Raw genomic sequence first — 72089 nt, 5'->3', positions numbered from 1 at the left:
TGGTGCCTAGAATTCTGATTGACATTGAAGAAAGTGTGTGTGATCTCAAGTTGTCATGTGACAGTGAAGAGGCTGCTACCTTTCAGTCAATCTAAATTAAATGTCAATCCGTCTTTTAATCAAGCATTTAATAAGTGCCTACTATGTGCCAGGCACTGTTCTGAGTGCTAGGGATAAGAAAAGGTAAAACTTGGTCCCCACCCTATAGGGTTTCACCTTCTAACAGAGGAGACAATGTGCAAACAGCTAGACACCTACAAGATATACACTGGATAAATGGGAAGTCATCTTAGAAGGAAGGACTTAGGGAGGGGGAGGAGGAAGGATGCCTAGAAAATACACCCCTGCAGGGCTGAGGCTTGAAGGAAGCTGGGAGGCAGAAGGGGGAGGGGAAGTATCCCATGGGACACAGACCAGAGAGGGAGTGTTGCATGGGACTTAATAGACACTTAAATAGAGAGGACCATCTGGTATTTCATGCCAGGGTGGGCTCTACTTCTGTGCTTATGTGGCATCAGTCAAGCAGTGGAAAGGAACATGGCAGGAATCTCTAGCCTATGCCATACCACCAAGCCAGATGAGTGGAAGGCATGAATGATATCATGAAGCATGTGGGCCCATTGTGTACTGAGAAAGAGGACTTGTAGACAGATGGCTAAATCTTTGTACTGGAATAAATAAAATCTTGGTGTACTCAAAGCAAGTTCTCAAGTGCATCATACCAACCCTCTATAGAAGACTTACACACATATACCTATCTATACACCTATCTAACTCTCTATATCTCTATCTATATCTATGTATCTATGTATCTGTCTATCTATCTATCTATCTGTCTGTCTGTCTGTCTATCTATCTATTAATCATCTTCTGGTCTTTTCTCTTTCTGTCAAGAATAAGGACTTACATGTTTTCTCTTTTCTTCTCTCATTGACCTAGTAATTCATGGGGCATGATTCAATTTTTCCTCTTTTTAGGAGGCTGAATCTGTCTTGGCCTGTGAAGCCTCATTAAAATAAAAATTCGTATACAGTTTTGATACTTTTGAAAATTAAAACAAAGACATTATTTACTGTAACAAACAAAACCAAGGTGTAGACTATATAGTCTGGACCTTTGAATTGGAATGTTTAAAAGTATCTGTACAAACTTTCCATGACAGTATCTCAAGAGCTTTGCCTGCATTGGGGGGTTAAGGGTTGTTATTCTAAAGGACCTTCCAGTCTGGAGTTCTCTTTGCTTCCTCCCTGTTCTTCTTCTCTCTCTTGTCAGGGTTAGTATTTTAGAAACAGGCCTGTCTCTTAGGTTTGCCTTCAGGTACATTATCCTATGACTGGTGTGCAGTGTAGGAAAAGGAATTATATGGGATGAGGCTGGGATTGTGATTGGGGGTCAGACTGGGGAGGTCTCACTGTTAGAATCAGGCCTCTCCTTTATTTGGTAGACAATGGGGAGCTATCTCCGGCTTTTGAGCAGAGGAGGGATATGGTGAGAGTGATGTATTAGGAAGATTTGGGGGGCAGTATTGGAGAGATTCCTTCCAAGACAAAAGACAATTATGGTACATAATTCTTGGAGTCTTTGATTTTCTCTTAAATGTGTTGCTGTTGGGGAGAAATGATTCATTTCAATTTAACAAACAACAAATTGGTGTTCCTGGCTGTGCCCTCTGGGGCCAAACCTTATCATTCAGGAAATTCATGAAAGCACTGATTATTTCCTGCCTTTGATAATAACATCAATAACTCACATTTATCTGCCCACCAATTCCACAAATGGCCTTCTTCACAAGGCCCCTCTGAGGTAGATGACGCAAGCATTGCTTCCAATTTATTGATGATGTATTCAAGGTGTTTGTTCACACAGCTGGAAGGAGTCAGAGTTGAGCTTTGATCCTGGTCAAGTTGCCTGAAGTTGGTAGGAAAATTAGTAGCAAAAATCAGGTCCCTTGTTTCCAATGATTTTTTCAATATTCTCTAATCAGGGCTCCCTCACTGGGTTACAAGTCAGTCAATAAGCATTTTCTGAGTGTTCCAGGCACTGTGCTTAGCTCTAGAGGTACAGAGAAAGGCAAAGATACAAGTAGATGTAAATGAATTTTCATTATCTGCTATCATAGATTATCTGAACATCTGGAAAGATCATAGGGTCATGGAGTTAGAACTAGGAACCACTTTGCCAAATATTGTATCTGGTTTCCTCATTTACAGAGAAAGAAACTGAGACTCAGAAGGGATAACATGAACTGAAAAAACAGAGTGTGAGGACTTGTATACTGCTTGTGTGATCTTGGATCTATCACTTCTTCTCTGGGCCTCAGTGTCATAGAATCCTAGATTTAGAATTAGAAGACATTTCAGAAGCCTCTGAGTCCAACCCCCTCATTTTACAGATGAGGAAACTGAGGCAGACAGAGACTAAGTGACTGTCCCAAGGTCACACAGCTGCTAAGTATCTAAGGCTGGATTTGAACCCAGGCCTTCCTGACTTTAGACCCAGTGTGGCTCCTCTTTAGAGAGAGAAGTTTGGACCTGCCAATAGTACTGAGGCCCCTTCTAGCTCAAAATTGGGGATCCCTGTTGTGGGCACAGCATTAGAGAAAACATACTGCAAGTTTCAAAAGGGGGGAAAGGGACTAGAAGAGGGATGGGGGATGGGAGGTGAAGATTCCCAGGGAAGCCAGTTAGAGGCCAGGAAAACAGTGAGTGTTTATATGCAGAGAAAGGTGGTCCCTCAAGGAGGAAATATTGATGGAACAAATAAACGTTGCCAACCTTGAATCTTACCCAAGGTCATGCGGGTTTTCCTTCTACCCTTGTGGCAAAGGCTGTTGTACATGTGGAGGGCTCCCAGGGAATATTGATGGCCAGCGGTGGGACAAGCACAGCCCTTGCATAATTGATGAAGTTGCCTCCAATTTCCAAAAACAAACAAACAAACAAGCAAAACCACCATGGTTGACCTCATTGTCCTAGAGGATTCACCAGTTTGTATGTGACAGGATTACCTCATGAAACTTTGCTTTGATGACATGTGCCTTGACCCTTGGCAGCACCGTGGGGGTGTGCGCCCTCATTGAGATGAAAACACCTGACAGGAATAATCTCAGGGCTCTCCTAGACTCAGCAAGTATTTCTTAGTCACTTTTTTTCTGCCCCCACCAATGCACTAAGCACTGGGGTACACGAAGAGGCAGAATCTTCCCCTAGGCAGCTAACTGAACAGCCCTACTGTGCAGACAACACAGAACCCTCCAAGGACAGAGAAGATAGAGACAGAGGGAAGTGAAGGACTCACATGGCCATCATTTGCCAAGTGTCCTCCATTCTGCCTGCCTGGAATGTCTCCCTTCTGGCCCCTTATCTCCTCTGATGCTGCCACCACCTGACCATGGCGACCATGAGAGTCTCACATTGGTCTCCCTGGCTGCCGTTTCTTGCCCCTGTAGTCCATTTTCCTCACGACCACCAAAGGGATCTTCCTTAGGGACAGGTCTGACCACATCATCACCTGCTCATTCAACCCCAGGGACCCCATATTGTTCTAGGATCACATACAAACTCTTCCTTTTGACATTACACAAAATAGCTCCAACCTACCTTGCCCCGCTTGTCATTATTATAATTAATCATCATAATAGCTAGCTTTGGCATAGTGCTTTAAGATTTGTAAAAATGTGCTAACTCATTGTTACATTTCTTGAATTCTGGGGTCCAGCTATAGGTTCACTTGCTGATAGCACTCACAACACTCCCTCCTATCTCCAGACCTTTGCTTGGGTTATATCTCCTCCTGGAATGCCCTTCTGTCCTCCCTTCTTCCTCATGTCTCATAAAATCTCTAGTTTTCAGCTCGTGTGTCACATTTTAGATAAGGCATCTTCCAAAAGCTCCTTGGTGAAATAGCCTGGTATGATATATCTATAAAGATACACATACACACGTCAATGTACATACCTACACATACACACATACATACCTACACATGTATACATGTGTACACATGCACATATATAACCCATGTTGATATACAATGCCTATACATGCATATAAATATGTGCACATGAATGTGTGTAATTGTATAAGCTTCTGTGTATACTGTCACACTTTTCTAGCACCATGCTTGGCCCATAACAAGTGTTTAATAAATGCTGATTGATTAATTGCTGCTTCATTTGTTCTGCTAATCAAGTGTTTGGTTCAGGACAGCCCTGCATTTGGGGGAAGGGCTGCTGGCAAAATCAGGCTTAGCCGAGAAAAGCCCCAACTCCTCCTTAGGAATCTGGGAAGACCTAAATTGAACAAAGTGGGAAGCTTCTGGCTTCCCTGGTTCAGGAGGAGGAGAGTTTCCTCACACCCACGTTTTCCCCAGAGACATCTCCTTGGGTGTGGGGGTCAAACAGAAGATGAATTGTAATCACTGTTCCCTAAGAGACATCCAAGAAGGCGGAGAGGAGAGGGAGAGGGAGAAGAGAGAAGAAGAGCAGAGGGGAGGGGAAGAGAGAGGAGGAGAGGGGAGGGGATGGAAGAGGAAGGGGGAGGGGAGAGGAGAGGGAAGAGGAAGGGAGGGAAAGGGGGAGGAAGGCAGGGGAGGGGAGAGGAGAGTCAGTAGGCATGGTGTAGTGAGTAGATAGAGGTAGGGGTAGAGATAGTAGTAGTAGAGAATACGGTAGATAGAGACAAAAGAAGAGAGCTCCAGAGAGAAGTAGGAAGGGGGTTGGAGAAAAGGGGAAATAAGCTCCAGGGCAGCTTTTCAGTGACTGCTTAAGGCTGCCCTATATCCCTCTTTGAAGGGAACATAAAGCCACCTTTCAGAAGGGCTTGAATGCTTATTTCTATAATGATCTGAGTCCTTCTGCAGTCCCCATTAGCCCATCCACCCAAGCTGGGCAGTGTACATGTAGAAAAGCTACTTCACCCCCTGGAAGCTATCTGTACATCTTGTCTCTTAGCTAAACTGTAAGCTTCTTGAGGGCAAGGGTTGTTTAGTACAGTCTTTGTGTCTGCAGCCCTTGATATAGTGCTTGCCTCATGGTGTACTTTTAATGAATGATTGTTGAATCGATTAAGAGCAACGAAGAGACTTCCATTAACCAGACAGCTTCTGAAGTGATTTTTCCCCCACTCTCTCTCTCGATCTCTCTTTGTTCCTCTGTTGTTTTCTTTGTCTCATACCCTCATCCATTCCTCTCTTTCTCTTCCTTTATCCTCCCTCTCTAGCTTGTTCCTCTCTCCTTCCCTTCTCTTCTCAATTTTCTCCCTCTCTATTTCCCTTCCTCTCTTCCTCACACTCCTCCCCTTCCTTTTCCCCTCTCTGTCCCCCTTCCTCCCTTCCTCTATCTCCCTCTTTCCCATTCCTTTGCTCTTTTTCTCTTTCACCTTCTGTCACTATCCTCCCTCTCTCTCCTCTTCTCCCTTCTCTACCTCTAATCTCTGCCACTGTCTGTCTCTGTTTCTCTCTCTATTTCTCTCCCTTTCCCCCTCCCCCCTTCCCCCTCTCTACCTCTTCCCTTCCCCTTCCTCTGTATTCCCTCTAAAAGCAGAATGACTAATACTTATTGACTTTCTTCAAGGATATAAGTTCATTCATCACAGATGGAAGATGCCTCAAGGGAGAAATTCTATTGTGGATGTGATTGTCACCAATGGGGGAAAGTAGTTGAGGGTTTGATGGGAAACATGGGGTCCACAAGGACTTCCCCTCATGATTTGTGACAGAAAGGAAGAAAACCAAACGTAGTAAGACAAATAGAAGTACTACACTTGGGGAGAGCATCTTCAAAGGGTCAAGGGAGAGGGTCCTGTAAGCTGCAATTTTATCCAGAAAGTAGACCCAGGGGCAGCTAGGTGGTGCAGTGAGTAGAGCACCGGCCCTGGAGTCAGGAGGACCTGAGTTCAAATCCGGCCTCAGACACTTGACACACTTACTAGCTGTGTGACCTTGGGCAAGTCACTTAACCCCAGTTGCCCTGACCTCCCCCCTCCAAAAAAAAAGTAGACCCAGGAGACATGGGAAGTTCCTAAGAATGAAATTTGGATGAGACAAAGAGAAGTAGTTCCCATGAGGAAGAAAGAGAGATGTTTGAACAGACAGATGTGGTACATGGAGAATAAAATAAATGATTATTTTTGAGATTTTTGAAAGATACTTAGAGAAGCAGCAATGTGGTACAGTAGATGGAGAAATGGCCTGTACAGCCTGGGTTCTAGTCCACCTCGGACAATGAACTAGAAATAAGGTGATTCTCACCCACGTGGCAACTAGCTCACTATGACTTATATAAGTCACCTGATTTTTCAGGAACTCACTTTCCTTGTGTGTAAATTTAGGGGAGTAGATCTGGTCCATCAGTCCATATCTGTTAGACAGGCCGTAGGGCTGGAGAATGATCTGGACCTGGAATTGAATAAAAAGAGGAGGTCAGGTAGGATTCCATTTGGGAAATTGTGCATTTCAGCCCGTTAAATGATTCCAGATGGCTCCTTGTAGCAAAATTTTTTGATATTAATATTCTCCTCATGATGCTGAAGTTCCGTGAGTCATATAGCACCATGATCTCAGTAGATTCATTATCAAAGATGACCTGAAGAACAACGGAAAGAGGCATAGCGGTGTAAGCCAGTGATGACATATTATCTGGTATGAATTTATTCATGATATGTGACATAAAATATACTATTCAAGAACATGTGCTATCGGGAAAGGAGGTGGGCAGATAGAGCCCTTACTGTGTACCAGACATTCTGCTAAGTGCAAAGAATGTAAAAATAGGCAAACCAAACAGTTCTTGCCCCCAAGAAGCTTACGATCTAATGGAAGAAGACAATATATAAAGGGTGGCAGTGAGCTGGTTTGGGAATGGTTGGGAAATAGATTGGATGCCTAGACCCAGGCAAGATAAGCCTAAACTCACCTATGAGAGCCTGGAGTCCCAGCGGGTAAAGTCCATAATTCTGGGGGATGGACAATGAGGAAAGTGGCCAGAGTATAGGCTGTGTGGTATGGAGTTGGATGGGAAGTAAGATGGCAGCCAGTTCTGAGCAAGGTCAAAAGAAAACTCACCTATCAGAGTATGGAGTCCTAGTGGTAGGATCCAAGGTTCTGGTGGTGGGCAGAGGAGAAGGAAAATGGCCAGAGTGCAGGCAGTGGGTTGTGGAGGTCTGCTTTCAAGCAAGGCAGAATAAAAGCAGAGTGAAACCCTAGAGGCTAAGGTTCTGGTTGAGGTAGGACAGTTGGGAGGGGGGTGATGAGGATGAGGGCTGGAGAGTAGGCCTCATGGTGTGGAGTCACGTCGTGAGAACAACAGATAGCAGGCACAGCCTGAGTGCTCCCCGGGAATCCATGAAATATTTAGAGCATCAGAAGACAGCCTCCAGCACATTGGATGGATGCTCCGTGGGGGATTTATGGCAAGACATAGGTCAAAGATTGCTGAGGCTAAGCAGTGGGATTTGCACTAGTGAAGGGAGTCTGCGCATTACGGAGATTTTATATCCGTTGCAGTATGCAGGTGAAATAGAATCAACGAACTCTAAGGGATCTACCTGTTCTAAGATGTGACATTAACCTGGCACAGATGAATCCCTCTGGAATACCTGTTTCTTTTCTCACTGTAAACATGGCTGATGGTGTTTCCCTCTAGCTGTATTTACAGTTTCTTCAGAATTATAGACAAGGCAGCTTGGCCTGTCGGAGAGAAAACTCACCTCCACTCAGGAGTTCCAGCCCCATGCCTGACATACACTTACTTTGTGATCTTAATCAAGTCTAAATTACATAAATTGCAATTCCCTAAAATACCGAGCTGGTGTCTTCTTCATGTGAATGAAATCATGGGTCTGGTCCAAAAAGCCAAGCCCAGAGAGAAACTGTTCAAACCAAAAAAATTAAATAAAAATGTAATTAATTAATTAATTAATGAAAATTAAATGAAAAAAGCCAAGCCCAAACATTCAGATGGGACCTAAGCAAGAAGACACAGAGCTGACATTTAATCTAAACAGGTTTTCTTCAATAAGATCAACTTGTCGGCATCCGAAATTTTTCCTATCCTCGATAGATGTCCTTCCTTGGGACGTAAAAACTCTTCTTAAAATGACTGATTTCTCTGGCTTGTTTACTTAAAAATGATTTAATCAGTGATATGTCAGCCCCTGATCCAACTCTTCAGTCTATTCCTTTATCTGGGTGGCCTGGTTATAGTTTTCCTCTCAGATTTCCCAGGCTCCTCCACCCTTGCTCCCATTTCCAACTGTCATTTCTGACACGTATCTGTTTGTCCAGATATTTCTATTTAACATCAGAGAAAGTTTGACCCGGGGAAGTTTTTGAAATTAAATTTCTTTTGGAAACCAATATCATGAACTGACATGCAGAAGTTCAGATATCATCTCTTCCTCCTCACCACATGGTTTTTAAACCTTTACTTTCTCTATTTTTTTAATCCATCTTACTCTCAATTTTGGGGAAAAGCCTCCTAAGCTGGAGTGAGGAGACAGATGTGGATTTTACTTCTGGAAGACGTTGATGTGGTGTCTTTATGTTTTTAGCTACGTTATGTCTCTGGGCCCTGGTGTTCTGATCCATAAAAATGAAAGTGTTCACAGCTAAGGGACCTTCGAGGTTACCGAAGGCAGCCTTTTGATTTTAAAGATGAGGAAACTGAGGCCCAGATACTGGTTAATTTGCCCTAGATCACAAGGTAGGAATTTGAACCTATTTCCTCTGACCCCAGAGCCAGTGATTTCCATATCCTTCTTACTTTAAGGTGTTTTCTAAATTTAAGTCCCTATATTTCTATGAACAAAATGTATCCAGCAGTCATTCTCAGGCTTTATATGCTGGTTTTTCCTGCATATATCACCCATCTTACCCTTAAATTAAGAGGAGGGATGCTTTTAATATTCTTATCCTTTCCAGTTTCTTAGAAGAAGAAGATCTAAGACCACCTGCCTATTTGGGTAGCTTCCATCTCATTCATTTCCAGCGAGAGAGGCCAGAAATAGACTCTTTCTTTGCCCTCTGATAAATCATAATGACTGAGATAGAAAGACTTTCCCAAAATAAGTGTGCCATGACCTCTGGATGGCTGTGTTCATTCCTATGTGTAAGGATAGATATACCTAGAGAAACAACAGAATGTAGGCTCTTGTCTTCTCCCCACTCCCACCTCCACCCCCCCCCCCACCCAACCCACCCCCGAGCTTTCACCTGAGAAGTTCTAGTTTGAGCATCTGGAATAATTCTTCTTTTGTTTTTCCTTTAGTGGCACAAAACCACAAAATTATTAACATAATGCTAGGTACAGGTGCCAAGCTATTTTTAAACATTCAAATCAGCCAACGCCTACTCTCCCCAAACTATGAGCTTTCATTTTACTTAAAGAAAAAAAAATGCCCATGTCAGGTTTTCTATATAAGATACTCCCCTTTGTCTTTCTCTGCAGGATTTAGCAATGGGCAAGTCAAGCATCTGGAATTCTGTGCTTGGCTGAATGGTGGTAGCTGAAGTATCTGGACTCAGCCTCTGACCTCATCTGCTGAATAGAGACATGATTCTGGCTTATGTTGCCGTAGCAATAGAAGTTAGTTAGTTCATCCAATCTGGGAGCCTTCCTTCTACCTGCCTCCTAATCTCATTTGCTTATTCTGCCCAGGTGGAGAGGAAGCTAGATTTTAATACGGAACTCCCAGAATCTAGCATAAGGCCTTGTGGATGGTGGGAATTCAATAAATATTTATTGAGTTTAACCGGGGATACTAAGATAGCAATAAAATAGTCTCTGTCCTCAAGGAGCTTCTATTCTATTGGAGGAAGACCATACGCATACCATATGTTTGTGTGTATCATAGATAGCATATATACATATACACATACACATATTGTCCCTCCCACTTATATGTGCATGTAGGTGGAAAGAAAGGAGGAAAGTTAGAAGGGAGGAAAGGAAAGGAAAAGAAAGGAAGGAAGGAAGGAAGGAAGGAAAGAAAGAAGGGAGGAAAGGAAAGGAAAAGAAAGGAAGGAAGGAAGGAAGGAAGGAAAGAAAGAAGGAAGGAAAGAAGGAAGATCGGAAGATGTCACGGTCCTCTTTGAAAACAAAGGACAAACAGCAGCAAAACAAAGCAATGTATTTGGATATATACCTATAAGCATATATGCATATGTGTAACATATATACATATTATATATAATAATATATAATAATAAACATAATAATCTATATACAAAGTCATGTTTTTCAAAGCATTACAAAAGAAACCGATTATGTTGAATAACTGTCGTACAGTTATCAAAATACCTATTTCTTAAAAACCAAGTTCCAGGAGGGGGATAAGGTGTGATTAAGTGTAGAAAGCACAGACTGCCTGTGTGACCTCAGTGTCTTCATCTGTAGAATGAGGGGACTGGGCTAGGTGTCCAAGTAGTTTCCTTTCAGCTCCAAATTGAGGGTCCTGGGATCTTTGATTTAAAACTGAATGCACCTCAAAGGTCACAAAGTCCAACCTCCATTTTACAGATGAGTAAACTGAGGCTTAGAGATCAAATACAAGGGCCATCTGATCTTCTTATTCTCAATGAAGTCTACCACTTTGAAACATAGAGTTCTTTTTTGTGTTGGGAATTCATTGGGGTTTGTGTCATTTGTGTGCTTTGTTTCTTGTCTTAGCTACAGGATCATAGGAGGTGGTGAAAAGTGTAAGTGGTGAAGCAGAGGTGTCAGAATAACTTGAAAAGTGAATGAGGTATGCAGGGAAATGCTTCCTGTTTTTGTAATAATACTGGAGAGTGGAGAGAAGAAAGGCTGGTAGGCATTGGGAATTAAGGAACAACCAGATCAGACAGAAGGTATTACTCTTCAGAATTAAGGGAGCCATATGTGAAGTAGGAGTAGTAAGAGAAATCAGGAACACAAGGGGAGTGTGCTGCCAAGGACTTTCACATGACCTTTATTTTATTGATTTATTTATGTTTTGCACCATACTTGTGTGTGTGTGTGTGTGTGTGTGTGTGTCCATGGCTGCTTCTGGGACTCTTCCATTTTAGAGAAATGTACTTTCAATGAGATTGAAGCAGTTGTGGAAGAAATGACAAGGCTGTGGTTGCTCATTAGGGCCAATGACAGACTGCTTGGGAGGGGTGGGGAGGATGAGATCCACATTTGCCAAGTTGTGAACGGAAGTGTAATGTGATGATTCAGACTATCAAATTTAATATGAGGTATAAGGAAGCGTGAGGCTTAAGCTGGTAGACACTGAATTTGTTCAAAGGAAAAAAAACAAATAACTCACAGCAGTGTGCAAGGCCCAGCTCTGGCGGGAGGCCTGGAAGTTAGTCACATCATTAGGTGGGGTGAACTCACTCAGAAAACGTGAGCCTCCTATGATCCTCTAGCTAAGACAAGTCAATGGGAGAATTGCTAAAGAATGTCATGGAATATTACTGCTGAACAGGAAGGATTCAGAGAAGAATGGGAAGACTTATATGAACTGATGCAAAGTGAAGGGAACAGAATAAGGAAAACAAGATACACAATGACTATAATAGAAATAGAAAGGAAAAGCTATTAAATACTTTGTAAACATAATACTAAGGTTGGCCTCAGGAAATGCGCTTTGCTCCCTTGAGTGCAGAGATAGGGAATACTCATATGCCATCAGACATGGTCAAAGTTGTGGTTAATTTTGTTGATCAGCTTCCCCCCATCCTGCCCTTTTTAAACATTATTGCAAGGATTGGCTTCTTAAGGAGAAAAAGGAAGATTTGGAAAGAAGTTTTATGAAAACAAATCAATAAAAATAAATTTTTAGAAAAGGCTGGTTGTCATTTTGTAGTAGACTTTCCCTAGGTGAGTCTTGAGTCATTTATCAAAATACTCATTAAGATAACCTAGTGAATAGTGATATGGTCTTCTGATGGGAGTCACTCTCCTTACTGAAATTCAGACTATTTCTGACCATACAGAGCAAGTTTCTACAATTTCAGTCACATAAATCACGCTGTTTAGATTGTACTTTTAAAAGCCATTTTTTAAAACCTTAAAATAACTCACTAAGTGAGCCATGCAGATTTCAGGATCACGTTTACAGAATACAGGTTGATTGTGAGGCTCAGATGAATCTGCTCAAGCACTTTGTAAAACTTCACGTATGCTATAGATGTCAGTTACCACGACTGTTGTCTGCATGTTTAAGGCTGAGGCAAAATTCTTAGAGTAGATTCCTAGATTCTTAAAAGAATTTGGAAAGAAAGCTGGGTGCTCGTACCCATTGGGGCAGTAAATGTATTGGGTAGAAGATGGTTTGCTGGGAAAATAATAATAGCTACATAGGTCCCTCTTCCCACACCCAACAAACAACCTCTTTCCTAATTCTGTGACAGCAACTGACTCTGGGTTGGATGATAAAGATTTGGTCCCTGATGAAGATAGCAAGAAGATATACATGTACACAGTCAGAGGGCTTGGTTCAAATCCCTGCTGTTGCTCCTCACTCTCTTTGTGACCTTGAGCACCCACTTACTCTAAGTCTCAGGTTCCTCACCTCAACTGTAAAATGAGGACTGAATTTGGCAGGAAAGAAAGGGAATAAGCACATGTTAAGCTCCTACTATGTGCCGGCCACTGTGCCAAGTGCTTTACAAATATTATCTTATTTCATTCTCACAATGGTCCTGCAAAGTAGCTCCTGTTATTATCCCCCTTTTTCAGTTGAGGAAGCTCAGGCAGAAAGAAGTTAAATGCTCCTCATTACACAGCCAGCAAATATCAGAGGTCAAATTTGAACTCAGGTCTTCCTGACTCCAGGCATCACCTAGCTGTTTCTAACACTGTGGATTTAAAGGTCCCTCCCAAATCTAGCTCTATTATCGCATGATCCCTTTAATTGAGGTGGTTTTAGTTTTTCTTTCCTAAAGGTGAGGAAACCCAATCAATTAGTCATAATTTACTAAGCACCTACTATGTGGTAAGCACTTTGCTAGGACCTGGAGATACAAAAGTAAGAATGAAAACACCCCTGCCCTTAAAGTCTGTCTAGGAAATTAACATGCTCACATACGAAATGTGTATAAGTTAAATACAAAACATTTATGATGGTAGTGGTAGTGACAGGAGATCCAAATAAGGGTTGTAAAGAAAGAATGTCCACCTTTCCCTTAGCCGGATGTCAAGTGAAAATCTTGAACTTTCGAAACACCAGTTAACTTTGCTAGAAAAAAAATGTCTTCCCATTTGAGCAAAAGATAAAACAAATTTGCTCGTGGAACCTGTTTGGAGGTGGCCAAGTAGCAATAGCAATAATAGATACGGCTTAGTGTTGTACAATGTGGTTCAGTTGACATTGGAACCAGGAAAAACCGGGTTCAAGTCCTGCTCCTGACACATTTCGTCTGTGGGGACCCCAGGTCAGTCCCTCCTCAAGCATCAATCAGTGCCTGTGCATCTCTCTAAGACTAAATTGCAGAGAAAGTGCTGATCCACACAGGTAGAGGGAGTTTTCTCTCCCGAGAGTCCCTTATACCAGTGAAAACACAGGTCCAGTTACAACCTCCATGATTTTCTTCAGTGTGCTTTTCTAGAATTAGTAATATAATATTCCAGGGATTTCAGATCTCCCTCTGCATTTATAAGTAACCCATAAATTCTTCTAAAGAACATAAAAGGAAAAGATGGGATTGGATTTATCCAACTTCGAATGTATTTTCTTCGTGTCACACAGATACATGTACCATTTTTATGTTACTAGCCCTGAGTGGCTTTCATCCGTGCTATTGTTTAGTGCGTGAAGTCTCTCCCTTCCCTCCCCTTTCCTGCCTTCCTTATCATCATCTCTATCATGTTACTTATTCAAGATGAATCATAGACATGGGGCTCCTCCATTTTTCTCCTACAGTTTTTGTCTTTGTTCCTTGAAATAATGGGTTTGTGTAGTTCAACACAAGCTGTACCTGAAAGAATAACAGCTTATTCTACCATCATTTTTCTTTAAATACCCTTTGTCAGGTTGGAACCATGAAGCTGTAAAGGTTATTCCTCTAAGCAGCATGAGTCATCCTTTTGGTTTTTAACCTTTGGGTAAACATGTTCTGGGACTTAATCTACCCACAGATCTAGGAGGGTTAAGGTGTTCCGCTTTTGGGTTTTATTTTGTTGTTGTTTTGTTTTTTAGTATTTCTGAAATTTATAAGTACAGTGTCATGTGATATAGTGGGAAACATATGGATCTGGGTGTTACAGGACTTGGGTTTGAATCCTTGCTCTCTATAACCATGGGTATAAAACCTTACTTCTCTGGGTCTCAGTTTCCTTATCTGTAAAATGAGAATATTGGACCCGATGGCTCCAGATGACCCTTCCAACTCTGGATCTATGATCCTATGGCAAGAATGAGAATAGGATCTTCTGAAGGTTCCAGCCAACTCTGAAACCTTTGAATGTCAGTTTTGCTTATTGCTGAAAAATGTCGAGCATTGACAGCTTCCCCAGATGGACCACCTGGACAGTTTCCTGTTGTGGGCACAAACCTTCTCTTCTTGGGGCCTCAGCTGAGCATATTCCCTTTCTACCTCCTCCCAAAGGAAGACTAAAGATTCTTTCTCACATTTATTCTGCTCTGTGGGTAACTGCTGTTGGTTTCTTACATAAATGTCAAAGACGTGTTTTAAGTTCACACAAGCCACCTGTCTCAGTAGTAACCTATGAAGGGGAGCCTGGTGAGGTAATTTACATTGCACAAAAGTACTCCAGTTCATCTATTTCCAATGGATTAACTTAACCCCATTGGTTTTTTGTTATGGTAAGAGGAAGGGTTCTTTCCAGTAGATGTCTCTGAATGGTTCTAATCTGAATCTGTTCCCTTATTTTCTTTACCCATTCTTAGCATCATTTTTATAATTTCTCATGTAAAAAAATGGGCAAAAGCATTTTTTACTTTTGTGGATTTTGGTGGGGAGGAGGTGGGGAGACTGAATTGACCCAAACTGGAAATGGTATTCAAGGACTCAATGTCCTCTGTTGGAATAATGGTCTATAGAGTTGCAATTGACATTCTGTCCTTTCCTTTGAGTCGACCTGTCTGCCTTTGAAGCCTGCTGCTTTGCTCTCGGCTGTCCACTGGGCTATGGAGACCTGTTTCCTTTAGAAGTTACCACTAATTTGGGACCCAGCAGTGTACAAAGGTGACTTCACTTGTTCTTTTGTGGGCCTTCGGCAGGAGCTTTCCAAGGTGGATTTGGCTTCCTGGGCTGGTCATTCAACCGCTGTGTGCTCAGGGCGGATGTGTGGGCTTTTCTGCGACTGCCTTCTTTTCACACTGAAATCGGTCATTTCTTTCTGTATTCTTTCTTTGTTCTCACTCCTTTTGTTATCTTCCTGCCTATTCATTCATTCAACAAACGTTTATCAAACCTTGACTGTGTCCAGAGCACTTTATATTGGGTGCTGGGAGAAGGCACAGAAATGATGACGATGACTATGATGGTGATGATGGTGATGATGATGATGGTGACCATGGTGATGATGGTGATGACACTTACTACATGCTAGGCACTGTTCGAAGACCTTTCCAATTACTATCTCATTTGATTCTCAGCCCTGGCAGAGTTGCTAGTATTATTCTCATTTTAACACTAAAGTAACTAAGGCAAACAGAGGTGAAGTGACTTGCCCAAGGTCACACAGTTAGTAGATGTCTATGGTTGGTTGAACTCAGGTCTTCTTGACTCTAGTCCCATATTCTGTTTGCTGTGCCACCTAACTTCCACAGATTAAATAAGAAACCACATTATCTGACCTCAAAGAGTCTGAAATCTCTTAGAGGGATAGGACACACACACCAAGCCTGATATACTATATGATAAGTGAGTTAGAAGATAAAAATTCATCATGGAAAAGAAAAGGTGACATAGGTCTAGGAGACAAATTATTACATATTATTTTTAACTGATACCTGAGTTTTTCAATTTATGATTAAAGCACTTAGCATAGTGCCTGGCACACAATAAGCACTAAATAAATGTCTGTTGATAATGATGATGATAATTATTATAATAATAGCTAGCATTTATACAGCGCCTACTGTGTGCCAGACACGATGCTAAGCACTTTACAAATATTTCATTTGATCTTCACAATGACTATTATTATCTCTATTTTATAGTTGAGGAAACTGAGGCAAACAGAGGTTAAAGTTAAGTGACTCCTCCAAGATCACACCACTAGTAAGTGTCTGATGTCAGATTTGAACTCACATCTTCCTGATTCTAGGCCCACCTCTCTCTCCACTGTACTACCTAGTTGCACATGATAAGTCCCTGCCTACCTGGGGCAAATCACTTAATCACTCCAGGCCTCAGTTTCTTCATCTGTAAAATAAATGGGTTGGACAGGATCTCTTCTCTTTTACAACAGCTAACATTTCCAATCTTTCACTGTGGAACTTTCCTAAAAATGTCTAGCAAGAAACTTTTGACTTTGAGAGATGTCTGGATTAAAGGACCACCATTTTCCAATATATTTGAAAATTAAATAAATTGGAATATTTCAAAGAATAATTGTGGTAGGGCAGCTCAATGGCAAATGCCGAGCCTAAAATAAGAAAGATTCATCTTCCTGAGTTCAAATCTGGCCTCAGACACTGATGGTGTGACCCTGGCCAAGTCACTTAACCCTGTTTGCCTCAGTTTCCTCATCAGTAAAATGAGTCAAAGAAGGAAGTGGTAAATGTATCCTTGCCAAGAAAACCCCAAATAGAAACATGAAGAGTTGGAAATGACTGAAGCAACTGAACAACATATAATACAAACTGCTTGTGGTACCAAAAAATCCTTCTAGTGTTTCATCTAGAATGTCATTTTTATCTTTCTTAGAAGATTCTGTTTTCCAGGCTTCTTTTTTTTAAAAGTATTTTACATTTGGCATCTGAAGACTTCTAGGACATAACCTCCTTGGCATATCAAAAGGAAAAGTGCTATTTTCTCCCTAATTCCAATCAACTTAGCATTATCTTCTCTCCTCTTCACCATAATAGGGAAATGGGTTCTTGTTAAGGGAAATTGAGCCTTGTAGCTCCATCAAAAGTACTTTCTTGGATGCCTGCTCTTGTATTTTGCAGTTTTTTTGGTATTCTCTGGAATAGATGAAGTTAGACAAATACTGCTTTCCTTCTCCTGCCCCCCAGTGATCTTATAACTAATGTTTCTTAGGACAATGGAGTCCATTTCCAAAGCAGATCTGACTAATCCTGCCTTTGAAGATAATAGCATGCCATTCTGGACTGAATGCTCATTAGACTAATCCAGTTTTTCTTATTCCCATCGGTTACAGTCTTAGACTCAGTGTCGGAGTCATCTAAGATCATCATGCACAAGTGAGCACAGTGATGATGAGAACCATCGAGTTGTTACTGATTTGGCTGATGGAGCTGACAGAATGCTTAGAAAATAAAAACCCTTAAGAACAGTGTGGTGTTTGAATGCACTGTGGCCTAAGAAGAACTTAGAAAAGCATGAGAAGATTTATCTGAACTGGTAGAGAACAGAAACAGGAAAACAACATAGTCAACAATTGTGACGATGGGGAAAAGCAAATAAACAGAATGTTGTGTAATTGTATAATGAGCACGTAGTCATAGATTTAGAGCTAGAAGGGCCCTTAGAGGCCATTGAGTCCGACACTGCACCCCCATTTTACAGATGAGGAAACCAAGGCTCAGGAGAGCTTATGTGACTGATACAGATTTACACGGCTAGTGCTTTTTGGAGGTAGCATTCAAACCCAGGCCATCCTGACTCCAAGTTCCAGTCTTTGCTCACTATATCATGCCACCTCTCTTCCTTCATGGAGAAAATTCTCCTGTTTCCTTTCATTATTTAGGGGGATGCAGAATAAGCGTGTACTGTCAGCAGTGGTTGTTGTGTTGGTTAGTTTTGCTGAACCCTCCCTTCCTCTTTTTTTTTCCCTTTTTTTTTGGCAGGGCAATTGGGGTTAAGTGACTTGCCAAAGGTCACACAGCTACTACATGTGTCAAGTGTCTGAGGCCAGATTTGAACTCAGGTCCTCCTGACTCCAGGGCTGTGCCATCTAGCTGCCCCTCCCTTCCTCTTTTACTCCTCCTTACAAGGGCAGCCTTATTGGGTAGATGAGGGAGATGAACACATTTGAAGATTAAGGTGATGAAAAAGCAAAAGATGTCAATAAAAATGCAATTTAATTTTTTTTAATTTCACCAAAATAGCTTTTTGATATGTTTTGCTTTGAGCATGAAAAAAAATATTGTTACAAAAACATAATTTTTCATCCTAAAATATTTAACATTTCAATAGATTGTCAACCCTGATCTAAGATTACAGAATGAATGTGTAGCTGGTGTGAAAACATGGGAAAAAATTAAATTAAAAAACGCAAGCCAAAATGTATGCCCATATCGAGCTCAGTTAGGCAGGAAACGCAGCCCTTATCAACTAACAGTAACCATAGCAACTGTGTGATGATTATTTTCAGCACAGAATTATATAAAACTGAGAGAGTGGAGACTAGCCCTGTCTGCACTTAACACCACATGTTCTTGTCTGATAGGGATTACAGTGAATGGGCAGGGGCTACCAGCACAGGCTGTTGGCTTTTTCAAAAGTGCTGGTCCAGATGAGCATCCTTGTGGCTTCAAACTGTATATGAGGCCCATAGGATGCTGGGTAGAGACTATTTGGTACAATGACCTCATCCTAGAGATGAGGCTCCCAAGGTGCATGGAAAGCAGGCCAGCGTACACAGCTAGCGAGTGTTGGAGATGGGATCGGAATCCAGGTCCTTTGGCTCAATATACTTCTTCCAAACACTACATAATATACAGGCTTAAATGCTTTAAAAGTGAGTCAGTGTGGCCATGTCTGAGGTTCCATCTGAACCCTGCAAGTGCATTTTGATACAAACCCTAGTGTTGCTAATCTGAGCAAAAAAAAAAAAGACACCCACATTTTTTGGTTACTTGCTAAGCGGCAGTTTCTTCTATGGACTCTATTTAAGGAGTGTAATTGTGCAGGGAACCATCCTGTGCACTTGGATCCCACTCACTCTCTGTTTGACTTTGGGCAAATCACCTCCCTGGGACTCAGTTTATTCTTCTGTAAAAATGACCCTGTTGGACTAGACGATCTAATAAGATCTCTTCCAGCTCTAAAGTTATGCTTCTAGGATGTTTCCCCTGAGGGTTTCACGTTAGAGCGGATACAGCTAGAGCTCCATGCAGCTAGTTGGCACGGTGATAGAGCACCAACCCCGGAGTCAGGAAACCTAAGTTCAAATTTGGCTTCAGACACTTACTAGCTGTGTGACCCTGGGCAAGTCACTTCACTCTGTTTGCCTCAACTTCCTCATCTGTAAAATGAGATAGAGAAGGAAATTGCAAACCACTCCGGTACCTTTGTCACAAAAACTCCGAATGGGGCCATGGAGAGTCGGATACAGCTGAAATGACTGAGCAATAAACAAAGATAAAGCTCATACAGCCTTCTCTTACCCTTCCATCATTGAGAAGAAAGTGGTGGTTGTGTCTTGGCCAGATCCCAGCGATTCAAAGTGCAATCTGCATTGACAAACCCTGAAATCGCTTTGTCCATTTTTTTTGTTTCTTCTTCATTTGTTTATATATTACAAGCTGAACAGTCTGCAGCATGAGTTCATTTGATTGGATCCTCTGCCTCTGTCCCCACATCTCTCCTGGAACAAAGCAAAAAACATCCTTAGCCTTCTTTTCTCCTTTGTGCTCTGACCTTTTCCTTTTAGAATAGCAGGATTTACCTGGAGACCTTTCTCTGAGGTATGAGGCTGGATTCCCCAAAGGCTTCTTGCCAATCTAGCCTGTGTGTGCCTATGTGTGCCTGTGTGTGTGTGTGTGTGTGTGTGTGTGTGGGAGAGAGAGAGAGAGAGAGAGAGAGAGAAAGAGAGAGAGACAGAGTAAGAGAGAGAGACAGAGACAGAGAGAGACAGAGAAGAGAGAGAGACACAGGAAGAGAGAGACAGACACAGAGATACATAGACATAGAATATTAGGGATATAAAGGACCTTGGAAATCTTCTAACACAGCCTCTTTAATTTTATAGGGAAGGAAACAGAAATCTAGGAGTTTCTTGAGTTCATAGAATTAGAGCTGGAAAGGACCTTAAGGGCCCTCTAAGCCTACCGCCTTCCTTTTACAAATGAGGAAACAAGCATGAGGTAGGTCAAGTTACTTGCCCAAGGTCGTACATGTAGTGCTAAGGATGGAATTAGAACCCAAGTGCCTTGGCTCCAGAGTTATCTGGAGCAGCAGACTGAGAGAGAAAAGAGAAGAGAGAAGAGAAGAGATGAGAAGAGAAGAGGAGAGAGAGAGAGAGAGGGAGAGAGAGAGAGAGAGAGAGAGAGAGAGAGAGAGAGGGAGGGAGGGAGAGAGAGAGAGAGAGAGAGAGAGAGAGGAAGGAAGGATGAGGCAAATTTCTAGAGGAGATGAGAGGGGATGGAATCAAGGTCAAAGGTGGAAGGGTTGACTTTGGCAAGGAGGAGGGTCATTCCAGTCTCTGAGAACAGAGGAAAAGAGGAGAGGATGAGAGAAAACACAAGGGGATTGTGGCAAGCGGGGTGGGGAAGGGAAGAGGGAGGAGGTAGGTATTTTGGCACAATGTGTGAGGCTCATTGCTTCCCACCAGTGTAGGAAGATAGGCATAAGAGGGCACTTTGGTGTTGGAAGCTCATGGAAGGAGGAGGAAGTTGAGAAGGATCATCACTTGGCAGTGACTAAGGTGCTCAGCTGAGGTGAGCGCACTCTGTAGTGGACAGTGAGTGACTTATGAGGCCCCTCTGTGCTGTAGTGATTGGGAGCAGGAACAGAGAAGGTGGGTGATGGGCATCATCCAGGATGGAGTAGGCAGGGTAAAGAATGAGAAATTCAGTCTGAAAGAAGATGAGTCTTTGAAACAGCTGACTATATGAAGAGTGAGAAGAGAGGCAAGAAACGAGTGAGGGAACACGGCAAAATAGAATGAGTGGAGATCAGGATGTGGGTAAAGACCAGCTTTAAGAAGAGAGTGTATGAAGCAAGCAGAAGAACAGGAGAATTTATAAAGAAAATAAACCCAAGGATTGAAGTGACTACTGGGGGATTGATGACAACAGCTAACATTTCTAAAGAGCACGTTAAGGTTGGCATTACCTCATCTGTTCTCTCTCTGTTCATCCACATTTTGGGAACTCAGAGAGTCCACTGGCAATATGCCTCTGACAATCTGCGGTGCTAGCCTAGTTTGTTTGGTTTTGTTAAAGGCTTTGTGCTTCCGCATCATAAGCTGCTTGTTCCTTCTCACAGGTAGAATCACGCCCAATATTTATACACTCCACAAACGTGTTACCCATCTTTTTCATGCCAAGGCCACATTTGAAGCAGCTATACAGATAACAGTCTACATCAGATCATTGCTGTAGGCATCCTGGAAGCTCCTGCATCTGTCTGAAAGTTGAATTTGATTAGTAGATAGATCACTCTCGGAGCCTTCTTAAATGGAGGACCAGACCTGGGTTGTGGTTTTTGCTTCGAAAATTCCTAAGCTTAAAAACTTGTACTCAGGATTTTTTTAAGAAGCAGTGTTATAATGGACAGAGAAGTAATCCCAGAGGTAGGAGGACTTGGCTCCAGGTCCTAGCTCTAACACCTCCTGGCTATGTGACCCTAGGTAAAGAGCCTCAGCCAACTCTTTACTACTAAAATTGTTGAGAAGGTGCTTATCAATGCAAAAGAGTTTTCTTATTGGAAGTTCCATATATAGTGAAATCACAAGTCAGATGCAGAAAAGGGGGGGATATATTTTTAAAATCTATTTTAAAAATAGATTTAAAAAAGAGAAACACAACTTTATTCAGTTCCTTTTCTCTTCTCCCTTTATTTAATAGGATTGATCGTCTGATGCTTCAGTGTAGTTTAGCTGTAACCTGAGATTCCCAAAGGCTCTACCTGCAGAATGTAGGCTCTCCCAGGCTTGGGAAAATCATTCTAATAGTTGGACTTTTATACTCTTTGCGGTTAACAAATACTTTACATGTATCACCTTACAGAATCCTCATAGATTCATGGGTTCATTGGTCTAGAGCTGGAAAGGACTTCAGAGGCCATCCATTTTATAGATGGAGAGATTGAGGTGCCATGAAAGTTACAGAGGTAGTAAGCATCTGAGGTAGGCTTTGAACTCACTTCTTCCTGAAATCACCCTGATAGGGAGGTGCTACAATTTTTTATTATCCCAATTTTTACAGATAAAGAAATTAAGGATGTTGTTGTTCAGCTGTGTCTGACTTCATGACCCCATTTGGGGTTTTCTTGGCAAAGGTACTGGAGTGATTTGCCATTTCCTTCTCCAGCTCATTTGACAGATGAGGAAACTGAGGCAAACAGGGTTAAGTGACTTGCCCAAGGTCATATAGTTGTAAGTGTCTCTGAGGCCAGATTTGAACTTAGAAAGTTGATTCTTCTGACTTCAGGCCCGGTGCTCCATCCACTGTGCCATCTAGCTGCCCCTTCATTATAACAGAGAACTCCAGAGCAAGGAAATTCTCTCTACCAATGCAGGCCAATGTCCACAAATGACGAGGGCACTGAGAAGTTAATGACCTTCCCAGCGTCACATAAGCATCCAGAAGTGTAATCTGAACTCAGGATTTAGAGGTTTCAAAGCTAGTTCCTCTACCCCCCCACATACACAACACATACACATATACATACAAACACATACACATGCACATGCACACACACACACATACACAAACATACACACAGACACACACACTGCCTCAGCTGATAGACAAATACTTTAAACTCATGTGTATACATGTATCTATGCTTGATTACACTCATCCACATTAATAACCCTTCTCAGAATTCTTGTAACACTGTGAGCCTGCACCATAATTTAATATTTCATTTTAACAATAATAAATTCTAACAGTTTAATGCTTAATTACTTACTGACATTTTCCCATTAGTCTTGGCCTTGTTTGCCCACCTGGATTAGAAACTTGGAGAGAAAGAGAGACAGAGAGAGAGTGAGAGAGAGAGAGACAGAGAAAGACACAGAGAGACAGAGAGACACAGAGACAGAGACAGAGAGATACAGAGACAGAGAGGCAGAGACAGAGAGACAGAGAGAGAATGTGCAAGGTAGTGCTGATCTTCTGCTCCTTTCTCTATTCCTCACACCACCTGAGCACATTGATAAGATAGTAGCGCATGCTAACTCCTTCAATATTCTTTTATTGTTTGATAACTTTGATTGATAAATGTTCCAGCCTAATGTGAGCTTCTCCAGGCAGCTGGTGTTGCTCTAAAGAGAGTCTTGGACCTGGAATCACGAACACTCAAGCTCAAATTCAACCTCAGGCACTCACTAGCTCCGTGACCCTGGTCAAGTCACTTAACCTCTACTGGCCTCAGTTTCCTCGTCTGTAAGGTAAAGAGAACAATAGCACCTATCCCCTAGGGTTGTTGTGAGGATTAAATGATTCGTAAGACACTTTGAACCCCTGAAGTGCTTTATAAATGCTATCTATAGTCATTATCCAGGTAGCCTTTTAATCCAAAACTGTTGAAGTAACAGTGCCCTATAGAAAATATGAAGCTGCCCCAGAATTTTGTATCAGTACGTTTGCAAAGCCAGCTCAGTTCCCTTAAGACTCTTGCATCAGTCTGAGGGTTGGTGCTATCCCTGCTCTGTATGGAAGAAGGTGATGGCTGGATTAAGCAGTATGGGATAGACATCAGGCAGGAGAGAGGGTGGGGCCTGGATAATCAGATCTATACACCATACTTTCATTATTTTACTTGGACTATTCTGGATTTGTGGGCCATCTCAAGCATTCAGATTTAAATGAGTATAAAAAATGCCTTCTGGAACTAGTTATTACTGTTCAGTTGGATTCAAGAACTGAGTATTCCATAAAAGGTTTGGCTGGTGTTTTCATTCTTCAAAATTTAGAATGTAATGAAATATTTCTGACAAGCTCAGGAAGAAGGGTTCCTATAATTCGTATGGGACAAGTATTCTTTCTTTGCCTAGGTGCTCCACCTTCAGTTTTGATGATTATATTCAGCTATTTTCTTTGAATGACTTTTCCCATGCTATGGATTGTTAGCAATAACAGAGTCACTCCGTGGTTTGGTAAGAGCATTTGAAGAGATTATAAGTTATCTAGCTTGTTGTTCACTGTCTTCGAAGGCTCATACCAAGCCTCAGGAGGGAGAAAAACTGAGCTTCTAGCCTTCAGCAGCAACCTAGGATCCCCTGGGTTCTCTCTGGCAGCCTTAGGAACAATTTAAAGCATGGTTTCCTCCTCCATTCTAGCAGTAAAAATATTTGCTAAAACACAAGAAATTATATCAGTGAATTTGATGAACCAGTTTGCCCAGAAACATTTCTTTTAAGAAGCAATAATAAAAAAGTTAACTGAACCAACTTTAGATGTTCATTTATGAAAGAATGCAATTTAAGAGCTGTGTTTCCAGGATTTTTCAAGTGAATAGTTAGGTCAAAAGATATCAAAGAAAAAAATGGCTCTTAAGCCTCTTGTTATATACATTTAAAACAACATAGCTAGACACAGCAAACTCTTGGAGCATGAGCAGTGGTAGCTCTTTTCCTAATTTGGAGGAAATAATAGTATAGTCAATTTCTTTTTATTATGTTGTTTCTAATGCTCTGCCCCAGTTCAGTCTGGGGTTGGCAGAAGTAAAGAGGAGAATTTTATATAAAAATGAAGTTAGATCATGTCTCTTGAAGTCAAAGGAGTAGAAACACTGACCTTTTGAATGATGGCTGGAATGGAAGGTGGGCATCTGGGGACGTTGCAGTAAGACGCCATTTCACGTTGTTTTCATCTGTTTGGGATATTCTAGCAAAAGGCTGATGATCACTTTTGGGGGGATGCTATAGAAGGAATTTTTGCTTCATGTGGTGGCTAGACCTGATGATCTCTAGGCTCTTTCTGACTCAAACTCTATCCATCAGTCAGTAAGTTCAAAAGCATTTTTAAATGCTATGCACCAGACACTGGGCTTAGGTCTAGGGACACAAAGAAAGGCAAAAATTAAAAAAAACCAGTACCTACCCTCAAGGAGGGTTCATTCTAATAGAGAAAATAACATATAAAATACTTATAAATATTTATATACCTATAAATACATACAAAATGTACACAGAGTAGATGAAAATTATGTTTCTATATCCATCAGAATTATTTCTTCAAACTTTCCCTGGAATTCTATAACTCAGGCACAGAGATAAATAATAAACTAAGAGCTACATGATACAATGGAAAGAACATTGACCTTGAAGGTTGAAATTCTGGGTTCGAATCCTGACACTACCTTTGTGACCTTGAATAAGTCACCAATCAGTTTCCTCGTGTATATTAGATAGCCTCTAGTGGCTTCTAACTCTAACTCTATGATTCTATGAATTCTAATATGAGGCTGTAGCTATGTGTATGGTAGAAATATAATTGTTTGAAGCCTTTTAAGTAGAGAAACAGGAGATTTCCTGATGGAAGAAGAGAAGCCTTGGCTTGCGAATTTCCCAACAGATTTCTATATGCATTGTTATTATGAAATGTTTCGGAGCAGTTTAAGGGTAGGCTAATTAGTTAATATAATAGATATAAAATTGGAACTCTGAAAAATTGTAGCACAATTGTAAAGGACATTTGGGTTATCATTTTTCTGTTGAGCATTTCAGACATCAGTTTCTTCGGGTATAAAGGACAGGATACGAGTTCTAAATTATTCCAGAAAGAAATAGTGAGTTTGTTCAGTCAGCATTTGCCACAGTAGAGAAACTGGCAAAAAAGACTTGGCAAATATAGGCTCAGTGCATTATGATATTGTTATAAATTCTTGGACCATTTCAGTTGCATTATGTCTGAAGATGTTCCAGCCACAAAATGTTCATGTAAGTTGTACAGGATTTACTGTCCTTAAAAAATTGGAAGTTAGGAAATAGGGCCCAGGACCTAGCATAAGTTTGTACACTATTATTCATATCTGACTTCCATATTCTAGGGCAATGAATTTTGGTTCAAAAAATACATATATGCATATATACACATACATACATATATATGTGTGTGTGTGTGTGTGTGTGTGTGTAAACTCTACTTGATAGGATTTGGAAAGATGGAACCCATGATTCCAATGGTTTAAGGAAGAAATTCCTTCCACCAGTGCAATAAATGAGCATCTACTCTACCATTTTTAGTTTTACTTGCCCAGGGCCATTGAAATGATTTAACATTTAACAGTCACATGTCCAAGATCACACAGTTTGTGTCAGAGCCTAGATTTGAACTCAAGTCTTCTCGACTCCAAGGCTGGTCCACTCTCCATTCTCTTGTGCTGCCTCCACATTCACTACACACTTGGTAGGTTATAGACATAGGAATGGAAGCAAATCTTCCTTCACTATGTGCCCTCAGAACTGTATGCTTCCCTGGAGCACTTGTTAAATGTTTAGAATTTATATTAGGTTTGTCTGCGTACATGCCATTCACCCTTGCTGAACTGTAAGCTTTTTGAAGGCAGGTTGCCTTGCCTTACTCATCATTGTACATGGCATTCCTTCTCCGGCTGATCCCCATGCCAGGGATACACTCCTTCCTCACTTTCATCTCTTAGCTTCCTTCAAGACACAACCCAGACTCTACCAATAGCAAGAGACCTTTCCCAGTCTCCTAGGCTGCTGGCTTCTTCCTTTTTGAGGTTACTTTCCATTTACTATATATATATATACACACACACATATATATATATATATATATATGTGTATATATATATGTGTGTGTATATACATATATATGTATGTATGTATATGTATGTATGTATGTATATATGTGACTATAGATGTGTGTATGTCTACACACATACATATATACATAATATATCATAACATGTACATAGTAATTTGCATGTTGTAGAATGTGAGCCTCATGTAATCAGAGACTATGTTTTTATCCTTCCCTAGCACTTAGCATTTTCCTGGCACATAGCAAGAGTTTAATAAATGCACAGGCTCTGGAAACAGATCTATGTTCACCTTCTGCTATTTCCTAACTGTATGACCTTGAGCAAGTCCCTTGTCCTCCATGGGCCTTACCTCTAAAATGCTGTTTGGACTAGGTGGTTTCCGAGGGCCCTTCCAGCTGGAGACCGGGATCCTATGATCTTTTTCTCCTTCTCATTGCTCTGTACAGAAATGATGCTTTATAAATATTTGTTCACCAAATGAATGCATATAAAGGTTGATTTTGGTGTTATATTTTATAGCAGCAAGGGCCTTTAAAAATGACACAGAACACAACACAACAACCCAACCTGGAAAATCACAACCATTCGATACAAGCGGTAATTCTTTAATGCAGAAATAATTAATATTTTGCTCACCTCTTGATTGGGTTGGTAGAACAAGTCACTCTAATGAGCTAAGAAATGGTGACTAAAGCTGCAATTAGCTCAGGGAATTGCTACTTTTATTTTTTCCCAGTGGACTTCAGAACATTTCTTCCTGAGTGTGTGCACCAGCATTGTCCAGAAGGGAGGGACAGAATTTAATATGACATGGAGATCAGTTTCTCAGATCTCACCAGTGTGAATCTCCTCCATGCTTTTGGGGCATCTCAGCCTTTCCAAAATACTCATTTCTGGGCCAAAGAGGAATTTTTAGCTTCACAGGAGGAAAAGAAAAGCTATCTCTAAGCTGAGAAGGAACTGTTATTTGTGGTGGGACCCAATGCCCTGCCACAAATCCCTTTTCTCCATATGCACCAGTGAAAGGAAGTACAGACCCTCAGGCTCTCATTCCCTTGACATCATCATAGACGAATTAATTTTGCCAAAGTCACAGAACAAAAAGGGGAGGGGAAAAGGAAATATGCTACTTGTTTGCAAATCAGTATTAAATGCAGAAAGGAGTGAGCAGGGTGACATTCTTGGATATTTGTACCAAAATAAAAGCATCACAGGTATTTCTTGAGTGAAAAAGTTAATAGGTGGGTCATAGTTTTGGCAGCCACACTCCAAAATTGATTTTAACAACACATTTAGAGGTTAGATGTTCTTTAGGGGGTAAAGGGAAGCTCCTTTGGTACAGAAGCTTCCTTGTCTAAGGATAGGATTTTACCATCATGATAATTAGCATTTCTGTGACACTTCAAGATTTTCAAAGCATTTTAAAAACATTACCTCATTTTGTCTTCATAACAACTCTGGGAGGCAGGTGCTGTTATCATCCCCATTTTATGGTTGGAGAAACTGAGGTAGACTGAGTTTAAGTGAGCAAGTTTGTTGAAGAAGGGACAATCATTTTAAACATCTTTTTATTCCCCCTAACATTCACAATTCTGGATATCTGGTAGCTGTCCTGAATGTCTATTGAATAAATAAAGCCTGATTTAAAAGGAGGAAAGAAGGAAATAGGGGGAACAAATTGTTACTGCATTGCATGATGGGCAACCTTAGCTTATGAACATGGGGGCACTTAAAATGTATGCTCTTTCTCCCCAGCTCTAAATAGATGAGTCTCTGAGCCTGGATTGGTGTGTGTGTATATATGTATATTTATATGTATCTCTGTATCTCTGTATGCAGATATGTGTATTGTGTATGCAGTGTGTATATATGTATACATGTGCATGGGCGTGTACAGGTGTAAGGGCAGGTATGTAAATATGTATATGTGTATGTGTATATATGTATGTGTGTGTAGGTGCAGGCATATCTGTGTGTATGTAAATTATGTGCGTATGTGTATTGCAGTGTGTGCCTGTGTGTGTATGAAGTGAAGGAAATCACCTCCAGTGACATGCGGGCTTGGAAAGAATCAAGCCCAGGAAAAGAATCGGAAAATTTGAGGTATCTGAGCCTATGAATGAGTGTTGGCAGTTTGCAGCTCTTATTCTGAAAGGGTGATTGCAATTACTTGGAAGTCAAGCAGTGTGTATTTGGGCCCTAAGGGGCTGAATAAATGGACTGGAAAAGGGACAGGGTGATCTCAAAGAAAGCTGGTTGACAGATGACAATTTCCAGGACTGATGCAATTCTTCTAATGGCTACATTTCTGAACAGAGGCTTTTCCTGGGAGATCTAAGATGTCAGCTGGTCTGCAGAAGATGGGGTGATGCTTCCAACATGCTCATATGTGCTCCTCCATCTTGGTGTAGGTTCTAGAATCACCTGGAGAGATGAGCTCACCCCCAGCCCTAGAACCCCAGACTTTTGGAATCTGTCAAAAGCAGCTTCCAAAGAGGAAGACACACTAAAGAATGGAAGATCTCTGAGGGCAGGACTCTTTCCTCTTTGTATTCCTAGTGCTGGCCACAGTGCCTGCAGCTTACTAGGCACTTGGCAGTGCTTATTTGTTAGCATCGTTCGATGGATCCTTAGGTCTTCCTGGTCACACTGCACAGGATTGTTGTAGAGATAAGCAGGATCTTACACATACATTCTAAAACCATTGGCCTTGGAGTCAAAGAATCCAAGTTCAAATCCTATCTTGTCACTGATTAACTATGTGACCTTGGGCAAGTCATTTTACAACTGCCTCAGTTTCCATATTAGCACCTATCTCTCAGGGTTGTTGTGTGGATCAAAGTGCTTAGCACAGTGCCTGGCACATAGTAGGAACTGTTTGCTTGTTTTTCCTTCCCCTCTTTCCCTGCCCAAGACTATAGATTCAGGGAAATTCATAGACTGGGTCATGTTGCCTCTGCTCAGTGTGTTGATCAACCTTAGCCTTCTGGCAGCCCCCTTCTGGCCGAGGCATCCTCAATGCACAGCCCCCTGTCATCTCCTCTGTCATTCTGCTTCTGGCTCCAGGTTGTCCGGCTGGTTTTTCATGCTCCAAGGAACCCTTTCATGCTTTCCCTTTTTTCTCTCCTGCAATGAAGCCATCAAGGCTTCCTGGTTGTTGGAAATAATGTGAGAATAGGCTCTTACAAAAGCTATTTTCACCTGGAGTCTCCTTACACTGCTGGGGAGTTGAAGGTGTTGCCTTAGATGGCACAGTGTGACTCACAACTTGATTTAATCTAAGCTGGTGAGGAGTCAGGCTCAGTACTGGGGCTGAGAGGTGGGGCAGTTGGTCTGGTTGTTACTCTTGGCCACCTGATCCACTTGTGCAGCCTCCCAGGAAAGTTTCCCTTTCCCTTTCAGTAGAGCACTGGAGTCTTGGCCATCTTCCACAAGAGATACGTCACTTTGTGGACAGAAGCAATCTTTGTGGGTCCCGTACCAGAACCAACTAAAATGGCGTCTGTGTTCAACCTGGCCGTCAGAGGTAGATTCCACATCAAGTTTCCCTTTGACCAAATCCCATATCAAGGGTCCCTTCTGTACAGGAAGCCCCAAAATCTTAGGGGCATTTTAAGCTATGAAGGCTGTATGATAAGGCTCTTTCCACAGCTAAGCTAGCATTTCATGGTAACCGTGCCTTTGTGATACAGATTCAGCCTGGATGGACCTCTTTGACATGGGCATTTTAGTCAATCAATAATTTATTAAGTGTACTTTACTCAGGCTTGGGTATATAGACAAAAATGAAATGGTGCTTGTCCTCAAGGAACTTCATTCGATCTGGGAAAACAAAATGTAACACACATATACAAACATATATATGTGTGTACATGTACAAATACACATACATGTGTATAAAAATATGTGAGTGTATGCATATATATGCACATACACCTATATATACGCATATATACATATATGTGTGGTATTGTTGAGTCATTTTAGTCATGTCTGATTCTTCATGACCCCATTTGGGGTTTTCTTGGCAAAGATACTGGAGTGGTTTGCCATTTCTTTCTCCAGCTCATTTTATAGATGACAAAACTGAGGCAAACAGGATTAAGTGACTTGTCCACGGTCACACAGATAGTAAGTGTTGGAGGCTGGATTTGAACTCGGGAAGATGAATCTTCATGATTCCAAGCCAGAATATGAAAAGTAAATATGAATTGATTTCAGGGTTGAAGAAGCGCTTTCAGCTGGGGGAATCAGGAAGAGCCTAATGTAGGAAGGGGCATTTGAGCCGAGCTTTGAAAGGAGCCAAGTGATTCTAGAAGGCAAAGGTATGGAGGGGAATCCATATCAAGCGTAAGGGACAGCCTGAGCAAAGGCGTGGAGGTGGAAGATGGGACCATGGTCTGAGAGACCATGAGCAGGATGGTTGGTCTGGACCACGGAGTCTGTAACAGGAAGCAGGTGAGATCAGCTTGGAAAGGTGGGCTAAGGCCAAATTGTGAAGCATTTTAAGGCCAGACAGAGCAGTTTGCTTCTGATCCTGGAGGCATAAAGGACACCACTTGTGGACACTGGGGCAGTACTGGAGGATATCAGAAGACCTCTCAGCCTCTGCCACTTAGTACCAGTGTGAGAGTGGGTCAAACGCTTGGCCTTCATCTCCCCCTCTGTGAGGCGAGGGGTAGCATCAGCTGACCTCTCAGGTGCCTTCCAGCTCCCAATCCATGATCTGAACCCTGCGACTTCATTTCACAGAGCAGGAATCTGAGACTGAAGGTTAAATGCCTTGCCCAAGGAGGCAGCTGGCCCATAGGCTGTGAGGATAGACAGAATGAAAGAGACCTTAGAAATAGTCTGGCAAGAGGGAGAGAAAGAACAAAATTCAGTAACTGAGGCAAGGAGTCTTTCAAGGATGTCCCCCAAGGTCACACAAGTGACAGTGAATATTCCCACCTCCGTGTTTTTAATGTCACTTCAAAGACAGGGATTGAGAATGTTGTGCCTGCGCCCCCTGCTGGACTAACACCACATTATGCTTTTTGTGAAAATGACTTGGTTAACATCTTTACCTGCCTTTTTTTTCTTTCTAAAATGGTTGCTAAGCACAATATTAGAAAGTTTTTCAGTTCAACTAAACTTTTTCCCTAAAATATGTGTATCTTGGCCTATGATTTGGCCTCCAGTGCTGACGTTAGAGTCAGGCGTTTTAGCCTATTTGTGCCTCGGTTTCCTAATCTTTAAAATGAGAGGGCTGGAATAGATAACATTATCATAGCTTCATTGATATGTCTTCTAGGCCATCTAGCCCCTGGATCATAGAGCTGGAGCCGGGAGGAAACTTCACAATGCTCCCATCTTGCAGACGAGGAAACTGAGACCCAGTGTGGCTTAATAAGTGGGCCAAGGTCAGACAGCACAGCTGATGTTCTCTGACTCTGGTAGCAGGAACTGCAAAGCTCTTCACAGCTCTAACTCTATATTCCTGTTCCCTTTTTGTACCTTTAAATTTCTTATTAAAAATATTTTCTCTTCATGCTTCTTACATGATGTTTTGGAAAATGGTGTTTAGACATCCTCCACAGCTCAGCGACTCCTTTCTTAAATGATGCATTTCTGGCTTTGTTAGTTTGTTTGCTGAATCATTGTCTGACCCTTGAGGACAGATGAGAACTATTTCCCAAAGGATGGACTCCTGATGAGAAGCGATTATTTACAAATTAGCAGCCTCCAGTTTCTGCTGTTCTCTGTCTTCTCCTCAGAGGGGCAGTCGATGCAGATATGCACAGGAGCAGGGATCTCTTGGCACAGGCCCTGGCTCCAGCAGGCAGGGGCATGGGGCTCAGGGAGGCACTGATGAGGAGGAGGCATGCATGATGAAGTCAGTGGCCACAGCCATGTGTTCCGACTCGTGGAACATTTTTCCTTGCAGATTTCTCCATCATGCTCCCTAATGGGTCCCCAGAATGGTTCTTACCAAAGCCAACATCCTTCTCCTTGCCTTGCAAGTCAGCCCCGTGGGTGGTTGTGCAGAGAGACAAATAGGAAGCTCTGAATCCCCGAGAGCCAATATGGGAATATCAGATGAACAACTGAAGTTGTAGCATCATGGGCTGTGGGCCGGAAGGGAATTTCACAATGATTGATTTGAACCCTCCCATTTTACAGATGAGGAAGCAGAGACCAAAGAAGGTTAAATGACTTGCTAAGGGGGCCCCAAGTAGAAAGCATCAGAAGCAGGACTTGAACTCAGGTCCTCCAGTTTGCTTATTTGAATAACCAGACTCTTGTTCAGTTGTTTTCCAGTTGTGTCCAACTCTTCATGATCCCATTTGGGGTATTCTTGGCAAAGATACTGGAGGAGTTTGTCACTTCCTTCTCCAGCTCATTTTATAAATGAAGAACCTGAGGCAAGCAGGGTAAAGTGACTCACCCAGGGTCACACAACTAGTGAATGTCTGATGGCAGATTTGAACTCAGGTCTTCCAGACTCCAGGCCTGGTGCTCTATCCACTGTACCACCTGGCTGCCCCCAAACTGCAGAAGACTCTATTTTAAAGATGTTTATGGCGATGCATAGTACTGAGTGAATCTCGAGATTGAAAACTTACTAGGGACAGAAACTCTAGCTTCAGGTATTTGAAGGGCTGTCATGCTAACGAGGGATTAGCCTTGTCCTACTTGGCCCCAGAGGGGATACTAGGAGTACAGAGTAGAAAGTGTAGCCAGATTTCTACCTAATGTCAGGAAGAATTCCGAAGGATCAGAGTATTCCAAAAGGGCCATGGGACATTACCAATTATCCAAGGAATTGTTTTTTTTTAATGGCTCCTTTTCTGTATGTGTAGGATTGAAAAGAGAATCTAAGAGGTCTTTGGCAACATCCACGTTTGTGGAGGTCATGGGATCATAGATTTAAAGCACAAGGGGACCTTGGATAAAAATATCAAATCCAGCACACTCATCTTGCAGATGAGAAAACTGAGGCCCCAAGTCTAGGTCAGCACTTGTCCAAAGTTACACATGTGCTAGCACAGTGCCTGTCACATGCTAAGCACTTCATCCATGTGCATTGATTGAGTGAGTAAATGAAGTGGCATAGTCACAGAGGTCCTCCCGTTCCAAATTCTGGATTTTTCCACAGTCCCACTGCCTTTTGTGGGGAAGAGATAGAGAGATTAGAAACAATCCTCTTTAATACCAGTAAGGACAGGCTATTTAGAGAAATACTTGTGATCTGAAAACAGTGGTAAAAGATTCAGACTTTCAAGTCAAGTTTTTTTAATGCTTTGGAAACTGAGCTTCATATTACAGATTATAAAATAATTTGAGGATTGGGAGCAGGACACATCTTGTACCTTCTAAATGGTTCTCTAGAGGCATGAGCGAATGGTTCTCTGCTCAGGCTCTATTCAGTTTTGACTTAGCTTTATTTTGTGGCTCACTTTTAGCTTTTATTTGGCTTAATTGGGGTCAAGGGGTAGGAACCAGACCTGTGATTCCATTGATAGGCAATTAGAAAATATCTCTACCAATGCCAGATGTCTATACCATGGCCCATACCCTCCCTTTTGCCAAAGAGACACACATTTATTCATAATGTAAATAAAATAAATTTACCAGTTGGGTTTTTAGCAACAGTGCTAAAGCTAGCCAATTTTCAGGGTGGTGGAGACAATGATTGTCTAAAGGGACCTTTGTTTTTTTAGGGATGAGAAGCAGGCATCTTTATTTCCTCCAAATGCATTATTGATAGACTCAGAAAAACATGAGCCTGGTTTTCTAATCCTCACCTAGGCAACACTTCCATTATATTAATGGGAATTTCATGTAGCTTCAGCCTGGAGGATCAATGGCTTTTTATCTCCTAGGATATTGCCAAAGGAATGTTCAGAAATAGTATTAGGCAGTGTCTGTTTCTTACTTAAGCTTCCATCTTTCTAGCAGGAAGGGGAGGCATAGGAGGGAGGGGAGGGTGATGGCAGCTTCTCTGCTGGGTGTTTTGTACTGTAGGTCTAGAAGAAAGTGGAATTTTTCTTTGCATTAGAAGGATGATGGAACATTAGAAGATAATTATCTAAGTAGAAATTTGGTCAGGGCCCAGGTTTATTGGAACTCTTTTGACAATTCACAGAATGGTGGTACTAGGAGGAACATTAGACCTCTTTTAGTCTAATCCCCTCCTTTGACAGACGAGGAAACTGAGGTAGCTTAGAGAGGTTGGTGACCTGCCCAAGATCACAGAGCTGGTAAGCACCTGAGCCAGGATTTGAATCCATGCAGTCTAACAGTGCATGGACATTTATGTTATAGTACTGATCATGAAACTTCAACATTTCTTTTTCTGATACTTCCTGTATGCCCCTATTAGATGAGCTTCCTCCTCTGCCGATGACAAAGTTGGACCTCATGTCTTGGAAGGTCTCTTCCAATTCTAGATCTAGGATCGTAAACTCATTAAATGTCCCCTCGAAATATACCCCTTCTCCTGACTGCCCAGGTCACTGACAACCAAAACTGTGAGGCATTTCTGACTCATCCTTCACCTGCAGTGGACGCATTCCTGAAGTTCTACCTCCACAACCACAGAATCACAGAACTGAGAAGGACTGTCTCGTTGAACCCATCCCAGAGCGTGATGATAATAATGATGGCCATTTTAATTGTACCTTATATTTGTTATTCAGTCAGTTTTCGGTTTTGTCCAAGTCTCTATCGTCTCATCCGGGGTTTTCTTACTGAAGTGGTTTTGTCATTTTCTTCTCCAGATCATGTTACAGATGAGGAAACTTAGGCAAACAGGGTGAAATGACTTGCCCAGGATCTCACAGCTAATAAGTGTCTGAGGTTACACTTGAATTCAGGTCTCCTTGTTTCCAGGCTCCTCACTCTATGCACTATGGTGCCACCTAGCACCCTCACCCTGGATCACACACAGACACTATGTGTCAGAGACCAGGCCGTCCTTGACTTTATTCACAAGCAACAATGTGTCCAAGTCACTTATTACAATGTTACTTAAGGTTTTACTGAGAAACTTCCATTTCTGTGACAACTAGGCATTTTCGGAACGATTTAATTAATAATAATAACAGCTAACCTTTCTATAGCACCTAGTCTAACGGCTTCATTTTACTGATGAGGAAAACTAAGGTCCACAGAGATCATAGAATCATGGAAGGAACCCCAGGGGCCATTTCTGTTATTCTCTCCAGAGAATTATGGGAAAGGTAGGGATTCTTGTTACCTAGCCTTCCTTTGGGCCCTGAGGGGGACCCTCAAAAGAAACCAGTCTCCTGACAGCCCCAGTTGAGATTCCCTTGACATTAAAATGTAGCATTTTACATATGACTGGGAATTTCAAGTGTGTGGGGGGTGCCAGGAGGAAGGAAGCACAATCCATGTGAGGTTGGCTGGGATGAAGGTACAATCCAGCATGACACATTTCTCCTTCTCCCTTTACATCCACAGACTCCTCGAGGCTCCCTCTCACTCTCTGTGTTTCTATTAATGCCACCTCCTTCCCTGAGGCATCTCTCTTGTGTTTCAGCTTTATCATGCCATGAAATTGTAATTCTGATGCCAGTAACAGCAGCCCACAAGGTTTGGAGAAGAAGAGCCTGGCTAGGACAGAGAAGCAGCCAGGCAGCAGAGACTGGCTTAGAGAATAGAATGGCCTGGGTTCAAGGAGAAGCACCGAGTTTTCTACTGGAAGGAGAACAGGCCCTGTGCTGTTTTCTTGTGATGTACAAAGCTTGCCACAGTTTGACCTGATATGCACTGCTTGTATTGCCCTGGAAATTCAAGGAAGTTACAACCTGTTCTCCTACTTGACAAGGTGAAGTTGGGAGCCTCCCAAAAGAGGTTTCTGGAGCAGCTAGGTGGCTCAGTGGATAGAGTGCTGGACCTGGAGTTGGGAAGGCCTGAGTCCAAATCTGGCTTCAGATATTTATTAGCTGTGTGACCCTGGGCAAGTCACATAACCTCTGATTGTCTCGGTTTCCTCATCTGTCAAATAGAGATAATAACAGGATCTGCCTCCCAGGGTTGTTGTGAAGATCACATGAGGGTGGGAACTATATCTTAATGGATCCCTGAGCAGCAAATCTAGCTCTGCCACTTTACAGTTGACAAAATCAAGGCCCAGAGAAGGGAATTTGTTTTCCACTATACCAAGAGGTAGGAATTTAATAAATGATCTTTGAATGAAATTGAAATCCAAAGTGTCTCTGCTGCTGCAAGTGTGAACCACAGCATGACCTCATACCAATATGGTTGCCCTTTCTTGTCAATGCATTGGAATAAGAGCCCGTGTGGTTTCTTTTATCAGTGAGAGGTGATCGAGGCCTCCCTGTAAGCAATGCAGTTTCTTGGATCAGCTAGAGCTAAATCTTTGTAGGGGAGATTCCCAAGCAAAGAATGAAGAAGAAAGCTGTGACGTCAAAGGCAAAGGAGTCCAATATCACTTTCCAGCTTCACCAAGGCCAGATTTGAACTGAAAGATAGATACCATTTAGGCCAGAGGAGTGATTTTTGAAAGGTCTCATTAAAAATAAATATAAACCCACACAATTGGAGCAGTTTTGGGTTTTAACGTTTCTTTGCAAAGCTCCAAAAGATTCAGTCAAGTGACTCTCCTTCCTTGTGAACTCCCTTTGGCATTTCTGAAACAGGTGTCCTTTCTGAGGGTTTGTTTTTAAAAAGCTCCTCGTCCTGTCAAGGGGAGTGGGGGAGGGGGAAGTGAACTTTGAAGACTCCTCTTAAGTTCCTCAAGGTTAGAGTACTAAAGAAATCAGAATTTCCAGCAGTTCAATGGGCCCATTATCTGCCAGGGTTCTTCCATGAAATGACCCGGCTTAGAACAATGATAAGCTTTCTGACTTGGGCTTTAGTGGGTTTTGTGTTCTAGTCATCCTTTTCCTGGCAGTGGCTGTTGCCACCCTAGTTGACATCTGTTATCAGACTACAGATAGATGTTCAAGGGAGAGGCTTGTCCAGTATCTAGTGCCCGGGACCACTTGGGTCATTATTCTATAGAAGCACATCACCCAGGGAGTGGAAACTCCTAGAGAGCAGGGACTGGTTCTTTTGGTTTCTTTGTCTCCTCAGTGCTCAGCCCAGTGTCTGGCCCATGGTCAATACTATTAAGTGTTAAGCATTAAATGCATGTTGATTGACTAGCATGGAGTCCTGAATGTAGTTGGTGCTTAATACATGCTTTTTGCTTGTTTAGTAATTTTCATTTCTATGACACTTGATAATACAAGGTACTTTCCTTCCAACAACCCTCTGAGCTGGGTAATGTAGGTATTTCCATTCCCATTTTGTAGATGAGATAAGTGAAGCACAGACATCGGAAGTGACTTTCCTTGGGTCATTCGACTAGTAAGCTTGGGAGCTGAGACTCCAAGGCTCAAACTGTTGCTCCTTGACCATTATCCCTCTGATTGGATCTTCATTACTCCAACGGGGGAGCAATTCTGCCTCAGGAGTCTGCTAGGAATGGATACCAGAGGAGAAAACCACAGTAATCCTAAGAGTATCTATAGCTATTATGGTTATCCTGGGATCTGTAGGGTCATGGCCACAGGAGAGCAGAAAGCCAGAAGACAATTTTCATGCAAATTATACTTGGGAAACGTACTACTTAAGAGCAGCAGAAAGATGGTCTGTTTTCTGTGCCCTGTTTAGACATTCTTTGGGTCTGCTTCCCTGGTTTGTCCAACATTCCACTGCTCTATCACTTTGATTCTAGAGAGGATGCTACCAGAACCATTTTCCTGTTCTTTAACTTGCTCTTGAAGCTGGGAGGAGGAGAGTTGTAAACCTCCCTTCATGGGCCTGTGCCTTGGTTTGAAGAGAAGAAACTCTCTGCACATTGGGAGTAGCGTGCTGTCCAGTTTCTTACTTCAACTAGGTTGTCATGGTTCATGGAGCAAGATGTACAATGGACTGGCATCCACACAGTGTTGGGAATCAATTCTGCCTTTTGAAAAGACCTTGCCAAAAGGCAAAGCCATATATTCAATGTCCTAAGAGATTGGAAAGACCCTTGGGATGTGCCACTTGTCAAATCCTTTAGTGGTGATAAAAATCAGCCATTACCTCAACTGACTGTTTTCTCCAAGGCAGGACTGAAGGGCAGTTCTTTGTACACCAGCCATGTCCCTCAATCATCAGAGCAAATAGCCAATGGCCATCCACACTGAATGTGGCCCAAAGGCCTGGCATAGCTATCTAAGCCCACTGTGAAAAGCAGCCCATCAGCTCTAACCCTGGTGTTAAATACCAGCCCAGATGAACAGGAGAGAAGAGAAAGAGAAAACATGATGATGTGACACACAGTTGTATGCCTGGTGATAAGCATTGCTATCACTCTGCCACTCCCCAGTAAGGCACTGTCATAGATAGAGCTCAGGCACCCACTTCTCTACCTGCCTGAGGAGGGTGGGGAAACTGGCCTGGAAGTCAGGGCACTTGGGTTTTAGTCTTGGCTCTTGTGTGACCACATTTGAAGCTCACTAGGATAGATAAGAAGGATGGGGGGATAGGGGGTAGGAAGTAGACTGTAGTCCCACCCTCAGTGGCTCCAGAGCCCAGCTAGGTAGTGGCCATGGTGACATCACTTCTATGCTTTTGGAATATGGATTTGGCAGCTGGATGAATAATGGATTGTAGAAAGGTGACCACATGAGGATTAGTCAAAGGGAAAGGGAACATTTACCCTAGAGAAGTCTTGGGGTGGGGCATAATAGCATCCTTCAGATATTTGTAGAGCAATGATGTGGGCAAAAGGATTAGAGTTGCTCTGCTTAAGGTCAGAGGGCAAAAAGGGGGGCATAGGGAAAGGGCCACATTGAGGCTCCCTAACAATTCAAGTTGGCCATCAAGCGGGATGGGCTGCTTCAAGAGGGAGCAGCTTCCAACTTGGAGCCTCTGAAATTCCGTGACTCCATCCCCTTTTCTGACTAGGCATGAGGCATACCTTCTACACATACTATGTACAGAGGAGCATCCAAGCCAGGATCTGCCAGTGCTGATTTCCTACCATTTCTAATGAAGAAATAAATTTTGGAAATGTTCAGACAACATTTTATGCTTCTTTATTTCCTGAGTGCAGTAATTAAGTATAATTATTTTGATTTCCTGTCAGAGCTCTCTAAGACTGAACCTGCCAGGCTCCAAAAACATTGGGCATCTGATTTCATGACTTTGGAGAGTAGACGCTGTCCTGGAGGTATGGGGCTTGTCTCTGTCCCTTTGTGCCAGCTCTGAAATGATATCCTTTGTCCTTCCTGTCTTTGCATCTCCAGATTTCCCCAGAGTAGGAAACTGAGCTGTATGCAAAGCTCTGTGGCTCAGGAACCTATGCTTAGGGAATGATTCCACATTTTGCAGCAGGGGCAGAGTGCCTCCCTGCCTTTCCACCAACAGAAGTTACATGGAATGTATACTCATAGGTTTCTTATCCTCTGAGGAAAACAAGAGACTCAAAGATTTTCAGAGCATCTGGTCCAGTGTCTGGTGTGGTACATAGAGCCTTAGAGACAGAAAGGTCCTCAAATCCTTAATTTGTTGTGTGAACTGGGAGAACCAAGACCAAATCCCAGATCCCCTGACTCCCCATTTCCCCCTAACCAGGTCAAGATATTACAAAATAACTTCCATTTCTCATCTTGCCCATGGGAATGAGGTAGGGTAGCAAGGAGTAATGGTTTGAGTTTACCTAGAATGCTTCAGAGAAAAATCCCAGGGCAACCAACATGAGCAACCAAAGAGGTGGTCAACCTCACCATGGATTAATGCTGCCCAGTTGATTTATTTTTCCAGGAATTAGGCACTAAAGAGGCAGCTTTATCCAGTGAGAAAAGGGATGCCTTTGGAGTGAGAGGACCTGAGTTCAAATATTGCCTTTGCTGTTTTCTGCCTGTGTGACTTTGGACAAATCACTTAGCCTGTTTGGGGCTTGGTTTTCTCTGTAAAATGAGAGGGTTGGTCTAGATGGCTTCTGACATTCCTTCCAGCTCGGAAACATGGTAAATAACACCAAGTGAGATGAATAGAAATATTTCTTCCGCTATAGTGTGGACAGCAGTATCCACTCAAATGGCCCAGAAAGGGAAATGTTAGAAGCATGGGGTCATAGATGCTCTAAGGGACCTCAGAATCCATCTAGTTCAACTCCCACATTTTACAGAGGAGGAATTAAGACCTGGAAGGGTGAAGGGACTTGCCCATGGTCACACAGAGAAGAAGCGAACCCAGGTCTTCTCAAAGGCATCCCTCTTTCCCTGGTGCCCATATGACCACCAAGGAGACTCATACCATTTAAAAGCAGAAGGAATAATTTTGCCCCATTTCCTCCTTCTATGCCCAGTCCTGATATTTTATCTCTAACATCCCTCTCTCCTCACCTCACAAGCTCCAAGCTCTTTAAGCCCTGCTCCCCCCAGTCTTCAGAGAAATTGGTAAAATTCACTAAACCTGACAACCCAACTCTCTTCTCCAGCTTCCCTGCTTGGGAGAAGCCCAGTCATGGTGGAGGGAGGACTTTTTCCCTTTTCCCTGTGAAAGTGAAAGTAAAGGGATTTCCAAAGGTTTGCTGGGCCTGGGTGGCATGCGGAACAGAAACGCCTGCTGGTGGAACTATGCCCAACCTTCTGAGAGAACTCCTTTCCTGTTAGATTTGGTAACACACAAAAGTTTGTGTTTATAAGTAAGCATTTCTGGTTTCCTTGCTATGACTCCCAGTCATAACTGTAATAACATCATAGGACAAAGTAGAAGAGAAGATCTAAATCGATATCGAGGACATTGTTTAGGTTTTTCTCCACTTTGGACAGTGGCATTTTCTTTCCAGGCACCTCCCTGGGTGCCACATTGGGAGCTGGCCCTAAGTTGTGCTTTTTTTTAAATCAGTTATGATGGATGTGATATAGGCCCAATTTGTCTTGGCAGTATAAAAAATCTCTTGCAATATCTGATCTCTTTCTTGAGACTAAAGACTTGACAGTATTCCTTGAAATATCACTGGGCTGCTATAATTTAAAATGATACTGTCAAGGGCAGCAGGTTGCCAAAAGAATCCTGCCCTTGGCCAGGAAGGAGGGAGAAATGGGAGAAGAAGAAGGAGAAGCAATGAGGCAGAGAGTGGAGGAGAGCTGAGCAAGACCAACTCTGTCCTGGACTTTTGGAGCCAGTAACTTCAATTCAATGGGCATTGGTAGGTACTACCTACAGGCCGGGTAATGAGGCTGTGCTAAGTGCTGGGAACACAAAGACAAAAAAAAGAAGTCATCTTGACTGTCAGGGAGCTTCCATTCTCCCGGGGCTTCCCTATTGGACACATCTTACTACCTTTCTGCCTTTCGTAACATAAACGTGGGTCATAAGCTGCGTGGCACAAAGGCCAAGTCAAAAAAACACATAGTGAAGGATAGAATATAAACTGAGGGCAGAGAGATTTTCTTTCTTTCTTTTTTAATCTTTGTATTTTCAAGTGCTTAGCATATGGTATGTGCTTAATAGATGCCTGTTGATAGATTTTGTTCAAAATCCCCCTTTTCCACTTACATCATGACAACTTTGGGGGACCAATCATTTTACTTCTCTGTAGTTCATTTTCCTCATATTTAAAAAGTTATTAAGACTGGATAGCTTCTTAGGTTTCTCCCTGTTCCGAGATCATTTGGTTCCTCTCAGCTCTGACATTCTGTGCCTTAAAAACTCTCTAATTTCTTGACAAGCTACGCTCCCAGGTCCCTGTCATTTTTTACCTTCTATGCTGTAGCACTTCTGGTTTTCTCTCCTCTAAGGTCCCTCCTAGCTCTGATACTCCTTGCTATAAAGACCTTGTAAACTCAACGTTTGAATGCCCCTCCCAATTGTAACATGCTGTGCTTCTAAAATTCTGATCCTGACCTTCCTCCCAGGACTACTGGGGAGATTAACAGATGAATGTGATCCATGGGGCAAGTCAAGAATGCAAAGTGCTACCAGCAATACATGCTAATTGATCCTCGGACAAGCTGTTTATCCATTGGAGATGAATGAATGCTCCCAGCCCCTCATCTCCGGCCCGGCAAGATGCAATTTCCTCACATACATTTTGTCCTGAGCTGTTCTTTCAGCCCTGATGAACGAGGTATTTGTTCCCAGAGAGTGTTTTACTTCTCTAGAGGCACCAGGGAAGATTGCATTTTAAAGCTGTATCTCTATGGCTGATGGATGAAGCCCCATGTGACATGTGAAGCCAAATGACTTCCCTGCTGTCAGCAATGCCTGGGGCACAGAGTTGGCTGTGATTACAAACACATGAGGAAATAGCCTGTAGAGGGTCCTAAGCATCTCATCCAACCAGCAGACCTAAGCCAGAATCCCCTCTCCATCATACCTGATGTAGCCAGGTTCTGATGAGTTCTGATGAGGCAGCCCATTGTGCTCTGAGAGAACTATAAATGTTAGACCTCCCAACAAGAGTTCTTAAACTGAGGTCCATACGTTCCCTAAAGAAAAGTTTGATAATTGTGTTTTGGTATACTGGTTTCCTTTGTAATCCTATGTGTTTTATTTTGCATATTATTCTGAGAAGGGGTCTTGAGGCTTTATCAGACCAGCACAAAAAAGATGAGAGAACATACACATGGCCACTGGCCAGATGGCTGGATGTTTGTGCTTGCTATGTCCTGGTTCATTGTTTCATAGATTCAGAGCTGGAAAGGAACCATAGAGCTAGAGGCCATTTAGCATAAGCCCCTCCCCCCATTAGACAGAGAAGGAAATTAGAGCCTAGAAAGTAAATGACAACCCAAGGTCAAACAGGTAGTAAGTGACAGAGGCCAGGGTCCTTGTGGATGATGGAAAGGAATGAAGCATGAGGGTGGGGGTGCAGAGGGGGGATCTGCTCGTATGGTGTCGACCCTATATAGAAAGCACTTTAACGCACTGTAGGGTTATAGCCCTTTGCCATCCAAACTGCAGTTTCTTGTTTCATGACTAGAAAACAAATTTTAAAATGTATTTTAGTTTTAAAGAAAAGAATTCAAACAAATATGCTATGGTTTTAAAGGACCAGCTATGAACTAGATTCTGATTCTACCATCCAGTCTCTTTAACTAGTGTATATACCTTCAGGTATGGATTGGTCTAGACCTCCTCCGAAGTTCCTTCTGACTCTGAGGTTCTGTTTTCTGTGACTCCATTCTCTTTGATTTGCATGTAGATTGAAAGTTGTCTTGAGACTCATGAATTACAGCTCTTCAACTAACATCTGCCTTCTGATGTTTAAAGCCCCCTCTCCCCCTGCCCCATTTTTTTTCTCAAAGGAAAGTGAGAAGATAAACCTGAAACAGAAGAAAAGAAAAATCCTTTCCTTGAAGAATGAATTTTTCAAGTTAATTTTTTTAAAGGACAATTCCTCCCCCTAGTGACTATTTTTAAGTTAGCAGGAGGACAAGCAGGGAAGAAAAGCCCAGGATTTGAGCAGCTGTGATTTGTTGGCAGAAAGCGTGGGCTATTTTTAAGCAGTCTCTTCAAGTGAGTGAGAGCATAACATTCTTTTAGCGGTGTTCCCAAGTGCTACTAGCCATCCACGGCTTGCCCAGTTGGTCATTGGTGGCCTGCCAGGTATCTCCATTGCCTGATTGTTTCCCAGCTGAGGCCAGCTCATTTTGAATGACTTCTTGTCAATGTCATGACATTAATTTGCATTTTTGTGATGTAATTGTATTACAGATCTTGGGTCATGCAGTGTAATGGAGGTGTTTCACTGTCATACAATGCAGCCTATTTGTCTTGAATTCCCAACTTTGGGAATTTTAATTTTATTTAAATTAATATTTTTATTTTTAAAAAATCATTATATTATTTCAAAAGTTTTATTGATATTTTTATTTTTGCATTATCTAAATTTCCCCCTGGATCCATCCTTTCAGAAAGCTATCGTTTAAAATGAAGAATTTTTTTAAGAAAAAAGAAATTTAAAAATTTTAAAAATAAACAGGAAGAAGACAGAAAAACCAATAAAATTGATTCTAAAAACATCTGACATCTTCAGTATCTCCCTTCTATGCCTGCCTCACTTCATCTTTGTGCTCCTCAAAAGTGTGCAGAGAGGCAATGCTTATTCCAGCTGGTCTAGCCCAGACCCTCAGACTCTCTCCCAGGATCTGAGATCGCTTCTTTCTTTTTACACAGATTCTTTAGGGCATCACCCTGCGTCTCACACAATAACTTTGATTGACTCAAAGAGATTTACAGGCTCGATTCACATTCCATTCTGATTGTTTAATTCAATCCAAAAGTTTTCTTAACTAACAAAGGTAATCACTTTGAAGTTGGTAGAATAACCGGCGTCCCACTCTTATGTAGGCTTGCTGTCAAGATGGTCTTCTTAAACAGTACAGCTGTTTAAAAGAGGAATCAGCTGCCTGAGATGCATTTGTTAAGCGTCTTCCATGTTCCAGACTGTGCTAAGTGCTCTTGGAGGAGTCCATCTCACTGGAATTCTGAAGTGGATGCTGGATAAAGACTTATCAGGGCTCTACTTGAGGATCCTAAGGCCAGAGAAATAAGGAAATGGGAGTTTTCCGGGAGTACAGTGGGCTATTTGTTTGTCATCATCAGAAGGACCTGAGAACAATGAGGAGGATTTCTGAGTTGGGTTTGGGTGGTTATTGAATTCCAGTGACTTGTTCCTGTCAGGGACATGTTGCTATGCTCGCTGATATCTGTTGTTAATGTGCAAATGTGTTGGGGGCAGGAGGGACTTTTTCATAATATCTACCTGAGTAGTCTACCTCGATGATCTCTGTCTTCAAATATCTGAAAGTTTGCCATGTGGAAGATTGATTAGACCTATTCTGTGAAGGAAAAACCTTCCCCCCCCTAGGATTTTCTAAAAGTGGGCTGAGATGCCTTGGGGGTCGGTAGGTTGTCCCTCACCTGAGGTCTTCGAGCAGAGGTTGGCTGGCCATATATTTGGTGGGTTTGCAAATGGGGATTCTCTCTTGATTTAGATTGGACTTCTCCAAGGCTGCTGAGGTCCCTTTGAGATATTATAAAAAAAAGTCTGAAGGGCACTCAAAACAAAATTTCACCTCTCTGCCGGTTTGGATCCTGTTCCTTTGATGAATTTGTAAGAAATAACTTTGACTTCCCTGAGTACCTCAAGGGCCTGGCAATACAGCAAAGAGAATTCTGTATGATGAGCAAAACCCCAAACTGGCCATTAAATCTAGCAATATCTAAGCCAGGCACCAGTGTTGAATACCTTCTACTTCCCTGCATGAATCCTTCTACCTCAGTTAATCTTATCAACTTGGCATTTTCTTGAGCCTTCTCACCTAGGCACCTTCATTTATTATTTATTAGAGAAAATGCTTTTGAATTGAATTATTCATTATGTTCCCTCTGGCTGTGGTGCCCCCAACCCTCACATAGGCCAACTAAAATTCTGCCCAGTTTTCAAGGCTCAGCTGAAATACAGCCTCTTTCTCCATGAAGCTTTTTCCCTTTAGTGGATTTCTTACACATATTGTTTATACCATTATGGGGCACTTGTTAGACTTCCTGCTAGTGGAGTTCTGTACCCCGTAGACTACAAACTTCATGAAGTCAGAGACTACATCTCACCTTATTATCAACTGCAGAACATAGCACAATCTATAGAGCCATGGTAGAGTTTTGAAAAATATTTCATAGAATCACAGAATCTTAGAGTAAGAAGAATCTAGCCCAGTCCATACCGGAATCGATATCTCCTCTATAGCATCTTCATCCAGCAAATGGTCCTCCTGCCTCCACTTGAATGAATTGCTAAGGGTAAGATTTGCCCTATATGGCTCAGGCTTCTTATTTTAAAATATGAAGATTTTTTTTTCTTTTAGATGAATACTTAAAGATTTTTAGACATAAAATGGAAAGAGGGGAAGATACAAAATGGGGAAAAAAATCAGACCCAATTAACACCCTCAAAAGTTGACCAAGAGAACACCCATAAATGCCAATCTATAGCCTATTTTTCCAACTCTATATCATCTTTATGAAAATGTTTGAAATGTGCATCAAATGGGTTCTTGATGAAGATATGAGTAAGGGACAGGCCAGATTTTCACCAGAGATGTTTCACAGTAGTCTGCATCTTGATTATCATACAATTGACTGAAGGATTTTAAGAAGGCATCTAGACAGCACATAGAACAGAATGCTGGACTTGGAGTCAAGAGTCAGGAAGAACTGAGTTTCAATCCTGCCTCAGCTGTTGAGTGACTCTGTGATCCTAGAAAAGTCATTTAACCACATAGTGCTTGAGGGAACTCTGCAGGAGGATACATTGCAGAGATCCTGCTGCCTTGCGTTGATAGCATTCCGTCTATATATCAGTGAAATCCCAAGTCCAATTCCCATCACTAACCCTTGTATTTTGAATTAGGGGAAATTAAGAGCCATTGAAAGTTTTATGAATAACTCATTTATTTACTATGTTAAGATTTACAAAGGGATTTTCTTCACATCAGGTCTGTGAGTCAGGTAATATATGTGTTCTTATGCCTGTTTTCCAGATGTGGAAACAAATTTGGAGCAATAAAAGGTACTGCTTGTGGTCACACAACTAGTACATGGTAAAGTCAAGATTTTGAACCTATGGTTCTCCTATCTCTAAGACCTCTGTTCACTGTAACATCCAACTTCTAAGACAGAAAGGTTTTCAATTCAATTAAACTCACATCTACCTAACAGGGAGCCAGAAAGTCTAGGGGGTCCTAGAATTACAAGACAAAAGTGAAAACAATTCCTGCCCTTAAGGAGCTTACATTTGGGGGGGGGCATACATACAGATAAGTTTATAGGAAATTTATACAAAATAAACATGAAGTTTTTTTTCTTTATTTATTTTAGGGGTGGGGTAATGCTAACAATTAGAAGGGTCAGGATTCTCCTAGTGTAGGAGATAAGATGTCAAAATCGACTTGAAAGTTGTGAAACTGGAGGAATAAAAAGATGGTGGTACTATTGACAGAAATAGGAAAGTTAGGAAGAAGTCTGAATATTGGACATGTTTAGTTTGATATTCCTTTTGGACATGCAGGTGGAGTAGTACATCAGGTAGGTAGCTGGTAATACAAGAATGCAGCTTAGGAGAGAGAAGAGAGCTAAGAGTCACTGGTTGGTAAGTGTTTTGTGGTTTCTTAAATGGTGTTTTTAAATGGGTTAATGGAAAAGCTCATTTTTAGTTCTCAGAATACTCTGGAACTATTTTTAGTATCATTAGTCCTGTTGATCAAGTTACACACTTTACAAGCCTCAGTAGAGTCAGATTACTTTGAGGAATGTTTGCCCATGGAAGTTTCCCCACAAGCAACTAAATGCTGTTTACATCCTTGTGCTCCCTTTTTTTCTGCCCCCTGCTATTTCTCCATAAAGTTCATCTGTGCAGTAGTGCATGAGAATATTTGCTGACAGCTTAAATCTGCCACGTAGCTTTTTAAGTTTCCAGGAGTTCTCAGCAGGGAAGAGACCACATAGAAATGCACTTTGAGCAGATTGAGAAAGTGCAGTATGTGGAATCTATTAATCCTCTTGAACTGAGAAAAAAAGATGTTCCAATGAGCCCATTAGAGGTTGCTCTCCATTTTGGCACAGGTGGTTCATCTGCTCCAAGGTGGCAGATATTGCTGATGTTGTCATTAAGGGAAACTCTATTCTCTTTTCCTGCAGCATCCCATCATGAATATCTGCTAACAAGTGTTTAGGGAATGAAGCACCTGCTATATCAGTATGTATATTACCAACCTTATGTGCCAATGTGACTTTTTTTCAGATAGCATTATGGAATCGTAGGATCTTATCAGATGTTGATGCTGGTAAGAAACTTTGGAGGTCACATAAACAGCTCTCTTTTTACAGATGAGGACCTGCTCAAGTTTGGGGAATCATTTGAAACTATTTCACTAACTGACTGGTGTCAACAGGCTTTGAAGGGGGGTTGATAGTAAAACCAATATTAAGACATTTCTGACTCAATCTCTCCCTGGAATGAAGCTGTGAGACATTTAGGTCTTAAAGGCTTTGGGCTCCATTTGAATGAAGCAGGAGGAACAGGTCAATGAACAAGGTTAGATTAGGGCAAGTGTGAGCACACTTAGGAAAAGAAAACATGAAAAATATTATTTCATAGGTAAAATTGATAAGACTCAGTGGGAGGTGAGGGAGATGTATGGGTTGTATGGTAGGAAATTTGCCTTACTTAGCACCTTAGCTTTAGATCTAGAAGGATTCCTGGGAGTCATCAAATCCAATCTCCCCATTTTACTGAGAAAGACGATGGCCCAGAGAGGTTGTGACATGTCCAGGGTCTCTCTTGTGGGAAGTAGTAAACCCTATATTTGAACATGTTTTCTGACCACAAATAGAGGGTTCTTTTCACTGTTGTAGTTGTTGTTCGGGCTTTTCCAGCTCTCTGTGACCCCATTTGGGGTTTCTTGACAGAGACACTGGAGTGATTTGCTATTTCCTTCTCCAGCTCATTTTACAGATAAGGAAACTGAGGCAAATGGGTTAAGTGACTTGCCCAGGGTCACATAGCTAGTAAGTGTCTGTGGTTGGATTTGAACTCAGGACTTCCTGACTCCAGACTCAGCACTCTATCTACTGCAACCTAGCTACCTATGATCTTATGATCCCAAGTCACTTCTGGCCTTTGGGCTCCAGTTTTCTTCCATCGTAAAATGATGCTAGATGTTCTAAGTATGGTTTCCCCGTAGCTACAGATGACTTAAAATCATGCTCATGGACCACTAAGAGCTTTGTGAATTAAATCCATGGCTTGTTCCCCTTCACTGAGATCAGGTCCTCGGGTTAATAGCTGGCTGAATTTGCCCTGGCAGCCCAGGGGTGACATTTCCCTCTGCTTGGCTTAGTGGTGTGTTGGCAGCTTGTGCTTTCCTTTGTCCATGCGGGTGCTGGGGAGCTAGGGAGGAAATAGGAAGCCACATTTAGGATGGTGGGCACAAAAGAGGCCGCTGGGTTTGAAGCCAGATGGCCTAGGTATGTGACCTAATCACTTCCTAGCTGGGTGGCCTTGGAAAAGTCATTTTACCTCTAGACCTTTGTCTCCTCATTTGTGAAATAAGAGGATTGGACTCTTATCGAAGGCTCGTAATCTGGTGTCTATGGCCTTTTAAAAAAAATTGATAGTTATATTTAATACAATTGGTTTCCTTTGTACTCTTATGTATTTTATGCATTTAAAAACATTTTTTTTCTGAAAAAGAGTCCATAGATTTCACTAGACAAGGTTAAGACCCAATGGACGGTCCCTTCCACTCTGACTCTATGTTCCTTCGGCCTCTGAGGTCCTTCCCTGTTCTAAATGTGGCGATTCTCTGAGTGTTAACTGAGACATGGGCTTTGGGTCATGTCTCCTCGACCACAGTTTTAACAATGAAAGTGTGAAACTTACCCACCGGCTAAATAGAGGAGATTCGGGATCCTGGTGCTCTGTGTTCTGGCTCAGGGGAGGTCTCCTAGAGAAACATGATTCATTCGAGCCTAAGAAAATGCAAAACAGTGAAGGATCTCCCCATCACAGAACTGTGTTTTCTGCAGTTGGTTTACACATCAGAGATCACCCCTGCAGGAAAATGAGGAGAAACGCAGACTCTTGGCAGGCACACGACAAAACTCCTTTGGGAAATATTTATTTAGTGGGTTGAGTTACCTAGAAGTCTTATTCACAATTGTAAAGCCTTTCAAGTCACCTTTGTTTATTAGATCTGAAGCAGAAAGAAGGAGGGCCCCTGACTCTTCAGTCTTGGCCTGGGGATGGGAGAGAGGGAGATAGGTTCCTTCTTTCAATACCCTCAGTCTTAGCCTCTGGGGTCATTCCTAGGGACTCAGTGCACTTTTCTGTCCTCTGGACATGCAGGGCCACCCACTGAGGTACTCTTCCTAGGTCCTGCTTTCCCTGGCTCTGGCTCTTTTCCCTCCTTGGCCAGCAAAACTTACATCTTCCCTGCAACCCCCACCCCCTTCCTTGAGGACTCAGCTTTCTCTGGGTTAATCTGATTGAATTCATTCCTGCCTCAGAGGCCAGTCCCCGATTATGGCTTAAGGTCTTCTTAAACATCTCAGCTAATGCACCTGCCCTGTAACAGGGGCCTCTAAGGATTGGACCCAGAGGGACAAATGCTTGGGAAATACGAGGTACCAAGACAAGGGGATTTTTTGTTTGTTTGTTTGTTTGTTTGGAGGGGGTGGGGCATTTGAACTCCCACAAAGTGGGCAATTCTAACCTAGGGCTAGCTCTCCGTAATAGTACTAGTAACAATATTATCACTAGACTTGGTTTCCTTATCTGTGAAATTAAGATAATAACAGCAAAAGCTGCTTCTTGAACTCTTGTGTATTTTTATCCTGTGAGAAAAAAAAATCCATCGTGGGCTTCTGAAATTGAAAGCTCTCTTAGGTAGATGGGTTCGTAAATTATATAAATTAACTGTAAAGGACATATGAAGGAAGATGCTATCTGCATCCAGAGAAATAACTGACAAATAGACGTATAGACTGATTTTACAAATATGTGTGTGTGGGGGGGAATGGTGGCCATCTCTAAAGTGGAGAGGGAGGGAAAAAAAGGAAAAAAGGAAATGAAAAAAATTTCCATGATAACTTTATTATATATTTAAATGGAATAGCAAGTCGTATAGAAGAGATTTGCAGTTTCATGTGCAATCATCTTTTTTATTATACTGTGTTATGGAAATGCTCATTTTATCCAATAAACTAAAACCAAATAAATAAATAATTTTAAGATAAATTATATAATTGAAGAATTATCCAAGACACAGAACTGCTTACAACAAATAGTAATATGATGTGTCTTTTTGTTCAGTTTTTAAAAACCAGACTTCTAATTGCCTTCTCAAAAAAATCCACAAGGTGGCAGTGTACCAAAGTGAGACAATGTTGGTCGCCTACTTCTCAGATCAGGGTATTGGATCATTTCGTTCTGTTCTAGAAGTCTTACTCACAATTGTAAAGCCTTTCAAGTCACCTTGGTTTATTAGATCTGAAGCAGAAAGAAGGAGGGCCCCTGACTCTTCAGTCTTGGCCTGGGGATGGGAGAGAAGGAGAGAGGTTCCTTCTTTCAATACCTCCCAGTCCTAGCCTCTTAGTACCCTAGGTAATCACTGCAGAACGGCAGTAGAACAGGTGTACCAATGTAGACAGCAAAGTTACCGAAGACTGTTTCCCAGGTGAACAGTCAATGGGTTGGGATTTTAAAATACCGCCTTTTACCAAGACTTCTCTGATGTATGCTTTCTTAGTGGTCCTTCCACTGGTTCAGATTGCAGCCCATCTGCAAGTTGGTGGGTGTTCTTTAAGGGTAGCTGCAACCTAAAACAGTATCAGCGAACCTAGTGGTAAGCCTCTCCAAACAGCATAAAAGCAACAGGGATCTCCAGATGCATGGTCAAACCTTCCCACCTTGGTAGGACCTGCCCTAGTTTGTGCTTTGCTGGGATAACCTTCCCAAATCCAGTGTCATCACCAATCCATAAGAGGAGAACTTGAGTGGAAGATTAAAAGCAAAATGCAGAATTGATTTTTCAGATTCATCCCACACCGCTGGTTTAAGAAGATTTCATTTATGAATGGTTGATTTTATGAAATAAGTGCATTTCTTCAGGTTTTATATTCTAGAGCAGACTTCTCAAATTCACTGGCTACGTTTAGCTCATGAAATCAGAGTGCAACCAGAAAGAGATTAAAATATAACTGGGAAAATGTTTAATAAAATAAATTAAAATCAATAAAACATCGATAATGTTAATTTGTGGTTTTCTAAGTTAATATGTCATCAGCAGGGATTTGGAGATGTTTTGATCTAAGTTTAACACCACTGTTCTCGAGGTCTTACAGTAGCGGAACTGGCTGTAGAGGCAGGGAATGAATTCTCCATTGTTATGGACTTCAAAAAAGAGGTGATATTACACGGCCCCTGAGGTGCCTTCTAACCACAGTTCTGCCATTTGGAAATCATTAACCTAAGAGTTGACTTAATAAGGGGGCTTACCTGAAACGTTTAAAAATAGGTTTGATTTACATTGAATTTTGTGTATTTTGCACGTATTTACACATATTTTGTCTTCCTGGTGTACTGTAAATTGCTTGCTGCCTATGTGACCTTGGGCAAGTCAGATTTGAACTGAGGAAGATGAATGGGTCTTGCTGATTCTAAGCCAAGCACTCTATCCACTGAACCACCCAGTTGCCATATGATACAAGGTACTTTGGGAGGAGGAGGTACTAGCATTTGGCAGTAGGAGGGGAACAAAATACTTGATATTTGTCACATTATATTTAACCCTTAACCTGGGACTTCCTTATGGTGCCTACCTGCTAAGGTGCTATATCAGTCACGATAAGGTTTATCAGTTCCGACTTTCTCTTTAAAAAGCAAACAATTAATGGTGTTCTTGTGAACATAGGCAGCTGACAGCTTGCTGTGAGTTTCTGCAGAAGCCCTCTGGTCCCTGCCAGACCTGGAAGGTTTTGCCAGCTGGAGCCAGGGCAATAAGGGGTGGGGGGTCTCTGCAGATCCTGTGTGGTCAGCAGGGGCAGCCAGCAAGCAAAGGCTCAGGATGTACTGGAGACATGGGTTCTGTGGTTAGCCCTAGGCTACATCGTGGGTACTGCTCCCATTTATACCCTAGGACTCTTTGCCTCCATGTCTTTTTTTTGGACTTGGTAGTATTCTGCATTGGAGGGGGAAAAAAAGGAAACCAGGCTTGATTTTTTTTTCAAATAAAGGATTAAAGCAATAACCCTCCCCCAACCACATCCTCTTCTCTATATATTTGCTCAAGGGTTCACAAGTTTTATTTAGTTATATATTTTTCATCTTCTAAATAAAGAGAAATATGGTAAGCCCTTAATAAATGCTTGTTGACTGACTGATTTATGAATGTTTTAAAAATATTTTTGACAACTCTTGTTTTTGCATAGCCTGGATTCCCCCGCTTGTGTCTCTTCCCTTCCCCCTCTCACAGAGCTAAACTGCATAATAATGGATTTTTTTTTTCAAAAAAAGGAAGAGAAGAAACGATTTGGCCAAACAATTCCTTCAAAAACAAATAAACAGACATTATTTATTCAATTCCCTGTACCTGTGAACCTTTCTGCGTCTGCAAAGGGCCATAACTCTTCTTTGGGGTCAAGCTTGGTTTTTCTAACTTTGTAAAGGTTGCTATGTTTTTTTTTATTTAACAAGCAAGCAGGTTCTAATTCTTCTTTATGACATGACTCATGTGAAAATAGGTTTAATATGAATGCATATGTAGACCCTATATCAAATTACACACCATCTTGGGGTGGGGGGAGGGGAGAGATGGGGAGAAAATTTGGAACTCAAAACCTTATGGAAGTGAATGTTGAAAACTAAAAATAAATTTAATAAAATTTTAAAAAGAATTTAAAAAAACAAAAAGAAATGGGGGGGAAGGTATTCAGTCTTCCTGTACTGGTGATTTCCATTTAGGATCACAGGACTATAGATTTGGAGCTGAAAAGAGGCTTTGGAGGTCATGTAGTCTGAACTGTTTATTTTACAGATGAGGAAACGGAGGCCCAGAGAGGATTGACTCTTCCCAAAGTCACACAAGCAGAAATCAGCAGGGCTGGGTTTCAAACCCAGATCCCGTGTCTGTAAATTCAGTTCTCTTGGGAAGTCAGAGGTCAGCGGTCCAGCTCTGACTTTACAGATGAGGAAACTGAGGCCCAAGGATATCCAGGGATTAAAGTGCCCAGACCACATTCTAACCAAGGTCCTCCCACATCAGCCTGTGTTCTTTTCACTATGCTCTCAGCCATTGATGGGTCATAGACTCATGGCTTTAGAACCAAAGAGACCTTGGAAATCATCTGGTCCAAGGCTCTCCTTTCACAGAGAAGCAAACTCAGATCCCGAGGGGTCATTCACTTAGTCAGACTACCAATACTAGAGAGAAGGTGCCATTCTACACTGGCTGAGGGAGCTCCTTAGTAGGAGCTTCCCTACTCCACGGCCATCATGGTATCACATTGTGCATTACAGCTCTCCAAATTGTGCTGGATCTCCTTCCTGGGCTGCAATGTCAGCTTCACGAGGGTGCTCCCTCCATCCATTGTGAGCTCCTGGAGGGCAGGGTCTGGCTTTTACCTTTCTTTGTATCCTTACCACAGTACTGGTATATAGTAAGTGTTTAATAAATGTTTATTGACTGATTAAGCATGGATGAACTCAAGCCCCTATCCCAGGGCATGAAACGTAACAGGTATTTAATTAATGTTTGTTGTATGATATTGACTCTAGTGTGAATGCCCTGGGACTGGTTAAGTTTCCTTGGAAAGCAGAGTCCCCAGGGTAGCCTCTCACACCTAGCCATTTCAAACAGTTGGTACAATCAAGACCTTTCTTCCCCTCCCAAAGTTCCCCTGCCCAGCCTCCCTTCCTCCCCAGTCTTGGTAGAGATGAGCTGTAAGATCTGGACCTCAAATTGATGCTTGTATTCAGCAGTTTTTCTCCCCAAGGCAGTTAAGTGACTTGCCCAGGGTCACACAGCTAGTAAGTATGGATTCAGCTTTTTAAAACTCCATTTAAACATTTAAAAATGCATTGTACTTTTCTCCCCTGTTTGAACATTGTCTCTGGAGAAGGGAGTAGCTGTGTTCAACAAATCATAGATCAAAGGACTTTAGACCTGGCATTGGAAGAGTCCTCAGAGACCATCAAGTTCGACCCTATTAATTTACAAATGAGAAAACTGAGGCAAATAGAGATTGAGTGACTTGCCCAAGGTCACACAGCTAGTAAGCCCCAAAAGTATCCATCCCCACCCCGGTCCAGCCGATTCCTGGAGTTAATGAGGAACAAAATAAAAGCAAAGAAAAAATCGTAACCTTTACAGTGGCCATCAGATATTCTCTTAGCAACAACACTGGGGATATGAAAGATGGAAAAAAAATGTAAGCTCTAGAGTGTTCCAGGAGACACCAGGACCCACCTGGAAAGGTGGTCTACAATCCTGAGCACCTAGCAAACAGACAATACCCTCCTAGTCAGTCCATCCCATAATGCTTTCTTTACCTGGCCCCAGAGGTATCCTGAAATCCCCACCGTCAGAAGGAAGCCTGGGAGCTTCAGGTTTTTCTTCTATCTGTTTGTTATTTTATGAAATATATTCATGGAAATATAGAATGTTAGAGCTGGAAGGGACCTCAGTACTGATCTAGTCCAGTCCTCTCATAGAACAGATGAGGCAACTGAGACCCAAAGGAGCATGATTTAAGTGAGGCCCCCCTGCTAGTGTTAAACACTCTGGGAGGTTGGCAGCCCCCCTCCGCTCCATGGGGGAACCTATAATTCATTCTGATTTTTCTATGGCAGAAACACGTGGAGAACATGGTTAGAGCATGGTTGGTACCCAGGTGACTTGGGGTTTCAGCAAGATAGGGCCATGTGCCCCCAGTGAGGAACTGCCTCGATGGCCTCCTCTGTAATCGAGGGCCATAGGGAGCTACAGGGAGCACAGAGAGGTCTACCCACTTGTCCAGAGTCACACAGCCAGTATGTGTCAGAGGAAGGACTTGAACCCAGGTCATCCTGACTCCACTGTCAACTTCCTATCCAAAAAGCCATCCTGCCTCTCACATAGGCAATACAGTCAGTATCCTTATTATTAATGCTAATATTATAATGATGATAATGCTAATCAACATGGTTTATTGTGATGGCATGATTGTCATTGGCAGCTAGGTGGTGCCATAGTGCGTAGGGCGCCAGGCCTGGAGTCAAGAAGGTTTAAATTCAAATCTGGCCAATCAAATCTGGTTCAAATCCAATGAGTGAATATTTGTAAAGCACTTAGCCCGGTGGCTGGAACATAATGAACACCATATACACATTAGCTGTAGTAACAATAATCATTGATAGCAATGATAAAAATTTACAAAATAACATCTGCATAGGACCTCACTATTTAAAATACATTATCTCACTCCATCTTCTCAACAGCCTCGAGGCATAGCTTCTTTTGGGATGATTATGTCCATTTTAGAGATGAGGAAACTGAGGATCAGAGAAGTTTTGTGATGTTTTTCCCGAGGGTCACACAGCAAGTTAACGGTGAATCTAGGTCTTGTATTCAGGCTTTCTAAAACTGTGTGGGGCCACAGAAAAAACACTAGACTTGAAGTTAATGAATCAGTGTACTGATATAGTTTCTACCCTTTAGTAAGATCTTTGAGGATAGCTTTTGCCTTTTGTCTTGCTTTTGCCTTATATCTCCAGTGGCTAGGACAGAGCCCAGCACATAGTAGGTGCTTATTGATTGGTTGATTAGTAGCTGTGTGACCTTGGGTAAGTCCTTAACTTTTGTGGGTCTCTTTTTCCTGATTTATAATCTCAGGAGTTTGAACTAGATAATCTCTGAGGATCCTTTCAGCTCTACCAAGTGAGGTAGTTAGGCAAGGAGGAGGCGAGATTATTAGCAGGTTTGAGTGGAGAGGGACAGGCTGATGGGAGAAGGAGAATGAGGTCACAAGTGGTGGGATCCTGGGAAAGATCTTTGGCTCCCAAATATGATGGAAGAAGTAAAGATGAGGGTGAGAAATCTGATACTAATGCACAAATGCTTTAGAATAGAAACTTCTTGAGGATAGGGACCTTTCGTTTTGGCCCCAGAGCAGAGAATAACACCTGTCATCATTTTTCCCCATGATTTCAGTGGTGTAGGGGAATTCCCCTTGCTAAACCCCGTCTACCAATGCAGGCCAGAACCTTCTGTGCAGTTTATAGTCTTGGAAGGTTGCTTCCGGCTCAGAGGTTAAGTCACACAGCCAGTCTCTATGTGTCAGGGACAGGATTTAGGACAGGCCTTTCTGGCTCTGAGGCCAACTCTCTATGCATTATATCACACTGCCTTTCTGACATAGCAGAGCAGAGATTCACAGATTCTGAGCTGGATAAGAGACCCTGGACATCATCATCATTAAAGGATGAGAGAACCAGGGCCCAGGGAAGTTGAGACTTGTTCAGGGTCACACTATAAGTGCCTGAAGCAAAATCTGAACCCAAAGCTCTATTTACAACACTCTGCTGCCCTACACATGCTGTATACCAGCGTATAGTAGATATTTAATAAATGCTTGTTGAGTCAGATTACTTACTAAATGTTTCCTGGCTGAATAGCAGTGTCATCAAACAGGATGATGGAAGTGTTTTGCTAGATTCTGAGAGTCCAGAAGCTTCATTTTACAAGAAAGGAAATGGTTAGTATTGTTGTTGAAAATGGTAAATAGACTGAACCTCCCCCCGACACCAACTCCAAGGAGCCCCCTACAGCAAGAGTGGGCTAGAGGGTGATGGCCAATCACTTCCTTCAGGCAAGCAGAGGGGTGCCCGTCCCAATGACAAGGCATGGAGAGTCAGGAGGCAGAAGCAATGACTCTCACGTACAGCCTGGTCCTACCTCCTGGCCTCGGTAGGATGAAAAGACACGAAGAGACCTTGGTTACTGTCTTCAAAGACTTGGAGGGCAATCAGGTTCAAGAGGGATGGGACTTCTATGTAGCCAGGGGTAAGAATTAGGAGCATGAGTGGAAGTTTCAGAAGAGCAGATTCAGTTTAATGTAGGAAAAATATTCCTAAAGATTAAAGCTGTCCCACCATGGGAATGGGAGACAGCAAGGTGGTGCAGGGCCTACAACATCAGCCCTGGAGTCAGGAGGACCCAAGTCACATGCGGCCTCAGACGCTTACTAGCTGTGTGACCCTGGGCAAGTCTCTTCACCTTGTTTGCCTCAGTTTCCTCATCTGTAAAATGAGCCGGAAATGGCAAAAAACCCACTCCAATATCTCTACCAAGAAAACTCCAAATGGGGTCATGAAGAGTCAGACACAAGTAATTGGCAAAACAAAAACAACTCTGGGGTGGTCTGTCTGCAGAGGAACTTGGGTCTTCCTCTTTGAAGTATTCAAGCAAAGGGTCAGAAACCTGTTGGGGGCTTTGTAGAGGAGGGCTTCTTGGCCATTTTGCGTTGGTACAAATGACCTGTCGGAGATCCTGTCCAACTCTAAGATTTTGATTCTGAATAAAGTTTTAAGAAGATGCTTTCTCTTCTCTTTCTCTGCTATCCCCCTTTTCCTCTTTCTCTTATTTCTCCCCTTCCATCTTCAAACATCCTATTCTATCTTCTTCTTTCTTTGTACAATTATAGGAATCCAATGTTCTTAATATACGTTTCAAATTCTTTTATTTCTTGTCTCTGTTCAGTAGCTACAAGTAACTTTTTTGTTATTAATTTTTTTAATTAATGCATATGATGCTACATAGTGTTGGGATACTCAGAATTTTAATTTGGATATTATTAAATAATTATTACTAACAATTATTATCAATGTTCTCAATCATAATAGGTCTCGAAGGTCATCTACTAAGTTATAGGGGGATTTCATTTCATTAAAGTGGAGAGAATACCCCTACCTTTAAAATTACAGATTCTTGAAATATATAATAAAAATAGTAGTAACGAGAATAAGAATAATGCCCAGTTTATAAAGGCGCTTTCCTTATGACAACCTTATGGACTCTGGAGTTAAAGCATGATCCCTTCAGTTTAGATGTGTTATGTATTGGATTAATCCACATCGTATTAGAGGCCTAGGTTCTAGTCCTATCTCTGACGCTACTCTCCTTGTTACCTGGAGTAAGTCCCTTCTTCTAACCCTTCATGAGGGTTAGAATAGATAATCACTAATATTTCTTCCAGAAGTTAATATCTTGGACTTCTATGACACTACTACTTAATGTCGCATATCAACTTGGGTCTACAGAGAAAAGAATGAACTTTTCCATGTCGGCAAGCCCAAAATTCTGTTCTGCTCTCACAAGGCATCTTCTTACATTTTCCAAAACAAAACACAGAGACAGACACACAGACACACAGACATAGACACACACAGACACAGACACACACACACACACACATACCCCAAAATCTGATTGGGTAGAACATCATTCTGATAGATTAAGGGCTGCCAACTTGGATCCCAATGCTGACAAGAGAGCTCATTCCTCCTATTTCCCACAACTTTTCCAGGGCATTTTGGGAGAATGATGACTGTCAGTATTGATGATGTGGGTTGCCTAGCAACTGCATTTGGGCTGGCCGCCATATGGCTTTAGGTCCTGCATTAGACATTATACAGATACGGTGCCTCTCATTCTCTAGCTTTCTCTTTTCTTGACAGTCAGCTTTCTGGAGGTACCAGCCTCTCCTGCCTTTCGATCAATTAACCAGTCAATTGCCAAGCATTTGTTAAATGTTTCCTATGTGCTTACACAATCTCGGCGCTAAGCATCAGGATTCAAAAGCCATAGTGACACAGATCCTGCTCTCCAGGAATCTTATATTCTAGTGGGGGACCCAACATGTGTGTATATACATGTATACGTGTACAGGCATATGTATATACACACACCCATATATACAGATCCGTATATGCACACAAACAGGTGTATACATATATACGATATACAATCTGTTGTCTGTACATATACATACATATATAATATATACATTTTATAAGCCTGTGTTTACATTGTATATGTGTGTGTAATCTTAATATTAAGCAAACGGGTGCATACATATATACAATACACAATTAATTGTATGCACAAATACATATACTATGTGTACATTGTATATGCCTGTGTTTGCATTGTATATGTGTGTTACTTATAATACACGTGTGTGTGTGCGTGCACGTACGTAAAATGAATTCTAGGTGGTTATTGCAGGAAAACAGTGTGACTGCCCAGCCCGTGGGACAGATCCAAATGTTCTGATTTAATGAGTGGGTCACGAAAGTAGCAGAGAACAGTTATTTGTTATTTATATGTTTTTCAGCAGCATGGACTTCTAAGAGTGCGTATAGGAGTGACTCCATCCACCACTTGCCCCATCAGGGGCTTTGCCATATCAAAGGCGCTACAACCCACATATGGAAAAACAAAACACAACATATGATCCAAGAAAGAATAATCATAGCTCACATTTCTGAAGAGCTTTAAGTTTACAAAGATGTTTGTGAATGTCTGGAATGGGTGGATCAAGGAACATTATCCCCATCTTATGGATGGAAAGGCTGAGGCTCAAAGAGAGAACATACTCCAGTCTCAGTTATTGGAGAAACAGAGGAAGCTTATCAACCTAGTGAGTCTGAAGAAAATTAAAAGATGAGGTTTGGGTTTTTTATGGGGCATGAAGATCCTGTTTTGGTTATCTCTCTATTCACGATTTCCTTTACCTTCCTGCCGCCACGTCTGAAATGTCCACTATCAAAATCACTCTTTTAGGATGATGTGGATTTTAATTTGGGGCAAGCTATTCTGTGATTTGGGAAGGGCAACTCATCAATACTTCATCTGATTGATTCACTGGCTCCAAGCATCCCTTATGTGAGAATAGGACCCTGAGGAAATGAGGCACTACATTGGTCAATTTGAACAGGGGCTGAAGAAAACTCCAGAGCCTGAGGCACTGTGTGCACTCTGGAAAGCCATGTTCAGGACTCTCCAGTCCAGGGGCATGAGGAAGACTCAGTTCCTATGGAGATATAAGTCAACTGTGTGATACAGCCACCAAAAAGCCATGCCAATCTTATGCTGCATTGAGAGGCATCAGGTCCTGGGCTATGGAGGCAATATCCAAACTGATCCAATCCATATTTATTAAGTGGCTACTATGTGCCAGTGCTAGAGAGATACAATGAGTAAAAAGGTGGCCTTTACCCTCAAGGAACTTACAATCTAAAGAAAGACAGGAAGGGAGAGGCAGGACAGCAGGTGGTTCCTGGTGCAGGGCCATCTTGTTCCATGGAGTTGGAATCAGACAGAGCAGCAGATGCAAAGTGGAGTGAGCTGAGTCCAGTCTCTGCCTTCTACAAAGGAAGGATTGGGAGGAGTTGGTTACTCCAGCCTCCAGTCCTCCAGTCAGAGGGGAGAGGAGTCTGAGGGAGGTGGTGTCGATCAGGGCTTGAGTGACGGTGAGTGTGGAAGTGATGAGCACATCCTGGAAGGAGCAGGTGCAAAGTGGAGAGACGTCCCCATCGTAGTCAGCTCTAGTCAGACCACCAAGACCATGGGATGGGAAACAAAGAATGCTTTCCTAAACCACCAGCAGTGGTAGCTAAAGAACAGGACTGGAGAAGATAGCAGAGCGTCCACATCACTGACACAGTCAGGACATTGGGTTGTAGAAGTGGGAAAGGGGGAAGGAGAGAAGGCAACGAGTATTTATTAAGCACCTACTATGTGCCAGCCATTGTGCCAAGCACTTTACAAATATTTCATCTGATCTTCTCAAGAACTCCAGGAGGTAGGTACTGTTATCATCTCCATTTTACAGATGAGGAAACTGAGGCAGTCAGAGGTTAAGTGACCTGCCCAAGGCCACACTGCTAGACTGTGTCCGAGACCTATTCATGTCCTTTGTAAAATGTGGTGCCCGGAACTGAATATAATGCTGACAGGAGGCAGCTAGGTGGCATCATAGTGCACAGAGAGCTGGGCATAGATTCAGGAAGGTCTGAGTTCAAATCCAGTCTCAGACCCTTCCTTGTAATTCTCCTTTCTTGTATTTGAATACAAATCAAGGGGTATCTGAGTCCGAATCATCCCTGAGTTACTATATCTGTCTCTGGGAAAGTCATTTAACTTCTCATCCTCAGTTTTCCCATCCTTAAAATGGGGGGGGGGGCAGGGATAATAGAACCTACTTAATTGTATGCCACCGGCTGCTCTTCCCTATTTCAAAGAAGGGATTTGTCGGAAGGAAAACTTGAGGCCTCTTGATATGGTAACCTCCACTGATCTTGGCAGTAATGGTTCTCTATTTAAAAAAAAGGTAAAGGCTCTTCTAGCTTCTGTGGCCCGCAGAGGCAGCAGGATAAACCCGGGGATCATTAGCATCGAACTCCTCATCCTCCGGCATGTGCCACAGGGCTTAGGAAATGTCCATGTAGGGAGCATGGGATTTGGATGATAATGATTCTGGGAACCACTGGGCCACAGCAGCTAGTGAGTCATTGTTTTCAGAGCTGTGGGAGCGTTCTTCTAACTCCGGTCCTTCTGGGAATGATGTCACATTTCAGGGACGAAGCAAGCCTGTGTCTTCAGCTCTGCCTGTGTGGAACATGGCACGGGAGGGAGCAGCTTGTACTGCGCACATGTCAGATGCGATGATCTCATTAGTCTGGCCAATCTTGTCGGAGTCAAATGAGGAGAAAAAGACAAAAGCCCACAAATGCCAACTGTTTGCTGATTGCTTTGGTTAGAGAAGATCACTGGATGTCATAGAGATGCTAAATATAGTTTAAAAATGCTTTGTTGCCTTTGAAAACATCCAGGATGAAAAACCAGAGAAAATCCTCATCCTGGGCAGCTCTTGCTCCTGTCCTCTGATGAACTCTCAAATCAGGGTCAGCACAGTGGGACAGGAACATCCTCTAGGTCGTTAACATTTTGTATGGCCATTCTTTGCAGCCCTAGGGGATCTCCCTTCTTTTTCCCTGGCTCTTGCTACATGATATAGAGCTCTTGACTTGGATTCAGTAAGTCCTGGGTTCAAATCCTGCCTGGGATGTTAACAGAGTGTGTGACCCTGGGCTACTCAACCTACTTCTACTTTAATTTTCCTCTTCTGTAAAGTAAGAGGGTTGGACTTGTTCCTCTCTAAGGTTCCTTCTAGGCTGGCATCTTTTGAGTGGCTCTTACTGAGAAGGTCTCAAAGTATATCATTCCTAGAACCTTACTGTTGCTCAGTCTTCATTTTCAAAAAGGACCAACGGCATCGTGGGGTGACTTGGATTTAAGTGAGGCCGAGTGGCACAAAGTGGTCAGCCTCGCTCTCTCCCAGAGAACTTCATTATACTCTTGTCTAAGGATGTGGACCTATAGGATAGATACCCATTTCTATTTTGTGGTTGTTGTTGCTGAGAGTTTTTGAAACAACCAAACTTTAGTCACAGTTGTACTTCCTAACTCTATCTCGGTTCATCTCCAGACGCTTGGGTGAGTTAATTTTACTCTGAATATTTTTCTATGGCATAGGCCACCCCCAAGATCCACATCCTATGCAACTTCACAAAAATTCCATAGTTAAATTGCCCCAGAGACAGCATGGTGGACTCTGATATATTCCATGGTGGTGTCTGAGTTTGATCAAGCAGCATCTTTTTCTGAGGTTGTCTGATGATGTATATTTTGTGCCAACATCATCCCCTCTGTAGGAGTGGTTTCTCCCATGGGCCTTTGTCTTGTGGCAAGGCTTCCTGGAAGCCATCATCTCATCTAACTTGTGATTTATGAATTTCTTGGATCTGATCTGGCCACACAGCGGCTTCTACCTCAAGCTGATCGTGACAGATCCTACAGTTTTTCATGGGTGTTTGCTCGCCATTACCTGTTCTATGTTTTGGTATTGGCTATTCATGTTATATGTTTCATCAGCATGATAAGCTATTGAACATACAAGTTTCTGCCTTTGCTAAAAGCTTCTGTCTATAAATAAGTGACTATAGTAAGATGCATAATGGGCTTTGCCCTGAAATAATCATTCCTCCATTTCTGAGCATCTTTCTTACTAAGAGCTAAATGTATTTCCTAAGTATTTATTTCAATGACTTGGTAGAAACAGCAAGGTTTTATAATCTCAACAATCCAGGAATTCCACAAGAATTCACTTCAGACTTACTATGTGCTTAGCTCTGTGCTAGGTTTCTCAGTTTCCAGCACTCCAAAAGAAGTGTAAGGTATGCTCCCTGGCATGGGTGTCATGGACAGAGTTCTAGGCTTGGAGGAAGACCTGAGCTTGAATCCAGACAAGTGTTAGCTGAATGACCCTGTGCAAGGCACTGTACTTCTGTGCTTCCTTTTTCTTACCTGTCAGATAAGGGGCTTGGTGTCCACGGCCTCTAAGATCCCTGGAGTTTTAAATCTATGATTTTATGAGGAGTTGAAAGTCTAACAATAAACTCGCATTTATATAGAGCTTAAAGTCAGTAAATCAGAAAACATTTATTAAGTGCCTACTGTGTGCTAAGGGGAGGGGATATTAAAAAAAAAAAAAGCAAAAGACCCTGCTTTCAAGAAACTCACAGTCTAATGGAATAGACCACATAGAAACAACTATGTACAGACAAGGTATGCCACTAGGTGGCACCATCATGCACAGAGTGCCAGGCCTGGAATCATGAAGAACTGAGTTCCAAGGCGGCTGCAGACATTTACTAGCTGTGTGACTCTGGGCAAGTCACTTAACCCTGTTTGCCTCAGTTGCCTCATCTGTAAAATAGCCTGGAGAAGGAAATGGCAAACCCCTCCAGTATCTCTGCCAAGAAAACCCCAAATGGGGTCATAGGACTTGGATGCAACCACACAGCAGCCACACAAACAATGTGGAGACAGGATGAAGAGGAAATAATGGAGATAGGGAAGGTGCTAGAATTAGGGTTTACTTGGTCATGTGACTTATCGTATGCCCATGCTGCTAAGTGTCAGAGTCTGGAGTCAAACCCGGACCTTCTGCCTCGGCCCAGGGTCATTACGATTGGTGTGTATGTCTAGACCTTGTGAATGAATCTGTGTGTTTAAATAACTTAAAGTCAGGCATCGAGTTTGCCACAGAAGCTAGAACCGAACCCAGATCTAGCCACTGAGACAAGATGGCCTGTAGGAGAGACTCGAGTGCAAATCCTGTCCCTGACACCAGCTTGCTGTGTGACTCTGACTTGAACTCTCAGAGCCCTGGTTTCCCCTATTGTACAAATGAGGAGGACCATCCCCGGAGCATCTGTCTCACAGTGTTTGGGCTGAATTTTGAGTGTAAAAAGTGATACCGAGCGATCTTCAAAGTGCTGTACAAAATTAGCCGTCTCTAGAATTTTAAAGCTACAACATTAAAAATAACCGTGTCCCTTAATCGCCTCGTGTTCATCTGAGGACATGTAGCCAAAGGATTATGTGACTTATCTCAACATCATCATGGAGATAAAAGTCTGGGGAAGCCCTCGGAGGGCCCTTTCTGACAATCTCGCTTTCAAATGCATCAAACAAAATGAACGTGACGACAAAGGAAACGAGTTATCATGAAATGTTATCAAAGTACTTCAGTAGCTAGAATTTGTATGGTGGCTGCTTTATAAATATTACCCCATTTTATCCTCACAACAGCCCTGGATGCAGATTCTATTAGTAACCCCACTTTACAGATGGGGAAAATAAGGCAAACAGAGGGGCCCACAGCTCATGTCTTCTAGAGTAAAGGTCCTGTGCTCTATCCGCTGAACCACCTAGCTGCCTAAAGACACTTGCTAAAAAAACAAACAGGTTCATGAACCCCCAAGTTAAGAACGCCATGCCTTACAGATATCCGGTCCCTTCTTATCTTATTAATTTCATAACTCCCTTATTTTGTTGACAAAGGCCCAGAAAAGTGACTTTTTTTTGAAGCAATTAGGTTAAATGACTTGCCCAGGGTCACATAACTAGTAAGTTGATTTTCCTCTGGTCATACATTTAGCTAGTCTTAGAATCAGAATCACACTTAGATTTACTAACTACTTTTACTAGACTGTGAATGAAGATATTGATTTCTCAAAAGATGCTCTGCTATCCTGAAGGACCATGATGTTTAGTTTATGTGAAAAATGATTATGGCTTTTTCCCAAGATTTTCCCAACATTTTTTGGAGGGGGGAAAGGAAGGGTAATTTGGGTTAAGTGACTTGCCCAAGGTCACACAGCTAGTAAGTGTGTCAAGCGTCTGAGGCCGGATTTGAGCTCAGGTCCTCCTGACTCCGGGGCCGGTGCTCTGCTCACTGCACCACCTAGCTGCCCCTATATATTTCAACACCATCTTTTTATACTGCACCCTTTATGGAGTCTTACCTGGAACACTTGACATGGAACCATTGGTTGAACCAACCTCATGTGTTTTGCTCATTTCTTCCCTAAGTTATGAATTCTCAGCTTTAATAAGACTTTATTATGAACTTGACACTTTTCTTTAGGAAATTGGCCAAAATAAATTTTTTCAAGATTATAAAATTTTAGTGAGGGAGAAATGACAGGAATTGGTGTAATAACTACTTCTAAGTTCTCAGCGTCAGTAATCTAATAGAGTAGTAATCGTAATTCTGTATTTAATCACCATGCTCCATAAAGCCAATTCATAGATTCAGAATTTGGTAGCGGGAAGGGACCTTACACATAATCTGGCCAAACCTCCTTCCTCTTATGTTACAGATGAAGAAACTGAGGCCCAGAATAGAGGTGACGTTTTCTGACACTCTATAGGTAGTAAGTAGCAGAGTCAAGATTTGAACCCAATCCAATCGACTTTAGTAAATACAGATTCTAGGCAAGGCTGCTGGCTGGGTTTGTGCTCCAGAAGAAAAGGCAAAATGGACAATGGTCCTTGTCCTCAAAGAGCTTACACTCTGTTTGGTGGGCCCAGAGAAAAGTAAATATGAGTTAATTCGGGAAAGGAAACACCTCTCACTGCTGGGGAGAATCGTTACAGGTGCTGGTATCCAATCCAAGCCTTGAAGGCTGTCAAAAGCAGGGGTGAGATGTGAATGTGTCTGAGGCATGGGAAAATATCCTGGGCAAATACTGAGGTGTAGATGGCAGGCCTCATTTCGAGAAGAGCAAATAGGGCAGTTGGGTTGGAACGTAGAGTGTATAAAAGGGAGTAACGTCAGATCAGCATGGAAAGGTAGACAGGAGCCAGTTTGTCAAGGAGAGAGGGAGAGGAAGAAAGAGAAGGACTGTAGAGAAGGAGGGAGGGAGAGAGAGAGAGAGAGAGAGAGAGAGAGAGAGAGAGAGAGAGAGAGAAGAAAGAGGGAGGGGGTGGGGGGAGGGGTGAGGGAGAGGGAGAGGAGGGGAAGAGAAAGAGGGAAAGGAAAGGGGGAGGGGTGGGGGGAGGGAGACACAGAGAGAGACAGAGACAGACAGAGAGGGCGCAATCCATCGCCAGCTCTGCTTCTTTACTGTTTGCGTGCCCTATAACAGGCAGGGACTTAGAACATCTCTAAGGCCCTTTCCAGAGCTGAGTCCTATACAGAAATACACGTTCTTTGCTGAGTTCTCCACAGGCCAGCTCCCCAGACAACTTCCCAGAGCCAATTCTTGAATCAGGTTAAAACATTAACATCATTTTCTCAATCAGTCAGTCAACAAGCCTTCATCAAACAGTAACCACGTGCGAAGCTCTGTGCTAAGCACAGGAAGTACAAAGACAAAAGTGAAATGGCCCTTGCCCTCCAGGACCTTGCAATCTGTTCAAGGAAGATAGAATTTTTATATTCTGTTTATCAGTGGAGACATACTGTTTTGCCAGTCTGTTAGTCAATCAGCAAGCATTTATTAAGCATTCACTGTGTGCCAAATTCTGTGCCCCAGCACATAGTAGGCACTTAGTAATTGTTGACTGACTGACTAGAGAGCCAAGTTGCTCACCATAGTTCTACCTTGCTGAATAAAAGGGTACCTCTGGCACCTGGGAGGCAGCCAGATGGTTGAGCTCCCTTGATTGAAAACTCTGTTCATGTGACACCTTGTACCTGAGGCTTTTTTGGATCCCTCCAGCTGTGGTGCCTCCCTCAGCCCTGAAATGACCTTGCATTTAATTTGTACAGGTTTTGGAAAATCTTTGTGGTGACAAACACCAGCTCTGTAGCACTGAATGGTCTACTAAATGCTTTTTGTGGCCCCGCGCATACAATTGTGTGCCCTCATCTCTGGACTGCTTGTTTTCCACATTAGGATAGAAACTCTTAGAGGGTTTCCTTTGCTGTCTATGTCCCCTGTATCCAGCACAGTTTTTGGCACCTAGTAGGTGCTTAATAGCTAATTGGTAAGTGACCGATTAACGAGAAAAGAAGCAGCTGCCGTCCCCTGAGTGCCGGGGCTGCCTCAAAGAACGTCAGGAAGCTGGGCATCTCACTTGCAGGCTCTAGGCTCCCCAGCCTCTGTTTTGGAAAGTTTGTCAACTTCTATTGTGTACAGCCCAAGGTATATTGACAGCAGGGCCTAGTTAATAACAACACGCTGTCAGGCAAAAGACATCATCTCATTGCTATGCAGCTGGGTGCCTTCTTCATTCTGTAGACATGGCAATTAGTTAATCTACCCTGTACTCATAGCTGAGCCCAGAAGGAGTTTAGTTAGGTCTATAGAAGGATCGGTACTTCTGTGAAAAGATCCAGCTAGACAGCAGAGCTCCTGACCAACATTCTTTTAAAAAAACAACCAAAAACCCCATGTTTCTCTCTCTCTCTCTCTCTCTCTCTCTCTCTCTCTCTCTCTCTCTCTCTCCGCCTGACCTCCTCTCTTCTTCTTTTTCCTCCTCTTCTTCCTCCTCCTTTCTCCCCCTCTTTCTCCCTCTCCCTCTCCTTCTCCACTTCTTCTCCTTCTTCTTTTTCTTCTTCCTCTTCTTCCTCCTCCTCTTCTTCCTCTTCTTTTCCTTCTTTAACATTAACTACATTTCTGAATGTTTTCTTTCACTAGCCCTTCCTCAAAAGCCATTCTGAATATAAATGCGGGCAGAGGAGAACAGTTCAGCCAAATTAAAAAACATTGAAAACATCTGCCATTATATGTAGTGCTCCCCACCCATAGTCCCTCACCTCTGTAAATAAGTGTATGTGTGGAAGGGAGATGGGTGGCCCTCTCCTAACTTTTCTTTGAGGTCCCATTTGCTTAATAATAGTAATGATAATGTGATAATAATGATGTCATTTACACATATCACCTTAATGTTTGCTAAGTGTTTAACAAATGTTAGCTCACTCCAACAACCCAGCGAATCAGTTGGTGCTGTCATTATCCCCACGTTACAGAAGTGGAGACTAAGGCTAACCAGGGGAAATCAGTGACTTGCCCAGGGTCACACAGCTAACACGTGTCTGAGGTGGGATTCAAACTCAAGTCTTTTGGGTAACTCCCACACTCTATCCATCCGGCTATCCCATTATAATTGGCCATTATAATTTTACGGCACTCAATGGGATCACAACGAATCAGACATAGCTGAATAGCAAAACCAACTGCTACTATGTGCCAGGCCCTAGGCTAAGCCCTGGGGATTAAAAAGAAGATACAAAGGAGATAGTCCCTGCTTTCCGGGAGCTTACATTCTATTGGAGAGCTTTATGCAGGATATATGGGGATTGGGGAGAAGGTGTGATCTTTGCTTTTGAGGGACTAACAGAAATATGGAGGAAGGAAGTCAGGCCAAGCAGCCCCATTATGAGCAAGAGCTAGAGGTCACAGGTGGACAGATCAGGGGTGACCTTGGAGTGCCCTGTCAATGAAAGGAACCAGAGACAACCTTCAGTGTGTTGGGGAGAGGTTCTGTAAAAGATTAGGGAAAGGCCCAGAAGGAAGGCGTAGATGGGCTGCAATGGGCACTGGTGACTGATGGAGGGAGGACTCACACTGAGGAAGTCTTCCTTCCTGTTGTAATTATCATCAATATGTGGTATGGTGGATAGAGCTGGTCTCCCAGCTGAGGAGACTTGAGTTCAAATCCCCTCTCTGACACATTCTGGCTGTGTGACCTGCAGCCACTTCACCTCTAACACACACCCCTCCTCAGGCAAGTCTTTGGAACTATAAGTTGGGGAAAACCAACTAGCATTGGTAGAGGTAGTTTCCTCACCTGGGAGTTCCTCATACCAACGAAATCACAAACATAGTCCTCTTTACTGTATCATTGTTTTTATTAACTATATAGGAATGCGGGATAGATGTAGTGCCTTTTATTTATAGACGTGCCCCCCAGGAGAAGGTGAATTTCTTGAGGGCAAAGACCATTCTCACTTTTGTAGTTGTACCATCTCCAGCACTCAAATATTTGTTGATGTGTGGATTGACTGATTGGTGTAGATCCGAACCTCTGTTGGCGTTGTTACTGGGAGCTCCTTCTCTACACGGGGCGATCCGAAACTCTGTTGGCGTTGTTACGGGGAGCTCCTTCTCTACACGGGACGATCTGAACCTCTGTTGGCATTGTTACAGGGAGCTCCTTCTCTACACGGGACCATCAGTACCTAAGAGCTGCCGGGTGCAAGCATGGAGAGACTGAGAGACTTCTCTTTGGTCCCATGGACAGTGTGAGCCAGAGGGAGAACCTGAGCCAGGTGTTCCTGCCTCCAAGACTGAGCCTGTCTCCTCCATGTCTGTCATACCACTTGCTTAGCACACACATGCACACACATGTGCACATGATCATGTATACACTCACATACGTGAATACGTATTTGCTCTACATGAGAGGCCTCCGAAGGATACCAAGAGTTCCCTGTGGCAGTGAATTGAGGACTGGCCTCAGAGTCAGGAAGCCTGTGTTTGAATTCTACCTTTGAGGCTCTGGCACAGATGAGCTGTGCTGTGGGAGCCTGGGCAAGCTTACCTCTCAGTGGCCCCAGGCCAGTCTCTAAGACTGTGAGCTACTGAGAGGGTGCTGATATAATAATAATAATAATAACAACTACACAAGCAATTATATAGGGCCTACTGTGTGCCAGGCCCTGTGAAAAGTGCTACGGAGACCAAAAAAAAAAATGCAAAGCCATATTCCCTCTCCTCAAGGAGCTCAGACGCAAATGGAGAAGACAACAGGAGGCCAACTGTGTACAAATAGCAAACACAGAGTAGGTGGAAGAACCGTCTCATTCATTACTTGTCATGTGAATATTTACAGGGTCCATATTATTTCACAAAATCAAAGTTGGCTGGAAAATGATTTGTTTAAAATAGTCACAGGTGTCGAATCCTTCCTTGGAGCCTGGCCCCTATCCCAAGCTGTCATTACCAGTGTTTGCTTGCATACACCGCAACAGATAACGAGGGTATTTTTAAAAGTAACTGTTTTTTATGTGACAAATACAACTGTTGTTTCTAATGGCCCCCAATGAAGTGAATGGACTATACTTAGGCCTAGAAAGGAATTCCATGTATGAGAATCTGGCTTTCTGCGTCCTCTCATAAACATCTCAGTACTATAAGACTGTGGAGCCTTGTGTCATTCCAGGGCCAGGGTCACTCACTAATTTCTCGCTGCGGTCCAGTAACAACCCATACTGACTACATTTAGGTTATTTCAAGATATATGGAAAAAATATGGAGCCAAAATAAATTTTAAATAAAAATGGGGGGCAGCTAGGTGGTGCAGTGAGTA

This window comes from Trichosurus vulpecula, chromosome 8, assembly GCF_011100635.1.
Source record: "Trichosurus vulpecula isolate mTriVul1 chromosome 8, mTriVul1.pri, whole genome shotgun sequence".
Taxonomy (NCBI): domain Eukaryota; kingdom Metazoa; phylum Chordata; class Mammalia; order Diprotodontia; family Phalangeridae; genus Trichosurus; species Trichosurus vulpecula.
The sequence above is the reverse complement of the archived record's forward strand: the minus strand, read 5'-3'. Positions refer to the sequence as shown.